General features: G+C 39.8%; 1 protein-coding gene across 2 annotated transcripts; it reads right to left on the reverse strand.

The window, feature by feature from the left end:
- Positions 1-1477: 1477 nt before the first annotated feature.
- ATL2 (atlastin GTPase 2) lies at positions 1478-47608 on the reverse strand. Of its 2 annotated transcripts, XM_087823484.1 has the most exons (14): positions 47484-47608; positions 22335-22579; positions 16217-16351; positions 15715-15819; positions 13394-13444; positions 13010-13066; positions 11624-11716; positions 9469-9607; positions 8549-8676; positions 7403-7459; positions 6468-6539; positions 5390-5821; positions 3910-3924; positions 3345-3816 (listed from the first exon to the last, which is right to left on the reverse strand). In XM_087823484.1, exons 1-14 carry the CDS (start codon positions 47599-47601, stop codon positions 3709-3711), a joined length of 1755 nt encoding a protein of 584 aa, XP_087679610.1. In that variant the 5' UTR covers positions 47602-47608; the 3' UTR covers positions 3345-3708. The 2 variants fall into 2 exon arrangements, with proteins under 2 accessions (XP_087679609.1, XP_087679610.1); XM_087823483.1 differs by lacking the exons at positions 3345-3816; positions 3910-3924 and adding an exon at positions 1478-3328.
- Between the last annotated feature and the right edge of the window lie 24481 nt (positions 47609-72089).

Genomic DNA, 72089 nt, shown 5'->3' on the forward strand with positions numbered 1-72089 from the left:
ACTGGGCTATACAAAGGCTCTGATCCCCGCTCCTAAGACTTTTTTATACATACCTTTAGGTACTTCTGACCTGGCCAACTGCTAAGCTTGAGCTCTGATGAGCCCAAAAAGTCACAAAACCCCAAGAACATGATAGTTGTATTACACTGATTATGTCAAGAGTAGGTCAATTCCTCAGCCTGAACTCCAGCAAACCACAAATCTGAAGCAGAAATTCCTACATCCCACGTATGACTTGGGTAGAGGAAGCGGCAATTCTGTCCTGCTTGGAAAGCCCCGGCTTAGCTTTGTCTGCCCAGAAGCCAACTGCAAGTTCTCTCCGTGACAGAGGCTCCAGACGGAATCTAAGTGAGACAGTCATCTGACCGGCAAACCCGGCCAAGGGAGAGGGTGGCCAGGAGCACAGCTGCCAGCTCTCCGAGCGGATTTTCATCACCACCCACAACTATGACACAGATGGAAAAACACTCAGGTGCACAGGTCAGTTCTGGTCAAAGTGTGGGAATGAGGGCCATGAATGAAACTGCTGAAACCTAAGTGTGTGCGACAGACACAAGCAACCCATGCTGGCAGATGAGCAGCTACGCAAAAAGCCAATTCCCGTTAAAAGACTAAATTGCTTAAAATGACTTTCTGAAAGGCCATTTTCAATACTTACAGACCACTAACCAACATCAAAGGGTTTTCTAGAATTTTATGGAATATTTTAAGTCGGTTCTTAACCAAGTTAAAACCAAAACTTTTTTTTTAACCCCCTAATAATGAAACAACAAAGTCCCTGGCCTGTCCAATTCTGCAAGTACAATAACTAAAGCAAGCCCAGCTCAGGGTCCTCTGAAAATACGACCCTCAAACATGAAATACTGCCATTCAATTCTACAAATACAATGTTCACTGAAGCGACGACTGGCTATCTTCATGAGAAATGTCTAAGGCATGCTCAATAGCAGGGTCACAAATGAACTGTCCCTTCCACAAAGTAAATTTTTAATATATCTTTATTGATTTTAGAAAGAGGGAGATAGAAACATCAATGAAGAGAGTCATTGATCGGCTGCCTCCTGCACACCCCTGACTGGGGACAGAGCCCGCAACCCAGGCACGTGCCCTGACCGGGAATCAAACGACGATCTCCTGGATCACAGGCCAATGCCCAACCACTGAGCCACACCAGCCAGGTCACAAAGTAAATTGTCTTAACTAGGAAATCATTTGTCCTGAAGTATTTCTTTGTAAAAACCCACCTTGTAATACAGGTTACTAAAAAATTGTACCATAGTAAATATACTACACCAAAGTCATTTTAGCCAACAGTTTTGAGTTTGTCTTTAATGCCTTTTATTGCTTCTTGCTTAACAATGTTCAGAATCCTCCAGCTGAAACCAAAGTGCTTTCTTGGAATCCTTTATAGAAGTTTATCTTCTTTGGAGAAAACATACTTTCCAACACGAAATACTAAGAAATCCAATGGTGTAGATTTCACAACTCTTCAGTTGGAAAAAAAAAAAAGTTATGTCTTTAATTTCAGAAGAACTGTTGTTATACAATAAACTTTTTATTTTTTCATTCATAAAAACAGTCCACAGCATTCATAAAACAGGGTGGTAGAAGAAATAAAAAGAGACACTTTTCAGGTAGATTCTTTATGTTTAAGAACAGATGAGTTGGTAGCAATTTAACACAGATGGAAACAAATACAACCCATAGAAAAACAGGAGTCAAAAGGGGGAGAAGAGAGAATATCAACCAAGGTAAATTTAGAGTTTTTGGGCATGCAACTCAACATCTGAATTTTCTTCACTTAAAAACCAAAGTAGATGCTTTAATAGGCGTTCATAAAGAAGGCTATAAAAGTATTGCAAAAATGATAGCTGTACATATATCACCAAAAGAAAGAAATTAATAAATCCCCAGCTACACCCAGGCTAATCACAAGTTTTCCCGAACCAAGACAGACACAGAAAAATAACTTTTTACAAGTTTAGCTTCGAGGTACAACATCTTAGAGCTCTCACTTGGTTGTTTCCTGCTCATGCTCTTTTCAATATAAACAAATATGATTTATGTAATGGAATACATACTTGAAGAATTCCTTAAAAAAGAATCACAAGTTTCATTTTATATATACAACGAATTTTTAATTATATACTGAAAATAAATTACAGGAAATAACTTTAAAACGCAACAGAGGACAAAGTCACAATAAACATTCCCGTTGGATTCCCTTGGGGGGTAAGATTGCAGTGCTCAAGGAAGATAAATATCACAAATATATCAAAAACTTCAAGAGTCTATGCATTCACACTGACGTGAGCCACAAACATTCCTGCACAGGGACTGTACTTAGTAGCCTACCACAGAACCAGATTTTGCCATAAACTACAAAACTTTTAATACAAAATTGTTATTTATATATTTATAATTCATATACATGCCCTATCTGTGAGTTTAGAAAATAAAAGCTACACACTGTACAGACACTCTTAACTCATAGCTGTAGGCAACATTTTTGGATGGAATTTCTCCCCCAATAAAGTTAATGGCGTATTTTATGTACATGAAGCTAAACTGCGTGACAGCTCAGTTCCCAGATATGCATCTCCTTTTAGGGCAGGTTTACAAATTTTAAAAGGCAAGACAAATGTACACCTCAGAATCACTTTCTTAGCTACAAGAGTCGTCATGTAATTTCTGTGAAGTTTCTGACACATGCATTTATGTAATACTGGTATCGAAGGCAGTAAAGCAATATATACTTTTAATGTAGTGGCTCAATAAAAGCTTCATTGTCATTCCAATCTGATTCTTTATACAGTGATTCATAGCTTCTCTAAAAATTAAAATTCAATGGGACACTGTGTTAGACTCTAAATAGATTTCTTAAAATAGATTCCCTGAAATATCCTTTTACATAAAACAAATTTCACTAACATTAGCTTAAGTAAAAAGGAAAAGAAAGAATTAAAAACATGGCACAAATGTGCATGATAAAGTAATGCTCCTCAGCCAATCTCCACGCCTTAGGAGTCATGAACAGAAGGCTTAATAAACCAAACAACAATTTTCACACTCTGTGGCAGCCATCTGTGAAGCCAGTTGCGCTAAACTACTTCTACAGTTGATTGTAAACTTTGGTTTATTGGTATCTGAGTTCTCATTGTACAGCAAGCATGAACGAGAGGGAGAGTGGAGTCCATGAGATGAACGGTCAGTCTGTCTTTAACCGGGCATGATGCGACACCTGGTCAGTCAGGCCTGCTTTGATGGAGTTTGTTACAGACTGCCTTATGTTTTCCTCCATCAAATTATCACCCAGGGGCTTCAATACCTGTGGCATGAGAAATGTGCAAAACAAATAAAAACATGAGGTAAAAAAAGAGTTACACACAAAAATAGATATAAAAATTCAATTCAAAGCAATGAAGAAAATAACCAGGAATGTGGAAAATAAAAAGATGCTTCTCCCAAAAAAAGTTATAATGCTACAAACAATGCAGTTAGACATTTCATAATGCAACAAAAACCAGTTTCCTCTTATGCAAACCATGTACAATCCCTACGAGACGGATGTGCAATTCCATACCCTATGTGCAGCATCAAATCTGGTATGTACACAGCATTTATGCAGACCGGCCAGACGGTCCTGCTTACTGTCCTACATGTGTGAGTGTGAACACTTCAGAGAGAGAGAAAAGTGTAAAATACTGTCTAGTTTTTCTTCTTGTTATTGTTGGATGACAGTCTCTGTCGCTGTGCTGATGAAAGAGCACGATGAACCATTCGGCGTCTAGTAACTTCAAACAGTTTGGAAAACACCTAAAACATGGAGTGATTTGTTAGGAGAATGACTGAGTGCCTCGAAGTCAGAGTTTAAGACTACAAGAATTTGAGACTTTGTATGTTTCTCACCTTCCTGGGACTCCTCTGAAGCAAAAGAAAAGAGAAATGCAAAAAATTTAGACAAGGTTTGGTGACACAGCACAGACCTTCTCTGACTAGTGATCCCCGTATCTCAACTACACTGAAAATAACTGCACACTTTAGATTCTTCCATTTAACTGCTTTGTAATAAGGGCACCTCTGAAATCTCAGAATCAATGCTGTACAGGAGATGACTGGTTTTCAAAAGAAGACACTGTACAATTATTGAAATTCATGTTGCAGAACATTAGTAATGGTCCAAAGTTTTAAAGTAGATAACACTTTTTTAAAAAGTGAGGTTGTAATAGCTTTTAATCCGTCTATTAGAAGGTATCAAAGGAGTGTGAAGAGTCCGATTTTTGAGATAAAAATTTAACAAATATCCAAACATAAGCTTCCAAATCTGATCTGAATAAAAATGAGCATTTCTCTAAATACAAAATCCAAATTAATATAGTGGGTCACTTTATAAAATAATAATGGCATTATTACAAGGAAAGTCACCATCCAATCAACTTTCTTCAAAAAATGGTTTACTTCTTCAGTCTTTGAATTTAAAGCCAAAACCAACAAAGACCTGCATATTCTAGATCTTCTAATAAGCCCAATACTTCATTGGCCCAGGAATGGTATCTGAAAATGCCCATTTTACTGTCCATCAGTAATAACTGTAGTTTTCACTCTGGTCCTCGACATGATGCTCAAGTATTTCACGATGATCACTTTAATGACAACATCCTTAAATGGAATTTTCTGTACATAGGCAATTCCAACACACAGTTAGCCAATATAATACAACACAGCTTTCCTTAGTAGATACTTGTCAGGCCCGACTTAGATTTCTGGTTGAAGTAAAAGATTATGATTAAGAGTTAGTTCTCCGTAGTGTCTGCTTTGCTCATCAGTATTTCCATAGCACAGAGGTCAAAGTTTTTTTGGTGTAAGAAATCCCTATTGGATTGTTCCTTGTAGTACATCAGTAAATCACTATCTTCATGGAAGGCAACGAAGACCTGAATGCCATCTAGTATTTTTCCTGGCATATAAGCATGCATTGCTTCTTGACAATATTAGTAAGAAACTTCTTCTGCTTTCCTAAAGTACTGAACTTCCAAACTTCTTTTCCTTACCTTCAAAACTCTTTCACCAATTATATTTTCTCTTCTCAAAGAAAGAAATCCCTAAAGACTTACCCTGCCCATTGTTTGGTAGAGCCAGGACTATGATTAAGATCTGTCCAAAGGATGTTACAGATTTAAGCCAACCAAAGCACTCTAAAATTATGGCTTTAGAAAAAAAGCACTCTCCTGTTCACACTTTATATTTAGATTATACATCCAAACAAAACAGAAAAAGCCTTTTGGCAGTCCTCATATAAAGGAAAAGTAGGTGTGCAAATATTGTGTGGGGAGGTGGGGGAGTCACAGGAATGAGATTAGTCACTGAAAACCAAAAGAGAGATACCAACCTGTTCCCACAGTGTTTCAGCAAGCTGATCAATCATTGTTCCAATTTCTCTGAATTCCCCAGAGTATTTAACATATGCCCAAGTACAAAGAGATGTCAGTGCCAACCCCATGACCAGGTTACACAAGACGGCTATAGAGTTCAGGCCGATGAAGCCGGTCAGTCCTGAGATTACATACATCGCAAACATGACCGCGAACAGCGTGGCAGGGGTGCGAGCAGCATAGAAGATGTTTTTGCCGTCGTTGTGCTTTATGAAATTTGCATAGGTTTCTTCGATTTCAGCTTCAAGCTGGTCCTGATAACGACGGCAGAATTCATCTCCACCCATTTTTTTTACTGAACGAAACTGTTTAATCGCCACTTCCTTGAGATCCAGGTGTTTTCGCTCCAGATCTGAAGGTGCAATGTAAGGCTTGTCCCCACCACAGACCTGCACAGACACGATTACCACACAACAGGTTACATGCTGCAAAAAGTTTACATTTGAAAGTTCTCTTCTCATCATGTTTAGTCTCAAAAAGTCAAACCACCTACATGATTCAGTTTTAAACTTGTTTATAACACCTCACACATAGCCATAGCTTATTTATTTATAACCTGTATGTTTAACTGTCTCAGGCAAAATAAATTTTCCAAATATAACTAATACAGGTAAAGACAAAAATAATTACACTGAAACCTGAACCTGACTTCACTTGATCCACCAATACACCATAAGAGTACAAAAGACTGCTGGCAAGAGAGTGGGTAAAAGATAATTAAAAAGGTACTTTAATGTTCAAGTCAGCAAGCTTACCATAGAAATTGTTACTGCCTTAAGCTAACATTAATTACATCAGAAGCCACTAATAAACAGCACTCTGAATCATGTGTCAGAAAATATCTCAGTACGGTTTATGTAATAACCTACCACCCATATCCTGCACTCTATGTGAATTATTTTCTTAGTTGATAAAAAGGAATTAGGAAATAATGTAACATAACAATGCATAAGGAGTACAAATTATTTCAATTATTTTAGATAATAAAAATCTTCTATCTCATTCTAGTGTCAAATTTAAATTTTAGTTACAAACCTGTTCCATACTTTTGCAATAAATCTCTCTTGCTCCTGCTACTGCAGCAAGATTATTAGCTTCAGCTGTGGCCTAAAAAATAAAATAATATGTGTCAATTTTATGCAAAAAAAGTATCTGATGATTCTATAAATTCTAATTAACAGTAAGTTATATACCAAAAAAAGTCTGAAAAAGAACCAGAGAAAATATTACCAACTTCCAGTTTTCCTTTCCAATGGAAGGGAACACCAGTATAAAGGTATAGTAACCACTTCTAATAGAATTGCCTGCCTAATTTTGTTTTGCTTAGGTGTCTGTTAAAATGGGTTTATAGAAAATACCATATACACTCAGGTAATTATAGAGAATTAAATAGATACAACCCTAAAATGTGTCAAGTCTCCAGATGTAAAGAATCAATCAAGTATTTCCCATATGGTTCTCTCTCTCATAATCAGTACTACACAAGGGTCATTTTTAAATGCACAAAACAGCTCCTTGGGTGAGTTTTATAAGAAAATACTGTTTAATCCATTTTAAAACTGAGAAATTGCCTGAGGCAGCATTAGAAGCAGCTCTAAATCATTAGTACAAAAAGAAAACAAGCCTTATTTCAAACATTTACTGTCAAAGATTCTGAGAAAAGGAGAAGCTTGGTTCAGAGAGGCCCATTTTAAGCTACCTTCTGAAACAGAAATTTTCCTATACTTTCTGAGCAACTGAAGAGAGGTACTGAGGATTCTTATTTTTGGTGGCCTATGTGTGTACAAGGTCTGTGATCTATAGTTACAAAAAAATCATATAAGAACTTCAGGAACAATGACATGTATTGCCTTAAGTATCTAAAATTTATATGCATGCAAAGAAGCGCCACCCCATTTCCAGCATTTATCTCTAAAACAAAGATTTGTTTTCTCCTTCACAAATAAATACATGTACAACACACACACTACCTGAAGCATGGACTTTGGATGTGGAAGTTCCTCTCCTTGATAAATTTTAATGTAAGCCTAAAAATAGAGAAGACTCATTACACTGGTCGGTTATGCAATTTAGCTCTATAATCCCAAAGAAGGACAAATCATTAAATATAAAAACAATTCACACTATTAAAAGGAAAGTCTAGGCTTTAAAAATCATTCATTCTCATTCCAACAAATTTAACCCCATGCTCAACATTATTAAATACATATGTTGCTAAATAATATCCTAAAGGAATGTTTCTAAATAGAATTTCTACTTGCATAAGTTATATCTCATATTTAAAAGTTATATATAAAATGCCATCCACTTTATGAAAAGAAACCCATAATTCTCCCCTACTGCCAACGTTTCAACTATATGTTAGAAAACATTATAATTCAGTATTTTACTTTGATCAGCATAAATTATATTTCAGTTTAAGAAAGAAAAAAAATTACATAACTGTGGTTTAAGAGTAACAAGGCAAGATGAGAGTTTTTAGTAAATCCATATAGGAATCTTTCATCTCAACTTTCTATTGACTCTACTTCATAACTAAACACAGATAATACATATAAAATGATCAAAAATACATTCTTAGTTAACTGTGTTTTCCCTTCCACCTAATCCATAACTACTATGAATAAATCTAATTCTCTACAATGGTCTTGCTTTGGCAATCAAGCTATAAAGACTAGAAAAGAGTAAAGGGGAAAAAATCTATGAATAATTTACTTGCGCTAAGAAACCAGTTTTGATACTTTCAACTGCTCTCAAGTCGTCAGAACGCTGAGAGAAGGCTTTTGTGAGCACTCAGGATGGAGACTTACGCCCCCAACCCCTCCTGGCATTCACAAATGACAGAGTGCTACTACAGTATGGTGAATGCTCTTCTCTCTGCATCAGAGCTGGAGGACAAGCAAGATAATTCTGCAATGAAAATCACTGTCTACAATAGTCAAGGTGTCTGCTGGAATCTTAAGTGTCCTTAAATATTGATACACTCAATTCAAGGCAGATAAATTATAAATGTTACACTTTTGCTTTAAAATAAAATTTCTTGTACATATAGATGAGTTTTAAGTTAGCTACATTTCTAACTTAAACAAAGTCATTTAATGTAAGAGTTTTCCTACCTTAAAATATTCTACAAGATCTCTACAAGTGACTTTAGATCCACTTATCTCTTTTTCTACCAAATTTTCAGGGGCAAGCAGCAATGGTACCAGATTTCGAAGCTCTCGTTTAAAGTCATCATCAATATCTAGTGGACATGAAATTAGTCAACATATTAGTCCAAAAAAAAGTGAAGAGCTCCCCATTGGTAAGAGCACATAAAATTCTGTTTCATGAAAAAAAGAGTTCACAGTATCTATTACTTAAGTAGATTCATTTAAAAAACTCATCCAAACATGTCATTACCTCCTAGAAAAAAATATAACCCCCCCCTACAAACACATAATTCCCCTCATGCCCAATTCCTTCAGCTCAAATAATAAAAAAAACAAATTGTGAACTACACAAACAAATCCCACATTAACTAAACTATCCCTTTCGGAAGGCAAATAATTCACAAAATTGTATTAAATTTAATATTATTTTGTTTTTCCAGCGATACTATAAAAGTTTCATCAATCTTCAAGTCTTTCACCATCATTCTCAAAATAATCCGAAACAAACACAAAAAAGTTATACTATCACCCCTGAAAAGGAGAGGCTTAAATCTGATTGCATCAATACAATATATTGGTCAAGTTTTTCAGCAGAAAGTAACCAAATGAAATACTGAAATGTTCTTAGCCTTCAGACTTTTTAGGATATCAGTACTGAGCAACAGACCACATTAAAAAATGTTAATCGATATGCTTAACTGTTCACAAAAAACCAATGAAATGGAAAGCTAGAAAGACCACATAGAGCATTATAATCACATTATTAACAATGCATCAAAATGTCCTCCAGTATAAGACACAAAATTTAAGGAACCATGTACTTTTTAAAAACTTTCAGCACCTAAAAAATAAGTTCTGATTTTAGCAAGAATGGGAATTCCCACCTTTCAATCTCCCATCAAAACTAGGATTAGTTGCAACTTTAAGACCAGGATGTGGTAAAAGGAAGCAACCAAGATTTGAGAAACAATTGTGAATGTGCTTCCTTACATTCTGTAGCTCTTCATGTTGATTTTGTTTTACCTGAGGGCAGAAGGAGACAGAATGAAGGTGCAAACAGGAGAAAAAAATTTTTAAAGCACACACACATACTCACATGCACGCACACTTAGCTTAGATGCTATTCCAGATAGGTATTTGGCAATATAAAATTTTCCTAAAGACCCATTTCCGACCACTTTGGTAAGACCCCACTTTGTCTTAAACCAGAAAAGATGTTTTTTTCCTCCTTTAGCTGCCAAGCACATGAAAAAAATAAAAATTAATAATCATAATATCTAACACCAGAATAATAAATCATGGTTGATATTTACAAACTAGGTAATAAATTAATAATTTGCCTTTAAAGTACTTATAATGGCAAAGAGAAAAACAAAATATTAATCTCCCTACAAATAAAAAGGTCAGACCATTAGCAAACTAATAGCTATGGTGAACTGCTCCAGTGCAGTCAAAAGGTCTCAGAAATTTGTTAGGATTTCAGCACTCACTCCCAATGATTATTTATGATTAATGCTAGTTATCAGTGTTTGGAGAAGAGAGATTGCTATGTATATTCTGGAAGAAAACCTTAACTTTGGATTTTTAATAACTAATTATCCCAATATAACTTCTCAAAAATCATTCTTTAAAAAACACCAAAAATACACCATTCATAATCAACAAAACCTGGAAATAACCTAAATCTCCATCAAGACTAGAAATGAAAAATCACTGTCTCTTCATACAAGGGAATACTTCATAGCAATGAGAATAAATGAACTAAACTACAAGCAACAATATGGATTAACCTCTGAAACATATAATGGGGCGAAAGAGGCTACACAAATACATACTGTATATGATTCCTTTCGCAGAAAGTACAAAAACAAAGCCTGTTAGAGGTCAGGATAGTAGTGGAAGGAAGTGGGTGTTTCTGGATGCCGATCACATGGCTGTGTTTAATTTGTACAAATTCATCAAGGTGCACACTTATGATTTCAGCACTTTTCTGTCACTTCGATAAGACATTAAAAATCTTTCTTGGCTTTGAAGTACATAATTCTGAGTTTAGGTAGTATGCCTAATGTGCTGTGTGTTAATTTCTTCTGAACAAACCAAAGAAAACTCTTGATGACTGAAATGATCTCCAACAGTAGGGTCTAAAAATGCCTTTCAAATAATCCAAGATTAAGGAATTGGTTTTCATCTCATTTTAGAAATAAAAAAACTACATAACTATATTGTACCCAAAGTTTTTGAATGCGGTTGAGAAACTAAATGCATCATCCCACAGGCAAACAAAATTTTATTAACCAAGACAGAGAACCCTCCTACTTATGAATAAAGAGACCTTCATGTATCTTTTATGTATGTGAGTGGATGAGTAGTATCTGACATGAGGGCTTCCCAAGTAATTCCATGGGAGGGTACCTTTAGGAACCAAAGATCGTGTTGGTGAGGTTATTTTCCAGGAATGCCTTGGTGTGGCATATTGCATGGGCCAGGAGTCTGAATATTTGGGTTCTTGTCCAGTTATCAATAATTAGTTAAGTAACTAAAGGCAAGTCTCTTTTCTGGGTTCTAGTTTCACTATATATCTCTAAAAAAAAGGAAGGCTGAACTAGATGAAATTCAAGATACCTTTCTAGCTCCACATGCTGTCATTCTATGAGTTAGTATTCCTTGGAGAGATGGCCTCACATCATCTGTGCTCAATGCATGCACATTATATTATCCAGTCTGTCCCAAATGTTCAGAAGATCAGCTGGGCCAGAGAGGGACATGCATGCAATCTCAGTAGGTCAAAAAATTAGTCTCCTTCAAGTGTCTATCCTTTGAACTATTGATTAACAGAGGGGAAAGTTGACTCCGAAGAGAAATATTTGTTCCTTAATTTCTATTTGTGGTCATTGTCCTCTTTTCACCAATTACATATGGAGTCATCTGGGCTAACTTGGGATACTCAATTTATTCTAATGACACCTAGAAATTGGCAGTCCAGGCAGCCCACTTCCTCACCTGGCTTGGTGCGTGTATACTCTCCTTTCTAAGGCTTACCTGCAATCTCTTTTCAAGGAATTGTTTTCCACCTTCCAAACCATACGAATGTTCATAAGGATAACTCCAATCTCGAATCAAAAACATTAGTGTCTATACATGGAGGAAAAAAGAAATCGTTTCTTACAAAATTTTACAAAAAACCCCACTACTTTAACAATTGAAGCCTCCCTTATTCCCCTAAACAATCCTTATCTAAAGTTATAGTAATAAGTGGTTAATATTGCTCATAGTTTTATCAAGGGCCTACCTAAACCAACACTCCCCGCCCCTACACCAAGCAATTGCCTCCATTTGAAAAACTCACCATGTATAAAGAGTCACCATAAGCAATAATACAGGATTTTTAAAATGAACAAAAGGCATATCTGGATGTATAGATCCTAATATTAAGTCAAGGCTGTTTAACCAGAAGACCAGCTAACCAATTCTAGACCAACTAATTCTTTACACAGAATTTTTTATTCATATGTGCTTAGGTTTGTCAACTTCAACACTATTAACATTCTTAACATAAGAATTAACATAATTCTTAAAAATTACCCCAATTCAGAAAAAAATGAAAAAGGCCAAACAGAGTATATTTCATCCATACACACAAAATGAAAATATAACCTGCCCAAATATTTCATAAATGTGATCACTTGAGCCAGTTAAAACTGAGGCAGAATCGATGTAAACCCACTAACTCTAAGAATCACCAGTAATGCCACCACACAGGAAGGACTTCACACACTGACGAGCAAACAGGGTGAAGTCATTCTCACTTGTTGTAACACAACTGACCAAACAGTACTAATTGTCAACTTATAAATTAGCTTTGTTTTTTAATTTAATCTCCATCATGAAAGGGCTCCACAGAAGCAAGCACAGCAAATGATTCTACAATAATTCCAACCAGGTTAATTTCTGACTTAATATTCTATACCTACCATTTTAAAAACATGGGGATATAGAAGCTGGAGAAGGGGGGAGAGATATAAATAATTCTATATGAAACCAAAAAACAAAGAATAATAGGACTAACCTCAACTTGCAATATACCACACAAAAGAAACCTGTAATATTTTGCAGTTTACCATGCTAAAAGAAATTTAAGTGACTGTCTTGTTTCAGAATGAAATAATATCTAACTAAGAGAAACATTATTAACCTCTTAATCTAAGTATTAAGAATCAATCTATAGCCATTTGTTCTATTTCCTATCTGGTTAGCCTACTCCTGATAAGTTGGTGATAACATTACCACAAATTAGTATCGATTTTGTTGAATCTATTGCTAAAATGAGTTTGTTGCAATGTCCTCATGTTTTCAAGACTTACAAGATGAGGTGGCTTGATAGCTGTCCATAGGTAACTTTTACAAAAAGACAAAATATTTATTTACCTGAAATGGTTTCTGGTAAATTTCTTCCATTGCAAGTCTGCCGTACTCTGTAAATAACTATCAAATCAAGGGATTTAAAATAATGCCTTTGAAGAGATTGAAAGAAGACATCTGTAAAGCTGTTCTATATCAGACCACTAGATGTCAGAGTCTTTAAAATCATTTGAAAGCCAAGCATTCAATTTTCTAACAGACTGGGTGGGTATATAATAAAATTTAATTTTAAAAAGTTTAATGAATAAGAAGTTAAGAAATGGTACATCAGTTCAAAATCATGCAGTATTCTATCTTCTCACTATGTTATAGGCTTCTAGGGGTATAGTCACAATAAAGTAGGAATTAAATTTTCAATACTTTGGAATACATTCTTTAAGTCATACGTACTTGCAAGTGCTGAAGGTCATCTTCTTGAATATTCTGAGACAAATTATATACCTGTTAAAATAAAATGTTTTTATTAGTGTTTTATTTTGAATACGCAGCTGTACATAACTTTACTTGTAGAAATAACGGCTATTTTATATCTCAGCCCAAGTGAACCACTTAGCCACTATCTTTAACCAGTGGCACATGAAAAGGATATTCTCTTTTTCCCTAATAGTCAAGATAAAACATTAAGAGGAAAACAGTGGTGGCAAACTGTAAAAATGTGCATGAATACATGTATATGGGGACTAAAAAGTGGCAGACCATTTTTTTCAAAAAGTGTATTATATAGTAAATTTCTTTTTCTTCTTCTAAAGGCTACTTTAATGTTATGAAAAGTCCTTTTTTTTTAAAGATTGTTTCCACAATTATTTGTCTAAGTCAATGAATGTGAGGGGCATAGTTCTACAAAGATAAATTCCTCCCTGATACAATCATAATATATAGTTGATAGTTATTCCGTGGGTGTCTCAACTACCATCGATTCTACTATGGTTCTCTTTTTATGTTGGTAAACTCATCAGACTAAATAATTTAACATGAAAATTTTACCAGCCTGTGGTAACTGAAAAACTTAACAGTAAGTGACACTCTTGCCCTTTCTAAAATTTTTAGGAGACTTCCAAGGTGCATAAACCAGAGCTGATAAAGGAAGGTCTAAGTACTCTCAAGGAAGGAAAATTGGAGAAAAGATTCACTAGGTCCAGTCCTTCTGACTTAGGTCTTTAAAGGTCACTCACCAAGCTACCACAGGAGAAAAATGGATGTCCACAGATGTCACCTCTGCTAAGAAATAACTTATGTCTAAGAAAACAGGGTTACTCCAAAGATAGAACAATTTGTTCTACCCGCAAATGAGTGATAATCTAGCTGAACCACTTGGAGGTCAAGAATATAAACAGCCAATATAGGTCAGCAAAATTAAAATAATATTCTCAGCTAACTCCAAACAGAGTACTTAAAAAAGTAATTAATGACTGAGGTGATCAAATTCTAGATTTAGACTTAAAACTGAAAACATGACAAACCTATTTTTACCACATGGGCCTTAGCTTTTAGATAAGAGGTCCAGATCCTTTCATTGTCAGAGCCAGGTTGCAAACAGCAGTAAGAGAGAGGATTTGTTATTTAGATCATAAGTACTTAACATACGGTGTTGTACTTAATAGATGCTCAATAATTATTTGTTGAAAGATAAAATGACAAGAGAATCAATTTGTCATTGATCTATCAGCCAGAGAGCTTATGTAAGGAAGGTGAGAAATCTAGCCCCAAAGGTCAGGAAGAAAGCAATAAAAAATAACTTTAATCTTCTTGATTATAGTTTACAAAGCATTTTCTTATGCATTATTTCAGCTTTCATATCTGACTGCACACAACCACCACATGTGAGATAGGCAGGATGGGTAAAATCCTCATTTTATAGATAAGAAAGTGGATGAATGGCCATAAGCGGATGTCCAAAACCAAGCCTTCTACCATAAAGTTGAATAAATAAACGAGAGAACGCCAGGTACAAGTATTAGGAAAGAGAACTCCACATTATATTTTAAGGCAAGCCACAATGCCAACTAATCTGAAGGACTATAATGTGACAATATAAACACAAAGATGTGGCTTCTGCTTACCTTAAGGGATCAGCAATTCTGCCACCATGCAAGATCAGAGAAAAAGAGGTTGAACAAAATGGGAAAAAGAGACTTTGAGGGTCCCCAATAGCATCATTTAGTTGATAGTGACAGATATCCCCAGCCCTATAATAAACAGAAGCCAAGCTAAAGTACTCCTCTTTTAACTCATAATATCCAAAACTTATTTCCACTCAGACAGCTAGATACTTCAAATTGAATAAGGATGGAAACGGGAACTTAGAGACAGTCATATGTTCAGATATTACTGGAAAGCATAACAAAAATTCCACAACACTGTGACAGCATCACCCATCACTGAGAAGAAATCTTTCTTCTGTCAGGAGTACATATCTGGCAGCCACATGACTAAAGCCAATTAAGGACAACATGCAGTAACAACTTTTCCTTAAGAAAAAAAAAAAGGGCATTAGATGCTATGATGAAAAACCAAAGGGACTGGCTATTGGTTTATTACCTCCTTGGTAAGCACTCAAAGTATGAAATTTCACCCAGTGAGCCAGAACAGCAGGCAGGACATGTAAATAACTCTAATTTTAATCCTTTTTTCTCTGATCAAAGGCATTTTGAGGAAGAGGAAAGGTATTAGGCTTATCTGAACTAATCATACCACAGCTTCTCATGTCTTACCTGGACTGAGCTAGTCATAGTGCTCAGGGCAAACACTGTTGCACAGTCTTTGATTGTTGACTGGCTATCAAAGGCACCCTGAGTATCCATTAGCAGCACAGCCACCTAGAAATTTAAAAGTTTAAAATACTGAGTAAAATATTCACCAACAGTGACTTAAAAAAATCAAGTATAAAATGATAAATGTCAAAATCAGTAATTAAGTCAAGAAAAGTACTCTAAGTTAAATATCTCAGATTTTTGACATAATAATCCATATATAGGGTGGGGCAAAAGTAGGTTTGCAGTTGAAAGTACACGAAACCCAGAGTTTATTCTTATTATTTATTAATTCTTGTATTACTTTCCAAATTAACAACTGTAAACCTACTCTTGCCCCACACTGTATGTTCAAGTTATCAGACATTAATAGTTCTGTGTTGTTTTGAATTTTAATACCAGAAAATAGCTCAAGAAAGAATATGGGAGAATAACACAGTAAAAAGTATAAATAGTATTTTACTTTTGTTCCATTAGGTCTGTCGATCACAAACACTTCATTCCAGACTTGTATGCCTGTTGTTTCTCTTTCGCAACCACCTCGCCATGTAAAGCCAGTCAATGGTTCATTGTTTCCACCAATCCAATTTTGAGAATCCTGTTAAAGTCAAGCATAAATATAAAACACAAAAATTAAGAACTAAAAAGAAATATAAGAAATCACCCATTCTTTATTTTACAGATGAAGAAGGTAAATCCAGTAAGATTAAAATACACTGGAACATTATACAAGTAGTTATAAAAGCAGTCCCAAATCTCATAGGAAGTTGTCTGTCTTAGAGAGGCGTGGTCTCTCCCACACCTGAATCTTCTCAAATCTCACTCTCTATGCTTCTAGATAAGTGGGGTCACATCCACTTTTCCCCATTTTGGAAAGATTTCCTATAATGTTTAATAATCATAAAAAATAGCTACCACTTATTTTGACATCTCTTATACAGATAAGCAAAACTAAGTTCCAGACAGAATGACTGTCAAAAACAGTATTGCTTTCTTTGAATAGCTAATACTAAAGTGTTTTCACACTGCCTTAATTTTCTCTTTAAAAAAACATCAACTCTAAAAATAACCACTAGACTTGTTTGGAACTTGATTCAAACAATCCAACTCTAAAAGTCTTTTTCAAATCCTAAAGAAAATATGAACCCAGAGTGGGTATTGTATTAGATGGTGTTAAATCAGGAAAAAGTTGGTCCTTCGGTATAATAATGGTATCATGGTTGTGTTACTAAAAATAAAATAATAATAATAATAATAATAGAGCCCTTATCTATTAAATAAGCAAATATTTATGGTGAAAGGCTATGCCTGCCATTTGCTTAAAAATGTTACAGCAAAAACAAAAAAGAATAAAGAACAGGCTGGATAGCAGATGAACCAAGACCAGAAGAATATTGACAGGTATGGTGGAGTTCATTATACTATTCTATTTTGGGGTATGTTTAAAATTTTTCCACAATAAAATCTTTTAACTAAAACCTATAAGGCTAAACTGTTAAAACTGAGTATTATAAAATAATTTAAAAGTTAATATATCATAAGGTAATTTGAGAAAATTAAATCTGAGACATAATAAATGAATAACCTGGACTAATATCAAGATCCCTATAGTTTAGTATACTTAAAGCCCACATATCCTTTACTCATAGTGCCCCATAGTGAAAATTCCTTTGTTTCATAAATACTTCCAATAAGCTTGGATATATATAGTCCAAAACAGATAACAAAGCTCAATTTAGGGGTGGAGAAAAGATGTCAAAGTAGGCTCAGTGAGAGATGAAGCAATTTAAGAAAACCTAATGTGAAGATCAGCCTTAAACCTCAAACCATTTATAATTATTTTATTCCACAAAACTTTCATCCCCAGAAGGTTACCAATCCTATCAAATACAAAATTCTCTTGGACTCTTCACTTTTCAACATCTTCAACTTAAGGTCCTCATCTCTCTGTTGGTCACAAGGCTGACACATGGCACAACTCCATTCACACTGTATACTATATGGACTTGTGCTTCAGTAGGCACCCTTCCTAGGGATTTAAGAATTAATGGTACCCCCTAGAAAAGTCCAACAGTGGTCCTGCCCACGAATTATGTTTTATATGCTCCAAGTAGGTCCCTCTAATAGTGTATGATTCTACTTATATGAGATACTTAGAATAGTCAAACATATAGACACCGAAAATAGATATCAAAAACAATGTAGCTGGATTAACATCTCTCATGTTTGCAACTATTTTGTTTGATGAATGAATCCACAGACTGGACATGACCAAGAAAGTGAACTTGAGGATATGTCAACAGAAACTTCCCAAAATGAAATGCAGAAAAAAAAGAGTAAGAATGACAGAATAGACCATCCAACAGGATAAATACCAAAATAATGTACAATTTTGATAACTTAGCTGGAAAGGACCAATTCTTTAAAAGACACAAACTACCAAACTACACACACACAAAATAGATTATCTGAATAGGCCTATATTGACAAAAGAAATTTAATCAGTAATTAATAGCATTCTAAAAAAAGAACGAAATAAAGCCCAATTGCACTGGTGAATTCTACCAAACATTTAAAGAAGAAATAACACCACTTCTCTATAAGCTCTTCCAGGAAACAGAAGCAGAGGAAACACTTCCTAACTCATTCTATGAGGACAGCACTATCTTAATCCCAAAATCAGCTAAAGACATTACAAGTAAGAAAAACTACAGACCAATATACCTCATGAACACAGATGCAAAAATACTCAGCAACATATTAGCAAATTGAATCCAACAATGTATAAAAATAATTATACACTAAAGTTGGATTTATTCCAGGGATGCAAGGCTGACTCAATATTAAAAAAATTAATAACCTAATCCATCATATCAACAGGCTAAAGAAAAATCACATGATCACATCAATTGATGCCCCAAAGCATTTGACAAAATACAACATCCACTCATGATTAAAACAACAACAACAAAACCTCCCAGCAGACTAGGAATAGAGAGAACACCCTGAGCTTGATTTTTCAAATTTACAAGAAAATCTAGAACCTAGGTGCTTTCTCCCTAAAGATGAGGATGTCCACTCTTATCACTTGTACGCAACATTGTACTGGAGGTTCTAGCCAGGACAATTAGCCAAGAGAGAGAGATAAAAGGTACTCAGGTTGGAAAAGAAAAAGTAAAACTATCTCTATTGACAGATGACATGATCTTGTATACAGAAGACTCTAAAGAATCCACTAAAAAACTATTGGAACTAATAAATGAGTCGAGCCAAGTTGCAGGATATGAGATCAATATACAAAAATCAATTGTATTTCTATAAACTTGCAATAAACAATCTGAAAATGAAAAGAAAACTTCCTTTAAAATAGCATCAAAAAAATAAATTTTAAAAAGTATAAAACTTACTCCGCAAACTACAAAACATTTTTGAGAGAAATTAAAAAAGAGCTAAATAAATAAGAAAACATTCCATGTTCATGGACTGGAACACTTAATATTAAGGTGGCAATACTCAAATTGATCTTTCAGATTCAAACCAATCATCAACAGAATCCTAGTTAACCTCCCATAGAAAGTGGCAAGCCAAATCTAAAATTCATATAAAATTGCAAGAAGGGGGGGACATCTGTAATACTCTCAATAAAGATAAATTTTAAAAAATAAAATAAAAAAAACACATACAATTGCAAGAGACCTAGAATAGACAATCTTGAAAAGGAAGAACAAAATAAGAGAACTTTCACTTCCTGATTTGAAAACTTACTACAAAGCAACAGTAATCAAAAAGTCTGATACTGGCATAAGAATAGACACATAGGTCACTGAGACAGAATTGAGAGCCCAGAAATAAATTCATGTATCTATAACCAGCTAATTTTCAACAAGGGTGTCAAAACCATTCAATAAGGAAAGAATAGTCTTCCCAACAAATGGTGCCAGGACAGCTGGATAGGCACATACAAAAGAATAAAACTGGCAATTTACCTCAGACCATTTATATATAGGTATATAAATGTATAACTAGTGAATATATTTTAAACTACATTAATACAATTATAGCATTATTCATAAGCCTAAAGACAGAAACCCAAATGTCCATTAACTAATGAATGAATAAATAAAATCTGGTATTACCTATAAAACAGAATATTATTTTCCTAAAAAGAAATGAAGTACCGATAATGCTACAACGTAAATGAACCTTTAAAAATTACTCTAAGTGCCCTGGCCAGTGTGGCTCCGTTGGCTGGAGCATCATCCCACACACCGGAAGATCACAGGTTCAATTCCTGGTCAGGGCACAGCTGATTGTGAGAGTGTGTGTGTGTCTACCTCTCCCTTCCTCCCTCTCTGAATAAAAAAAAGAAAAATTACACTAAGTGAAACAAGCCAGCCACAAAAGACCACATATTATATCATTTCCTACCTTCTGTAGCTAGCATTCCACCTTTGTAGGCATATAGGTTAATGACATAAATCCAAAACTATTCCATTGCTACTTCTCCTCCTTTCATCTCCTAGAAAAAGTATGACCCACCACTAAATCAGTACAGGCATGTTATTCCAAAAAAAACTATTGCATTATTTAATGCAATTTTCAATTAAGAGAGATTACTTATATCAGGAATTCTATACGAAAACCTTTTAAATAAAAATTAACAAAGAGCCCAGCTGGTTTGGCTCAGTGGTTGAACGTCGACCCAAGAACCAGGAGGTCATGGTTCAATTCCTGGTCAGGGCACATGCCCAGGTTATGGGCTCAATCCCCAGTAGGGGGTATGCAGGAGGCAGCCGATCAATGACTCTCATCATTGATGTTTCTATCTCCCTTTCACTTCCTCCTTCTGAAATCAATTTTTTAAAAAATTAAAAAAGATATTAACTAGGTATGTAACCGCACCGAGGTCCTCATTAATTTTTCTATGGCTTCAGTGTATCCCCCAGGAGACAGGGAATTCTATTAGCTGGAGACTGCAAATACATAACATGTGTGGGCTGCTATTCCCCCTCTGATTGTTCAGAGATGGAATCAGAAATGGCACCTGAGGTGAAACTTATCTGTCATTGCTAGACAAGTGATCTAAGCTTCCTTCCCCTTCTAATATTCTATGGTCTGTGACCTACTTGAAATCAAATACACTTGCGGTGAACAGCTCAGACACACATAGATAGAGACAGTACACACAAACTAACTTAAGGAGTTGGAACCTCAAAATACAGGGATTCTTTATCATCCTTAAATGTACAGTGTTCCTTTAAAAGGATATGCCACTATTTATACATTTCTCTATTTCAGATGTGAAACTCTGGGGGGAAATCTAGTCTAAATGGGAAAACTTTAAAATATTATCTCTCTCAATTTCTTATTTATGTACATAGTGTTCCTTAATATGAACTACATTCTTGATACTCAGGCATACCTGAACATGCCTGAAGAGATCTCTATGAAAAGAATTTTTTGAAAAGCAAATGCATACCCAGTTACAGATTTATACAGAATTCATAAAGGTGAGCACCTTGACAAATGTTTAGACAATTACGTAATTCTGTCAAAGTGTTATTTCTAGCATCTTCATGTGGCTTCTAAATGTCAAACGCCCCTGGAAAGCCCTTCCCGCTAAATGCTCTATTTCAAATTTCCAGTTCCCTCTTGGTCCCTATCAACTCCCATTCCCTCAGCCCAAGTTTCAACTGTTATAAAAACATTCTGATTTTTTTGCTTTTTTTCAGGGAAAAAGTCAAAGTTGACAGAGTGGAGGGACATAACAATTGTCTGGTAGCATCAAAAAGTGAAAATATGTAAAGAAAGGGAGATCATTGGCCAAAATATAAAATAAGTGCTTACTACGGGCCAATTACTGTGACAGGTGCAGGAGATACGGTACTGAAGATAAGGCCCACCCTTGACAGAGGTTAAACTCTCCAGAAAAAATAAGTAACAAAGTAGTGTCAAAACAAAAGTTATCAACGAAGCAGTGACCTGTGCCTGGAGAGGTGGGAGGAGGCCTGGGGAAGGCCTCCTGTGAAAAGACTGGCCAAGGGTACAGCAACACCTGAGAAATGGCACACACTCAAGGAACCACAAAAACTATTGGGTACTTTACAAACAAAGGCAAGAGATGAGGCTAAGAGAACAGGGAAGGCCCAAAAAGTAATAGTCACTGACAGTGACTTAACTGAGGAACACAGGTGTACTTTTAGAAAAGTCTCTATCAGCCTACTCCGCCCGCTGGTAAAGGTGATCAAGAAGGGGAAGGTGTGAGCAAATAACAAAAAGGCAGAGATGAACACACCTCAAGAGCATACTCAGGCATCTTGGATTAGAGCTACGGTGCCTGGAACACAGATGCTCGATCTTACCCTCAATATGCATTAGAAGCAAAAAGGAATTACAGGGATGAAGAGGAATCAAACTCAAACAAATTTATATCACTGTCGCAACTGAGAAGTCTTATCAAGCATTATCTTTTTGTAAAATTAAAAATACAGCTTACTGTTTTTTTGTCCATTAGTTTTTAAATAAAATTGGTTGGTTGGTGATTTGTTTTTAACTGGGTTCAATTTAAAGACACTATTCACCTTGTTATACATATATCTAAGCATGAAGTCCAGTAGAAATGATTTCCCTTTACGAAAAGCTCCTGCCACAGATACCACTACTATGTTAAGGTCACGAATGTGCTCCTGTAGCAATATCTGCTCCAAAGCTTCTTCATCAAGCTCAAAGTTATGGTCATCTTCATGAGCAAGAACAATCTGTACTGGACATGGTTTCTTCATAACCTCATCAGAGTTTACTAGGTCATCGTCTTCATAATCCTCACCTAGAATTAAAAAAAAGAAAAATACATTACTTGAATTCCTGAATTACAAACTTTTTCTAAAGGATCACATTTGTTAACTTCCCATATCACCCCACCACCCCTCCCCCATTATAATCATCTGAAAATAGTTACAAGTGATGTTCAAGTACATACTGGATTTCTCATTCCTTCTATAATAGGACCAAGATTATCAGTAAGATTTCCCACAATATATACAGATAAGCAGCAATACTAAGTATACTAAGTATGGCCTCTATCTCAGTTATGACTTTAACAGCTAAATGTGAACAGTAGCTGTTCCTGAACACTGCATTATTCTGTAAACAACTTTTGCTACTGTATGCACACAGAAACTAGTTGGGGGTGAGGCAGAGGATCAATTTCACCTAATAATTGACATTCTAATTTTCCTTGTAGGCATTGCCTGAAAATTACTCCAAATTACAAAGATTAAAATATGTATGAAATGTAAACACTTTTCATTCTGAAACTTTAAAGGGCTAAGTTAAGACCCTAAGAAGTCACCAAAAATGACACTTATGATAAAGCTAACAAGTCCCTAATTTAACAAGAGTAACCCAATAGTATAGCACAGCTTCCCATATTTAAGCAAAGCACAGGATTAATATTTCAGTGGAAGACACAAGAAAAATGGTCAGTGAGGTGCAGTTACAATTTAGTTTCATCTGCCTCTGGGGCTCTTTTGACCAAACACCACAGCCACCACTTCAAAATTACATAGCTCCTGAAAACAGCTACATAAACTCTTCCTTTGTTCACCCAGCACACCAGAAGAAGGTAACTCTTGTAGAAGAACTTTACTGAATAGTGATAAAGAAATAACTATAGAACATGTAACAGCAGACTCAAATTTCTAAAGTTGAAGTTTCCATTCTTTTAAAAACACCTAGCTAGTTTCAGAAGCTAATGTAGCATGTCTGGCTTTCTTCCTTGCTTGATCCCATATAGCAACAAGTGAGTTCAGGGGAACTTAACCTCTCCCACATCAAGATTTTTGTGAGACTCTCCCCTTAAGCCTGTCTACTAAGTGTCAGTTTCCAAACTAAAGAACATACACCGTGTTCAATGTAATGACAGTCCTTTCTCTCCCAGGAGACAGTTAAATTCCAATTTAATATATCATTAGGTGAATTCAGATAATTCACAAAACAAATAATTTTAATATTATTTTATTAACCCAATATATCCCATATATTGTCATTTCAACACAATCAATATTTTAAATATTTACATCTATCATAGTGTCTTTGAAATCCGCTGTGTATTTTACGCTTACAGAACGTTTTAATTCAGACACTAAATGTGTATCAAAATATGAATGATCGCTTAAGAGATTTCATAAAAGTTACAATAAAAAAGTAGATTCACATATACATGATGTTCCAAACATATTTGTTTTCCAAAAACTGAATCAAATGCCAAAAAATCATTTTCCATGCATATTTGCATTTATACTGACAAAACTGCTTTAGTTTTTTAAAGTATAAATAAAATTTAAAACTCAATTCTTTAGTCACACTATCCACACTGCTTTAATATACACAGACTTGACTGGGGCTAATCATTTATTTATGTATAGTATTTGTTTCCTCTTGTATGAACGGTCCAGTCATAATCTAGATAGTATTAATGAGGGGGGAGTATAAATTACAACCCAGAAGTCCTTTTAGTTCTATAGTAGCAAAGTATTAAATGCTTAAACAGTGTTTTGCAGATAATTTTTAAATTCAAAAAAGATTATGTGCTGCTCACATACTTAAAATTACACTGGGATACCTTCTATACAGTACTTAATTTAATGCTGAAAACTAATCAAAAAGGTCAATAGTTACTATACATTTGCTTGTATATCTTTTTATTATATATATAGACACACGTATATATTTCATATAGAAATCTAAATTTCCAGTTTCTCTTGAAAACTGGGAGGTCTGACATCTAGGCCAGAATTCTGATGTAATAACAATGGGCTGGAGCTACCAGCAGTTGCTTCCTTTAGTCTGCACCGTTCGCATAATGTATATGCATGTGCCCACACCCTTCCAGTTTCCATCTTTTTTTTTAATGTTTTGTTTTTTGTTTTTTTTACCCAGTAATCCCACTTCCAGGAGTATATCCTAAGAATCCTGAAACACTAATCAGAAAAAATATATGCACTGCCCCCCTACATTCATAGCAGCGCAATTTACAATAGCTAAGATCTGGAAAGAGGTCAAGTGCCCATCAGTAGACGAGTGGATAAAAAAGCTGTGGGACATTTACACCATGGAATACTATGCAGCTGTAAAGAAGAAGGATCTCATGCCCTTTGGGACAGTATGGATGGATCTGGAGAATATTATGCTAAGCAAAATAAGCCAGGCAGAGAAAGACAAATATCACATGATCACACTTATATGTGGAATCTAAAGAACATAATAAACTGTTGAACAAAATTGATTCAGTGACATAGAAGCATGGGACAGACTGACGAATCTCAGAGGGAAGGGTGGGGTGAATGGATGGGGAGAGATTAACCAAAGAATTTACATGCATATATGCATAACCCATGGACACAGACAATAGTGTGGTGAGGGACTGGGGTGAGGTGAGGGGTGGAAGGGGTCAATGGGGAAAAGGGGGAACACATCTGCTTGTATATCTTTGATTTACTTCTTAAAGAACATTAGGTCAAAAATCAAACTTTCAATTTAACATAAAGCAAACTGTTTTTCCCACAGGAACAATGTGGTTCACAAACTTTCAATGTAACATTATAAAGTAAACTGTTTTCCCACAGGAACAATGTAGTTCTCTCAACTGAATGGGAGTAAAAAGCCGGAACTGCCTATAAACACTGACTACAAACAGCAAAACTGGTTAAGGCCCCACTGCTACCCCCTCTATAAGCATAAACTGGCAAAGCCTCAAACTGAAATTGCTTTACTTTCAATACCCTGCCCTGCCTTTGTGACCATTATTATGATTGATTCCCACAATAAGGATCAAAATCTAAATTTCTAACTATAAACACTCTGACCAACTCAAAACCAAGAATTGTTGGCAATCAGCTGATATTAATCATCCAGTTAAAAATCTGGAGTTGTGCTTAACACAAATATATGTACTCTGCTATTTTTTGTAAATTTTCTTAAATTTTGGAATTTTTTTGCTTCCACTATGATTTAAAAAAAAAAAACAAAGTAAATCACCATAATGTCAAACATTTAGGTAAAAAACTGTCACTCTAGAAATACAGCATGGCATTTTAAAGTCCACAGAAGTGAGGGATAAAAGAACACAAATTATCTCCCAGGATCAAACTCCCATGTTCGAAGAAGCACAGGTGTGAAGGACAAGGAAGTATAACGGAAGGAAGTCGTGATCGCTAGGTCAGTACAATGACCAGTAATTCCTGTTAAATGTGACAGGCTGATTAATGACGTGGGACAACTTAATAGAATGTACTTATCAGCAAATCCATAAAACTGAACCAAAAAGACCATTTCCTTATACAGACCCTATCTACAGTCTTCAAAATGCTTAAAAACTGGATAGGTGAGCTCACAAAGAAATAAGTTCTTAGCTCAAAAGATGGTTTGAGAGGTTTCAGAAGAGAATTGGCACCGAAATTCAGTGGAAAGTGTTAAGTGCCATTACAAATGCACTGAGGAATTTTCCAGTAATGTTACCTGGAAGTTGAGAAGAAATTGCTATTTGAGATAACTATCAACAAAACAGAATTTCTCAGAAAGTAAATGCATTAGTAAGCCAAGAAAGAAAGAGCAATGCAGAATTTCAAAGCAAACTTGACCTGTTAGAATTTCACTCAAAATAGTTCAGCAACAAAGCACTTTCAAAGTGGAAAAGCAAGGAATCATTGAAGAAAAATGCTTCTCTAGCACTTGCTATTCAGTTTTAGAGCATCAACAAGAAAAATATGAAATAGATGATAATAACTCTGAATATAATTCTAAGGTCTTTATTAAAATAACGTCCAACTCCTATGCCTGCTAAAGCAAATTCTGCCAGGACAGGAGGTATCCTGACTTGCACTTTATATTGCTCTTAAGAACCTTTGAAAAAGCTCTAAGAAGCCTCAATCAATTAGTTTAGCCAATTAAAAAGAAAAGTTCTTTAAAAGGTTGTATTAGCATTAAGTATATAATTACAAAATAATATGTTGATATTGGATATCTAGTTTATGTTACTAATAAATGTTAAAAAGTTGTCCAATAATCTTTTCATTTATTTTCAAGATCAAGTATGATATAAAACAAAACATTTCCTAAATCAAATTCCCAATTAGAAACAACACAGGAACTAAAGATCTGTCTGATGTAGGAACCAATTAAGTAGTTTATCCAGGCACCGATTAAGTAGTGTCTAAAGTCCTGCATAAATAGAATCCAGGTAGTCTTCACTCTCTAGAAATGGGGACTTCAAAAGGGCAGCAATGCACAATGATTACTAAGACTACTGGGTGAAAAGCTGATGGGATAGAGATCAGTGATTTTCAACCTTTTCCATCTCATGGCACACAGAAACTAATTACTAACATTCCGCAGCACACCAAAATATCTATTTTTTTGCCAATCTGACAAAAAAAAGAGGTATAATTTTGATTCATTCACACCGGATGGCTATTGTATTAACTGTTGTCATTTTTTATTTGACAATCTAAAGGAAACAAGGTCAGTACCCCTGACTAAATAGTCCAAGTATTGCATGTTTTACAAATTCCTGCAGCACAGTGCGCAGCATCACACCAACTGAAAAATCACTGCCTTATATACAAGTATAGGCACCCGATTATTTTAAAAAGTTACTTTGGAGCAAAAAGGGTAGGTAATTACTGATTTTTTTTTTATAAATCAATCAAAATTATGCCCTTTATTTGTCAGATTAGCAAGAAATATTTTTTGGTGTGCCACAGCATTTTAGTAACTAGTTTATGTATGCCATGAGATGGAAAAGGTTGAAAATTGCTGCTCTAGATTGTCCAATATTCTTTTCATTTATTTTCAAGATCAAGTATGATATAAAATAAAAAATGACAACAGAGATAGAGTCAGAAATTTCCAAAACATGGGAAATTCCATGGACAAACAAACCTAAACAAATAAATTGCAAAAGCAAAGGGGGGAAAAAGGAGAACTTACAGGAAGGAGACTTAAAAGGCTTATCAGCCAAATGCAGTGTTTAAGCAAAGCAAATACAAAAATTCTAAAAACAATCAGGAAAACATGAACTCAGAATATTTGATATTAAATTATTTTTCTAGTGTGACAATGTGCTATGTTTTTTAACATCTTTAATCTTTTAAAGACACAAAATAGTCCTACAATCTGCTATTTGCTTCCAAATAACCTGGTGGGAGGCTGGCTATGAGAGACTAGATAAAACAAAAGCAGCCATTATATTGACAATAGTTGAATCTGAGAGATGTGTCTACATGGTCTCCTTACGTTGTTCTTTTCATTTCTGTACGTATTTGAAAATTTCTATAATGGAAGAGGTTTTTTTAAAGTAGTGAGTCTAATAAAGACGTTTATTAGGAGAAGCAGATCTAAATAGAAAAGACAGAGATACAGGCCAATGCTATCAGAAGCGAAAGACTCTCCAATACTCTAAAGCACCATCTCACCCCATCTGGTACTACACAGCGTTTCAGTGGCTGGCAGAGGCAGGAGGGCGCCATGGAGCATAAAATAAAAATGTTTCCAGTACATGGAGCAGGGCCAAGTGACTGTAAAATTCTCTGGCTGCCCCACCATTCACCTCAACCACTTCCTCAGAAATACAGTTCTGAACACACATGAATTCTTGCCTCCTAACACCTGGAAGCAAGAACCCTACTCTAAGAAACTCATTATCAGTTGGCTAACTAAAAGAAGGTACTCACTTTTTAGCAGGGAAAATTGAAATGAACCAGGTTTTAAAAATCAAATCCATTAAATAACTTACAAAGAAAACTTTAGGCCCAGGTGGCTTCACTGGTGAATTCCACCAAACATTTAAGGTAGAAATTATACTAATTCTACGCAGACTCTTACAGAAAAAAAGAGAAGGGAACATTTCCCAATTCATTTTAAAAAGCCAGTATTATTATTATCCTAATACCAAAATCAGACAAAGATATTACAAGAAAACAAAACTACAGATCAATATCCCTTGTGACAGTCATAAAAATCATTAACCAAAATCCAGTATTCAGAAGACATAAAGAACTTCTACAACTCAATAAAAACAATTCCATTTAAAAATGAACAAGAGCCCAGGCGGGCGTGGCTCAGCAGTTGAGCATCGACCTAGGATCCAGGGGATCAGGGTTCGATACCCAGTCAGGGCACATGCCCAGGTCACAGGCTCGATCCCCAGTCAGGGGGCATGCAGGAGGCAGCCAAGCAATGACTCTCTCATCATTGATGTTTCTCTCTCTCTCAATCTCTCTCTCTCTCTCCCCTTTCCTCTCTCTGAAATCAATAAAGATATATTTTTTAAAAATTTAAGAAAAAATAAAAATGAACAGGAGATTTTAACAGACACTTCGAAGGAGATATACGAATGGCAAATAAAGTACATGAAAATATACTCCACACCATTAGATGTTAAGGAAATAACAATATCACAATGAGGTACCACTACTCCCTCACTAAAATAGCTAAAATTTACAAGACTGACAGAATTTGTGAGAACAACTGGCACGCATATATATTTCTAGTGAGGGTATAAAATGATACAACCACTTTGAAAAACTTTCTGGCAATACCTTATATATAGTTAAACATACACTTACCATACAACCAGCAATCACACTCCTATGTACTTAAAAGAGAAATTAAACATATGACAACAAAAGACTTGAACACAAACATTCATAGCAGCTTTATTCATAATGTCCATAAACTGGAAACAACTCAAATGTTCATTTACTAGAAAATGAATAAATCGTGTTAAATCCATACAATGGATTACTACTTGGCAATGAAATGAATTACTGAAACAAACAATGACACAAATAAATCTAAAAAGCATTATACTGAGAAAGAAGTCACATGCAAAATATTGTACTGTCTGATTCATTTCTAGAAGTAGCAAATCTACAAGAAACAGAAAGCAGATCAGTGATTGCCAAGAACAGAGGTAAAGGAATTGACTACTGATATGGACTGAATGTTTGTGTCCCTGAAATTCCTAGGCTGAAGCCCTAATCTCCAATGTGATTGCTACTTGGAGGCAGTACCTTTGGAGGATAATTAGGTCATGAGAGTAGAACAATCATGAGATTAATAAGAGACTTGAGACAGATGATGTCTCTCCATCACATGAGGATACAGCACGAAGACAGCCATCTGCAAACCAGAGAGAGGGCTCTCACTAGACACCAAATCTGTGGGCACTTTGATCTTGAACTCCCCAGTCTCCATAACTAAGAAATAAATGTCTGTTGTTTAAGCCACCAGTCTATGGTAATTTGTTATAGTAGCCCCAAGCTAAGCCTACTATAAAGGGGTACAAGGTAACTTTTTAATATGGAAATGTTCTGCATCATGATTGTGATGGCGGTTGTTACAAAACTATGCAATTATAAAACTCATCAAACCATGGAAAAAAAAAAAAAATCAGTGGATTTTATGTAAATTACTTCAGTAACGCAGATTTTAGAAAAATCAAATCCAACCTATTCCCCTTGGCATTTATTTATTTATTAAATTAGAAGGATAAAGGAACCAATTTGTTAATCATTTTCCAGAAAAAATATTCTAATTAGTATTGTCACCTTCAAGGATAATTCCCCAAGAATATTACACTCCAATGTGATGAAAAACATGGCTGTCCATCAATTGTGACACTGTTCAAATTCAATTTAAAATATTTTCTCTTGACCTGAATTCAGGGCCTGTAAAACATAATTCTGAGTGTCTCCAATGGTGACAAATTTACTTTTGTGAACAAATTCCTGTGAATCCAGTACTTCATCATGCCAAAATATTTTGGTTAAAAAAAAGAGATTATGAAGTTATCAATACTTTTTTTCTTAAAGAACTCAAAAGACAGCTTTTTTTATTGGGGAGAGACTTCTTTATTACCACAGTGTTTTAAGCATCAATAGAATATGCATACACTCTGGCTCCCTCGAATACATATGTCAAGACACACGAGGACATTCCTCTAACACCATTGTTTCATTTAACATTGTTTCATTATAATATTGATGAGGGGGGAAAAATACTGATTCGGGGTTGAGGCCACTGTGTGGAGTTTGCATGTTCTCCCCATGTCTGCATGGATTTTCTCCGGGTATTCCAGTTTCCTCCCACTCCCAAGGATGTGCACGTTATGTGAACTGGCATGTCTACATCGTCCCAGTCTGTGTAAGTGTGGGTGTGGATGTGGGTGCACCCTGCAAAAGAAGGGTGTCCTGTCTAGGGTCAGTTCACACCTTGTGTCCTGCTACCCTGAACTGGAGTAAGTACACTGGAAAATAATAATCTTGTTTCTATTCTTTTTAAAATGTATATATAGTTCACATTTATTTCAATGTATAATATTAGAAGTGTTTGGAGTCTTTCTTTAGAAGTTTGGTGATTTTTTGTTGTTATTTGTTTGGTTTTTGTTTTTAATCCTCACTGGAGGATATTTTTTCCATTGCTTTTTCAGAGTGGAAGGGGAGAGGGGGAAAGGGGGAGGGGAGGAGGAGGGGGAGGGAGAAGGAGAGGGAGATCAATGTGAGAGAGACACATCCACTGGTTGCCTCCTGCACAAATACCGGGGCCAGGGACTGAGCCTGCAACCGAGGTACATGCCCATGCCCTTGGCTGGAATCAAACCCAGGAGGGCTGGTCACCAGAAATGTACCATAGGACCTTAACTCTTATTTATATCAGTTAGCTCATGGTAAACTTGGTTTAGCTGTATGTAATTTCACTATCAAAATTAAGTAAGAACTTACTGTATTTAAAATTAAATCTAACATTTCACAGGAGTTTTGGACATTATGCAGCCAAACTCACTCATTTTAAAGATAAGGAAAACACATGCCTAGACCACTGTTGAAGGGCCAGGTCTTATTTAGTATTATATTTCCTCTATAGCAGTGCTTCACAAACTTTTAATATGCATATGAATGACCTGGGGATCTTGTTAAAATGTATGTTTTGATTCAGTAAATCCAGGGTAGGGCCTGAAACTACACATTTCTAACTCCAACATGATACCAACACTGCTGGTCCTCAGAAAATAACAGAGTAAAAGGATCACAATATTTTACAGGTGTTTAGTATGTAAATATCACTTATTTTACTTCATTTCATATAGTTTCTAGTGATGTTAACGTTTCCACAGAAGAAACAAGTTTAAGCTAAACTGTAACAGTCCATTCTTCCTAGGAGACTGCTAGTACTCTGACACAACTAACCACTCCAACCTAGCTACCTACTTTAAAAATGTGAATGTAAAAAACATTTTAATATGTTGACATGAATATAGCTAGAGTTGAAAATTTCTGGTATGGCATCATCAGTTACCTGGGTGAGCTTTTATAGCCATGCCGGGCTTCCCTCCCCCTGCCCCAAACAGATGTAGCCTAGAATAATAATACTGACAAAGACACAAACTTGGACTTCAATAAAACATTTTTTTAAAAGAGAGGAGAAGCTATTAGCCAATCAAGTACTATAAAAAAGGTTCTAACTATTTGCTCCTATAAAATAATGTTATTAAGAACTTATAAAGTTAAACTTCTCTCATAGAAAACTGGAACTATGACGCAAATTGCCAAAATAAAAACTTTACAGACTCCTGAAGAGGGCCTATTAATAATTTCAGATATCAGATATGTGGAGGAAAAGAAATTTTACTCTACCCTTCCAGGTTCTTCCAGCTGGTCTAATTAAATTGACATGATACATTAACAAGAGAAAATAACCAAATTTAATTATGTATACATATGGGAAACCCCACATACATGACAGGCTGACAGAAAAGTAAAATGAGGTATATATGTCAACCTGAGCCAAGGAATAAAGTAAGATGCCTTGGGGCTTCAGAGGGGAGAAAGGTCACCGACAGAATGGTAAGAACAACAGAATTTCGGTAATTAGTAGTTTGCCCTGCCCTACAGATAAATGGCTATCTCTGGTAATAACTCTTATTGTGGGCAAGGCCCCCAATTTAGATTCTTCTAGGTAGTTAAAGAGGGGCAGGGACTCAACTGTCTTCAACTCAAAATAATCCACAGGCCAAAATGACCATCTTGGGTAGGCCTGTTCTGAACCCCTTCAGATAATTTGGCCAACAAGACCATCCTAAATCATTAAGCTTGAAAAATGCTTTTCAAGAGTATATAATGTAGTTCATCTCCTTCTTTCATTTCTATCAAGTCAGGAGATAAACAAAAAGTTGTTTTCCTATAAGATTCCCTTATTACTTTCCACTTGAAATCTACTGTTTCCATAGTAACCAGCACTGATGTAACAGAATTTCTGCTGTTCCCATTTAAAGAATACTGAGTCATAAAAATGTCTTCATGCATTTATCTAAATAGATGAAGAAAAACGTAAAACAGATTACAAAAGCTCAAAGTACTTTCCCAAAGTTTATCATCAAATATTAACCAGTCTTAAAGAATACATTTGAGTATCAGTGTACTTTGAGATAAAAATTTTCAACTGAAGTTAATTTAAATTAGACATTTTAAATGAGGCTGGAGTTTATATAGTCAATTTTGTTGGCTAGTTAAGAAATGCTAAAATGAATGGCAACTCAGGGGACTCTGAGCAACAACACAGAAATTCACAAAAATATATTTAGGGCTTTGCAACTTAAGAGTCCTCATTAAGGTTCTTCTCTATTTTCTTCTAAAGAAAGGTCTTGCAGAAAATCTCACCCAAGTCACCCCAAGAATCTTGCAACTTCTCTTTTTTTTGAGGGGAGGGAGGTATACTTTTGTTCCCTGTTACAAATTTTTAAACAATTACAGTACACAGTAGTGAAACTTTTTTAATTTAATTTTTAGGTAACTTGTTTATATGCTAGAAGAATTCTTACACCTATGCACAAGAAAGAGACAAGGTCCCTTGTTTACAGAAGCACTGCTTGTAACTGTAAAAAACAACTGTAACAACCTAAATATCCATGGAAAAACAAACCATGAACTAGTCAGAGAACTGAAATTAACGAATACAATCTTAATGTGTACACATGGATAAATCTCAAAACCAATGTCAAATGAAAAAAAATCAAGCCACAAATACATAGTTTAAGCCACTTACTAAAAAATGTTTAATACAGCACAATGCTATATATTTTTTAGGGAAAAAATATATAAACATTTTACAGGACTATTTAAAAACCAGGAAACATATATACCACTTCAAGATAGGCATATATCTATGGAAAGAAGGAAGGAGAGAAATGTTGGGAGAACCCTTCAACTGTACAGTAAAAATTTTTTTGTCTCTTAAAAAGAGGAATTCTAAATAATATGGCAAATGGGCACTCGGGAATCTATTACAGTTTTCTGTCATTTTTATAAGTTTGAAATATGTTACAATTGTTTTTAACAGTATTTTTAACTGCTTTAGAATTTAATTTATGTCAGGCACTGTGCCAGGAATTATCTCAACAGCCCTGTGACTAAGCAATAATCCCCATTTCAGAGAGGGGAAATGTGGACATTCAAAGAAGTTTAAAAAAATTTTTTCTTGAAGATTCTACATCTATTAAGTAGTATATGCATCAAGATTTCTATCTAGGTCTTTATATTAAGCCCAAGCTGTTTCCTCTATACCAAACTGCCTTTAAATGTTACAGATCAACCACTGTTCCCCAGCGGTATAGCCATAGATGGGAGACTAATTCAGTCCTACTTTTGAACGATGCTTTTCACTTAAATCCCTGATTCAGCTCATCCATTCTTGTTGTCAGTAAAAAACGATAAGCACAAATTAGGTATGGGTTTAAAGGGTTTTATTTTGTTTGGGAGAAGTGGATTGATAAACATCTAGTATGTGAGATTTCTAGATCCTTAAAGTTCTGAATTAAACTGGATTTTTGGACAAAAAAGTAGAGTAACTATAATAATCAAAACTACGGATACACACAACTCTCCTAGACAGATCAACAGGGAAAATACTTTTCTACAGAATGGTCGATTCATTTGTAATTTAACTATGCATGGGTCTAGAACAGAGTTACACTGTCAGTATTTAACTAGGTACAGCACAGGATAAAGCAGTGAGTCCTATGCACACTACAGCTTAAGAACCACCTGGGTGGCTTATTCAGAATACAGATTCATGGACCTCACGTCCAGTGTTGATATAGCTGACAGGGAATGGGGTCTAGTTATCTACCTTGGTAACAAGCGCCCCACTAAAAACCACCAAGGTAATTTTGATGCAAGAGATGAAAAGAATACAAGTGGGGGTGTATAAGCCTTGATTCCCTCAATAAATATTCACTGAACACCTACAACACAGTTCTAAGAACTGCAGATTTAGTAATGAGCACAACAAACAAGCCCTTAGGAGTTTGGGAGATCCTAAACATGAGGAGATAGAAAACAAATGTATGACATCAGCGGTAGGACAGCTGTATGTCAAACAAATGTATGACATTAAGTGCTACAGAGAAAAAATAAAGCAGGTTAAGGGAAATGGAAGCGTGTAAGAATGGCCAGGCAAGGCTTCTTTAATTAGACATTTGAGCAAAGACCTGGGAACAGTGGTTACCTGGGAGAAGACGAGAAGACAGTAACTTTCTCATTCCTCAAAATAATTTACTGTATGGAATTATTTTAGGTGTACCTTTTACTATAGACGAGGGAAAAACACTTATTTAGTTATGATATTTAGAGTGCCTACTCTGTGCTAATTACATAATATCTCTATTATCCTCAAAAATCACTTTGTGGAGTAGCGATGAGTTTCCTTGTATGTATAAAGGATACTGAGGCTCAGATTAAACTATTTGAAAGGGCATAACATTTTTAAGTAATCAAACAGGGATGCGCACCCAAGTCTTTGTAATAATCAAATCCATCATCTTCCAACTGTGCCAACTGAGCAAGTTTGTTGAATACACTCGAGGCTGAATTCTTATGTGCTCGAGATTTCCATAAAATTGAAAAAAGTTACTAAAAGTACAATTTGTTAACCAAAAAAAGAGAGGTACATCTCTCATCTTTATAACCAACCTTAGTATACAGCTATTTTTCCCTTTACTTTTTCCAAAAATTTCCTTGTCAAAACTTAATCATTTATACAGTCCCCCATTTGGGAAACAATTATTTTTCATTCATAAGCTTTACTGAAGGGCAAGCTTTAAGTTGTAGACTTTTAAAATATAAGATGCAGGACATTTGAGATCTTGCTCCCCAGCATATGCTGTCAATTTTGGCTCAAATAATCTGTAAATAAATAAATAAATAAATAAATAAATAAATAAATAAAATATAAGATGCAATAAAATTACATTTGCCCATCTCTGGTAAGATATGCATATATGTTTATATGCAAATAAATGTGTAACTCACTTCCATATTCACTGACACAATGCTTGGTACATCTTTACAAAGTGGTGTTACTGAGTGAGGAAGGTCCCCTACCCTACCTATCTCAAGCCAGTAATTAGAAAGCAAGGCACCACGCTAGATACTAGAGAAGTACATTTGATAATAATAGTCCTAAGTCTCAAGGTTCTAACACAAACAAGCATAAAAGGACAGTACAAAGAAAGTGCTATATTGGATTATTTAAACTAGGGTTATTAATGAAGACATCCTGGAGAAGGCTGCGTCCCTCTGAGCCCTGAAAAATCAGATTAAGGCTAACCTTAAAAGCCTAGGCTAAGAGCACTGGGCATTCTCCTGAAGAGAGCCACGGAAAATTTTGAAACAGAGGAGTGATAAGATCAAAGCTGTGTTAGAGAGATAAGGTGAAAGTGATGAGTGAGTAAGAAGTGTAATGAGAGTCTAAAAACAGAGATCAGATATAAGGCAACTGGAAGAGACTGAGTATAAGGTGAGAAGCCCGAAGTCAGGATGTGACAGTAAAAAGAGAAAGGGATGCATGAGAGCGAGTTCAACATCCTTCTTTGGACTAGGCAACAAATAACACTAAATTATTCCATATTTCTTAAAACAGGCATTCTCTTTTCTTATAAGCCTTTATAAAGCAACAGTGCACTAAACTTCCATTTCCAAAAGTATTTTGATAGTGACTACAAAGTTTTGTAACACAGGGATCAGGAATCCATCAAAGTCAGAGTAGGTTTCCTTGACTCAGGCACATAGTTTAAACATTCCCTTTTTGGCCCCCCAAAATTAACTCTGTAGTAAGTTAAAAGATATTAAACCCATAAAAGAGCTACTGAAATTTGGGATAACCAGTTAGAAAAGGAGTCATTAAAAAAAACAGTAATATGCAGAAGGCCCCATGCTTAAGTTTAGAATAGGGTTTTCATGACAAATCTCAAATAGGTGTCTATCTGCCAAGACTCTAGAAACGAGATTCTTAAGTTCCATTTCCCCACAACACTACCACAGATGACTTGTTAAAGCAGTTGTTGCTTTTTGTTGTTTTTTTTTTTAAAAAAAAAAAAGGTTACAAAAGTAAAGTATAAACTCCAATCCCAAACTTGGTTCAATACAGGCAAAACTCCTAAGAGAGCAGCAGTAAAAAGAAGGGAAAAGTATAAAAAACAAATAAACATCCAGCCAGCCAGATAAAGTGTGACTAATTTGAAACAACAAAAGGGTAAGAAAGTCAGAGGTTCTCAGCATACACTCTTTTCATCCCTCCTCTAGTTTGGAAATTTTAAAGTACATGTCAGAATTTCTTGTGGTAGATAAATAAATACACATGCTCAAGAACAGGGGAAAGGAGGAACACATCTCCACCATTTTTAAGAAGTCACATTTGGGACTATTCAGGCAGTTTTTTTCTGGGAATTATCCAGTTATTTAAATCAATTATTTGCTCTATTTGGGTTAGAGAAACAGCCCATATTCCTTTTTTATTGAATATCCTCTAACACCATTTGTTCTTTCAACTGCCTTTACCTAATTGTTTCTAAATACTTTTTTAAGCGACCCTTTTAGAAATATTCTTAGAGAGACAAGTGCTTAAACTATTTTGCAAAAAGCTTACTAACATACTGCCTATCTTTATTATCTTTAAACCAGTAGTATATCCTACACTCTGCTCTCTAAGACCCACCCATTTTTCAAGGCCTGACAAAGTCCACCTTCTTCCATGAAGTCTTCCTCAACAACACTAGCACACAGTAATTTCTATTCCTGAAATATAATCTTAATGATAAACTGTAATCACAAATATGCATAAGGTCTACCTGATCTCCCATCTACATGAAAGCTTACAACAAGAGTTTGTTCTGCACTTTTCTACATAGGGGCTTATTACAAGCAACTGCAAAGCCCTTTTGTAAGGTAGGTGTCAATTTATAACATCAATGGGAAAAAGCTAGTTCTTTGTCTTAAGTATGGTCCTCTATCTACCTGTCCTCCACTTCTTTACTCCCAAAAGAAAACTAATACCAGCCGCAAAGGTTCTCCTTTATCCTGAAGAGGGATAACTTTGTACACTCAATACATGCCAAGTGCTTTTAAGGCATTATCTTTTCATCTTAAACTTTTAAAGTGTTGTGTGTTTTTTTCTTTTTAGTTAAGGGAGCTGAAGCTTGGTTGTGGTGGTGATTTGAACCCAGCTCCTAAACTTGGAGTTTCTACCACATTACTGGACACTGAAGCAGATGCCCACACTCTGGCATTAAAAGGAAAGAGGGATAAATAATATCTTAGAATTCAAAAGTTAAAATAATTTTAATAATAAAAAATAAGCTCTAGTAGCATACCTAAAAGTTCAGAAGAGATTAACAGAGTTAATAAATTGAAAAGTTACCATTCTATTTAAGAAAAACACTCATATGAAACCACTTTAAAATTTTTAAACATACTACTCTCCAAACCAATCCACAACGCTAAAAAGCAGGAGTGGACGGGGTCTTTCCCTCCAGTGCAGCCTCAGCCAGGGATTAATGTTCTCCATCCTGATAGGGAAGGGAAGAGGAACACCTTTAAAAATTTATGTCCTGCTCACAGGTGGGTGGAGGCAGATCCTGAAGTGCCTTGGAAGGTGTGCTGACCCACCCCTGGGCCCCCATGCTGCTAACAAGCTGGCCCTACAGCACAGCCTGGCCCCTCCTGCACAGCCAAGCCCCATGGAGGCAGCCACAAATTGTGGTTCACTTAAAGCTTTGAACAGGCTACCAAGCATGGACAGCTTCTGACAGTGGCTAGCACCAAAGTACCACCAGGAGGCCCACCAACTTACACCATACACAAGAATAAACTCAAAATGGATAAAAGACTTATAAATATAAGTCAAGAAACCATAAAAATCATAGAAGAAAACAGACAGTAAAATCTCAGACATCTCACATAGCAGGATTTTTACAGATATATCTCCTAGGGCAAGAGAAACAAAGGGGTAAAAAATGGACTACATCAAACTAAAAAGGCTTCTGCACAGCAAAAGAAACGACCAACAAAATGAAAAGGGAACCTGCTGTATGGGAGAACATATTCACTAATGATACATCTGATAAGGGGTTAATTTCCAAAATATACAAAGAACTCATACAACTCAACAAGGGAGACAAACAATCCAATTAAAAAATGGGGAAAGGACCTGAAAAGACACTTCTCCAAAGAAGATGTACAGATGGCCAAGAGACATATGAAGAATCATCAGAGATGCAAATTAAAACTACAATCACTAATCATCAGAGATGCAAATTAAAACTACAATGAGGTTTCACCTCACACCTGCCAGAATGGCTACCATCAACAAATCAACAAACAAGTACGGCTGAGGATATAGAGAAAAGGAAACCCTAGTACACTACCGGTAGGAATCAAGACTGGTGCAGCCACTGTGGAAAACCGTATGGAGTTTCCTCAAAAGATTAAAAATGGAACTGCTGTTTGACCCAGTCATCCCACTTCTGGGAATATATTCTAAGAATCCCAAAACACCAATCAGAAAGAATATATGTCCCCCTATGTTCACAGCAGCATTATTTACAATAGCTAAGATCTAGAAACAGCTCAAGTACCCATCAGTAGATGAGTAGAAAAAAAGCTGTGGGACATTTCACAATGAAATACTATGTGGCTGTAAAAAAGAAAGATCTCTTACCCTTTGCAACAGCATGGATGGACCTGGAGATTATTATGCTAAGCAAAATAAGCCAGTCAGAGAAAGACAAATATCACATGATCTCACTTATACGTGGAATCTAATGAACAAAATAAACTGATGAACAAAATAGGTCCAGAGGCATGGATACATAGAACAGAATGCCAGATCTCAGAGGGGAGAGGTTGGAGGGGGCAGAAAGAGATTAATCAAAGAACATATATGCATAACCCATGGTCACAGACAATAGTGTGGGGAAAGCCTGGGGTGGGGTGGGGGCTGGGTGGAAGGGGGCAAAAATGGGGGACATTTGTAATATTGTCAACTATAAATAAAAATTGTTTTAAAAATTAAAAAGCAAATATGAAAAGGAATTTCTTGTATGCAAAAGGGTATTTATAAAAGAATAAGAGGAACACTGAGGGATGGTCAAAGAATACAAAAATACAATTAATAAACATAATACGCATTCATCTTCCCTATTAAATTTTCAACATCAGTTGTAATCAAAGAAATGCAAATGAAACAGTATGATCTCCATTTTTACCTGTGTTGGCATTTTTAAGTAACAACAGTCATTTGTAAACAAAGATATTTGTAAGCAAGCACAAACCTAACCCTAATGGGAAACAATATAAATGGATACAAGCTTTCTGAATGGATTTGCTGATGTGTGTCTTCAATTTTGAAAATATACCTGCTATTTGACCCACAATTCTACTTTTATAACTTTATCCTAAAGGTCAAGGTTTATCGACAAAGATGTTTAGCCAGCATTATTCACAAAAAATAACTCAACATCCAAAAAGAGGATTAATTAAGTAGTACTACAATGCTACTTAAAAATTCATGTTGTAGAGATTATTTAATCACATAGGGAAATACAATATGAAATGAAAAAGTGAAATTTACAAAATTACAGTACAATCTCAATTTAGGAAAAATTAAATTATGCATTTAAAAAAGCATATAAACTAAAAGATATATACTAAAATGTCAGCAGTGGTTGCCACTAGTTATGATTTTTATTTTCTTCCTTTTTATTTTGTGTTTTCCAAATATCTACAAAGATTACTGCTTTTAAATTTTTTTTAAAAATTAAAACTTTTACAACAAAGTATGAATTACTATATTACTCCTATTCGATAAAGAGCTGCGGCCACAAATCCTGTTCAATCACAAGTTTAGCTATAACTTAAAGGCAGTAAATTTCTACCTTAAGCCAGAAGGAGGGGAGAGAATGGGGGACAGCTATAATAATGTCAATAATAAAAATAATTTTTTTAAAATTTCTATCATAACATCCAGTTTTAAGGCATTTGGCATCAGCTACAACTGACCTTCCCTTGACCTTCTAGCCTACTTTACAATTTTTTTAAAATATCCAAGTGTACTGCCATTTTCCTGCAATAAAAAGCCTCTCAACTCTAAATAAAAACTCCACATAGCCAGTCTACACTGTCATATTTATTTTAAAATTAAAGTGCTGATGAAAAGAAAACAGTGATTTCTGAAAAGCTGATTAATAACTGTCTTCCAAAAAAAAAAAAATCTAAGAACAAGGGTAATTTTCTTACCAAAATTTTTCTCCAACTTAATAGAAAAATCACCCCCCCATTCTGATAAAAGTGAACTTAATACAACTTTTAATACCTCATAAATCCATTCATTCAAATACAGAAAGAACAGCTTGTTTAGTGTGCCAATTTCACCCCCTTTAGAGTTTCTTTAAGGAAGGCTTTAACGCTTCAAAGTGAATTTGTAGATTATTATCTATTTAATAATCAAAAAAAATTTTTTAAAGACCTACAAGTTTGCTAGGGTTGATATCAACCACCAGGAGGGAAAAGTTTTCATTACTAAATAAATCCAAGCTTCCATTCTGAATCCATTCTGAAGGTCATAGGAAGTTTATAGAACTCAAAAGTAAGACTTTAGTTAAAATAACTATGTTCTGCCCAGCCAGCATGGCTCAGTAGTTGAGCATCGACCTATGATGCAGGAAATCCTGGTTCAATTCCCAGTCACAGCACATGTCCAGGTTTCGGGCTCCATCCCCAGTGGGGCGGGGGGGGGGGGGGGTGCAGGAGGCAGCTGATCAATGACTGTCTCATCACTGATATTTCTAACTCTCTCTCTCCCCCTCTCCCTTCCTCTCTCTGAAATCAATAAAAATATAAAAATAAATAAATAACTATGTTCTAATCACTACCTGTGACTCTACTATAAATGATTACTTAAGCTTTTTTTTATATATTGATTTGAGAGGGAGGGAGGTGGGAGGGCGAAGGAGGTAGAAAGGCGGGGGGAGAGAGAGGGAGAAACATCAATTTTCTGTTTCCTGTATGTGATAATGATTCGTGTGGTATCAAGTCAATGACTTTCTAGGCATTCTTGTGCATAACAGACCCTAGTTAGACTGCACATTTACTGTTTGAAAAGCACTCTACTTAGAAACTGCCACAGCCTTAACTAAAAAATTAATTCATACTAAAACCTATAATAGAAATAAACAATTTCAGAAGACTATTTTGCCACATGATTAAGTGAATCTCTAAAAATGCAAGTTTATTAAAATGACAGCAGAAGCATAAATGCTTATTTTTATCTTATCAAAACTAAACAAAGGCCTTTCAAGTCACCTATTTTACAAATTAATTCTTAGTTCAAAGTCTGATCTTAGATAACCACACATTATAGTAATAACAACCATCAATAGAATGTTTTCTACTACTAGGTTAAGCACTTTTATCACATTTAATACTCACAATAACCCTAAGCATGAACACATTATCATTTTAGAGAGAAAGTTAAAAATTTACCTACCACCTTTGCCCAAACTAAACCTCTGTCCACATTACAGAAAAACAATTAGAAAAGACTTTCTGACTGCAAATATATAAATAACAACACAAGTAGTCAAGTTGGCACATTCTTACATATATATCACTGTGTCTTAAGCACAGACAACTTGACAATTTACAGAACACTTGCACCCTGTCATCTCATTTGTTTCCCACAACAGCCCTGTTCCGGGATCATCATCAACACCCTGGGTCACAGGCTCAAGGCTCAGGGAGCTCAAGTGAAGTCACTCGCGTTTTTATTCCTTGATCTTTCTTCATACACTACCTTTCTCTTCTTGGTTAAGGAAACATCACCCCCACAATCTGAGTATTATGCAATAAAAACATGAATGTATTACAGGCCCTTGATAAGCAACTTTCATCAGTTATACACTTCACCAAGTTAATAGAGTTACCGGTTATTTTGATGCCCACCATAGGAATACAAATTGTATGAATAATTTTTATTAAACTGGTACGTAAGCAAGGGAATCCCCTAGATTCTACTTGTACTGGCCAGAAGACTAAACCCAAAGTCAGTCAGAAGTGCAAACCATCTCCTTGGGAGTACACAGGATGTATAAATTAGTCTTTCATGACTTAATCGTTGTTTCGAACAGACATCATCAGTCCATAAAACCAACTACCTTATAAACATTTGCTCCAGAGTGGGTAGTGAGGGTGGCTACTTATATACACACATTTGTAAAAAATCTACTCAAGTTTAGCAAATATGTGTACACTCAAACACAGAGAAGTGTTTAGCAGTAACTTAAAAAATCACTTTTAAAATAATGATCTTGGCTCTGTACTTCTGAACACTTCATGTTTCTCAATGTCCACAACAAGCAAAATTGTTCTACTTCATTACTCCTACTTCTACAGTATCTACCGTAGCCTTTCCTACTTTAACATTTCCACTCCCAGTGGGAAAGGTTGTGGGTTTGGGCACATACCCACATACCTAGGTTGAGGGTTCAATCCCCTTGGGGTAGGTGCAGGAAGCAACTGATCTATGTTTCTCTCTCACATTCATGTTCCCTTCTTTCTCTCTCTCCCCCTTCCCTCCCTCCCTCTCTAAAATCAATAAATACTAAAAAAATATTTCCCACTCCACTTAATGACTTGCCCTATCCTTAATTAACATATATATATATATATATATATATATATATATATATATATATATTTTTATAGATTTTAGAGAGAGGGGAAGGGAGAGGAATAGAAATAGAAGCACGCCCCCTACTGGGGATCGAGCCTGCAACCCGGGCATGTACCCTAACCAGGAATGGAACCGGTGACCTCTTGGTTCATGGTCAGACCCTCAACCACTAAGTCACACCAGCCAGGCACTTTTTTTAAAATCCTCACCCGAGGATATGTTTTTTTATTGATTTTTCAGAGAGAAAGGGAGGAGGGAGGGAGGGGGAAGGAGAAAGAGAGAGAGAAACATCCATGGGTTCCAACCCAAAACCTAGGTGTGTGCCCTAACCAGAATCGAACCTGCAACCTTTTGGTGTACAGGACAATGCTCCAACCAACTGAGCCACCCGGCCAGGGCCCCATCTTTACTTTTTAACAGTCCTATCTTCTCAATAGTATGATTTCAGACTTTATTCAAAGTTTTACCCAGTCATCCCTAATTATATGACAATTTTCAATAAAGAAAGGTCTCCTGCCCTCCTCTAAGTCTGGTGAGGAGCAGCAGTAAGAGTGCCACAATCACTCCCTCCAACAGGAATAATTTAATTCCCTCACAGGAAGGTTTTAATAAATACAATCAAGGCCAGGTGTTTAAAGTGCTTTATAAAGTAACAAGTATTATCACCATCATATTTTCAGGCTTGTTTTCTTTTCTGCTATCCATTTTTAAAGCTATTAGAGAAAGCCCTCAGCCGTCTTCTGTATTATGGGTGCTAACAGTAAAGTATAGAAAGAAACTTACATGAGTAATGAACTCACTGGGGAATCAAGTTGTTATTCTACATTCCCAACTATCTTCCTTAAGTTAAATAATACCCAAGAAAGTAAACAATACACCTGAACTTTGAAACTCCAAAATGGCTACACAGACTATAATACCCTTACACTTTTAAAAAGAAAAAAAAAAAGCTGTTTACCAGCAACCCCCCCCTCCCCAAAGAAAATCTCCTTGGGTAAAGTTTACCTTCTATTCCCAACATACCTGGCTCTTAAATTTGAGAGCCTGCCAAATGGCTTTGCTTACAAATGTATGTCAAAAAGGTCTTCCAATGGAACATAAACAATTTTTTAAATGTATATTGCTACTGTCGCAGTTTTTAAAATATGTCCTGAACTACAGCATCAAAGTAAGTGACAGTCCTCTAGGTAGCTGCTCTCAACAGCTGGCCTAATATCAGACAGATGGAAAAATCACAATTTTGGAAAAATTCTAACAATTTCAAGAAATTACTTTTACTTGTGAATATTCAAAAACTTTATCCTAAAGTTATAAAACATTAGCAAACAAAAAAGGGATTCCAAAATAGGTGCACTCGACTTAAGGCCAGAATCTCATTTTAAACTAGTTTATTTTCCTTATAATAAATAACTCTTTACTGTAAGACAGTTCCTTCTTCCACAAAAAATAATTTCAAAGCATTTCAAAACAGTTGACTAGGTATAATCACATTCACATATTCCTATCATCCTACAAAATTATTAAAATATGAGTGTTAGTGCTTTATAAGGATCCTACATTTCCTAAAAAAGAGTAAGCATTTCTCTTAAGAGAGACATGAAGCATCTTCCTAAGACTAAACTACTGGAGTTGCACCTGACTCACCCCAACTTAGCTCTTCAACTTTACTTATCCAGAAAGCAGAGGGAGACAAAGAGTTTCTACAGTCAAAAATAGATGACTAGTCCCTATTCATGCACAGCCTGTTTGCTCTTACTTTAAACACAAATGTTAAGTTTATTTGGTTTCTAATGTAGTAATGGGTGACTCAGTAAATTAGTAGGGAGAGGAACTGTTTTAGGCATTCATTTGCTAGGAATGACTATCAAGTGCAGGCTAACTCTAGAAGAAGAAGAAAAAGAATAAAATCTGTGAGTAGCAGACTGAGCATTTAATAAATGGTGAGCCCTGCTTAGGCAGTTTTAAGGATCCCATCTCTTCTCAGTGTACCACAGCATAAAAACGATGCTCACAGCCATGACTGAGTCATAAACTTAAGCTTCTGATTAAACAAGTACATAAGACACTTTGAAACTACACTAAAACAGTTACCTTAAAAAGATTAACAGACATGTCCCGCCGTGGCTCTGCGGTTGAGCGCCGACCTAGGATCCAGGAGATCCCGGTTGGATTCCCGGTCAGGGCGCAGGCCCGGGTTGTGGACTCGGATCCCCAGCAGGGGGCGCGCGGGAGGCAGCCGGTCAATGACTCTCACCACTGGTGGTTCTCTCTCTCTTTCCCTCTCTGAAATCAATAGAGATGTATTTTAAAATTTTTTTAAAAAAAGACTGATAGACACACACATGCACACTCCTTGGGGTCCAAGAGCGCTAAATTAAGCAATCCACCAGTATTCCAAGACAATGACTTGAGAATTCCAACCAGGAGAGATCTAGAACAAAACTTCCCTTTTTTCCTTTTTTTCTGTGTAAACAGTTCTGTCATGTGCTTTGGTTGGCAGGTAATAATAAAATTATCTTTATTTCCTGCTCTTTTCCCCTTACCAAATCTCTACAATTTGTCATCACCCCTGGCACGTCCACGGGCTACCGTGCAGGAAGAAGTGTGTTTCACATAAACTTTTCTATTAAAGTGAGTCTCCATAGTTAACATTCTGCCAAAATGTTTTACATTTCATCTCACAAAGCCTTAGTCAGGTTTTGGACAGAGAATTCTGAAAAACAAGTTCGTATTTAGTGCAGTTAACGAACTCTTGCCTAGGCCGTGGCCGCAGTGACCCCAGTCTAAGCTTTCACCATTTACACGGCTTGGAAAACGTCACGCCTGTAAGCACCAGCAACTCTCAGTCGGAACTTCACGCGTCCAACTCAACGCTACCGTGAGACGTCAAATGCCCGACTCCTACAAGCAGGGGTGCTGCCAGGGCGCGCGCCGCCCCGCACACGCGTCCCGCGGGGCAGGGCGCCCCTTTACACACACAGCGGGCGCTCCGCTCAGCCAAACCGGGGCGCAGGTCCGGTGACTGCACCCCGGGCACTTTCCTTGGTGTGACCGGGCCCTGCTATGGTCTGAGTGGCTGGCTCGTCCACGGCTCACACGCACTCTGACAACTCCACCTGGACACGCACCGCAGCCACGCGCCATCGCGGGAATGCGTGCGGGGCCCGAGGGGCGCGGACGCGGCCCTGCGGCTCCCGCCTGGAAGGCCGCCGGGGGCCCTCCGTCCGCTCCCCGCTGCCCCTCGCTCCCTTTCAGCACGAGGGACAGAGCGCGGCGAGCGCCCGCCGGCGACAGGTCGTCCTGGCGCCCGGAGCTCCCCCGGACCCAGCCCGCCGCCGACCTCCCCGCGCCCGGCCGCGGGCCCCGGCTCAAGGCCGCCCCCTCAGGCCGGGGCGGGCGCGGCCGCAGCCACGCGGCGACGGGCAGGGGGCCGGGCCGGGCGCAGACGCGCGCCTCCCGCTCGCCCGGCAGCTGCGGGAGCCGCGGGCGCGGGCGCCCTCCCGGACCGCGCGGCCGGGGCGCGGGCGCGGCGGAGTTAGGCCCGGCCGCCCGACGCGGCGCCGGGAGCGGGGCTCAGCCCGCTGCGGCGGCGACCCCGCCGCCTGCCGCCCGAGCCCGCGCCCCGCGCCCGCCCCGCCCGGGCCCCCGGCCTCCCCGCCCGCCCGTACCTAGCGGGGTCGTGGACGAGACGTGGTTAACCTCGGGGCTCGGGTCGCTGGTCCGCCGCCGGCGCCGCAGCTCCAGGTGCGGCTGCTGCCTCCGCGCCACCTCGTCCCCCTCCGCCATCTTGTACCGATTTAAAATTAACTCCCCGCTGACGTCAAACGGCGCCGCCGCTTTATCAACCTCCCGGGAGCGGGCCGGCGCCCGCGGGTCCTAGCGCCGCCCTCCCGCCCTCCGGCCCCGCCCCTCGGCCCCGCCCCGCGCCGCCCGCCCCGCGGGCTGCCTCTCCCTGGTCCCGCCTCTCCCGCCCCGGAGGAACGGGGCGCCCCCGCCACATCTCACCCCGCCCGCGCCCTGCGCACCCCCAGCGCCGGGCTAGTCCGTGCAACCCCGACGGGCTCTCCCGAGAACCAAGTAAACCCAGCCTCGGCAGCGCCCCTCCTGAACCCCGGACGCGCCCCGCGCGCCAGGCCGCCCTCTCCCGCCCCCTCCCGCCTTTGCTCCCCGACCCTGCTCCCCGGCCGGGCCCCTCCCGCCCCCCGCCCCCCGCCCCCCGCCCCCCGCCGGTGCTCGTGCCCCGCGCTTCCTCTCCATTTTCCCCGCACGAGTCCCTCGTGTTTCTTCCCTGCCAAAGCCCACCCCGCGGTTTGCTCGCAACAGCTCCCCTGTACCTAGGAGGCCCCCCGTCGTCTGAGCCGCGCGCCCCGTCCTCCAGCCAGCGCCCGCCGCGAGCGGGGAAGCGCCCCCCCCCACGGGAGCCGCGCGGGTCCCCCTCTGCCCAGCCCCCGCCGCGAGCGGGGAAGCGCCCCCCCCCCCGACGGGAGCCCCGCGGGTCCCCCTCTGCCCAGCCCCCGCCGCGAGCGGGGAAGCGCCCCCCACCCCCGACGGGAGCCCCGCGGGTCCCCCTCTGCCCAGCCCCCCGCCGCGAGCGGGGAAGCGCCCCCCACCCCCGACGGGAGCCCCGCGGGTCCCCCTCTGCCCAGCCCCCGCCGCGAGCGGGGAAGCGCCCCCCCCCCCACGGGAGCCGCGCGGGTCCCCCTCTGCCCAGCCCCCCGCCGCGAGCGGGGAAGCGCCCCCCCCCCCACGGGAGCCGCGCGGGTCCGCTCTGCCCAGCCCCCTGCCGCGAGCAGGGAAGCGCCCCCCCCCCCCACGGGAGCCGCGCGGGTCCCCCTCTGCCCAGCCCCCGCCGCGAGCGGGGAAGCGCCCCCCCCCCACGGGAGCCGCGCGGGTCCCCCTCTGCCCAGCCCCCCGCCGCGAGCGGGGAAGCGCCCCCCCCCCACGGGAGCCGCGCGGGTCCGCTCTGCCCAGCCCCCTGCCGCGAGCAGGGAAGCGCCCCCCCCCCACGGGAGCCGCGCGGGTCCCCCTCTGCCCAGCCCCCGCCGCGAGCGGGGAAGCGCCCCCCCCCCCCACGGGAGCCGCGCGGGTCCGCTCTGCCCCGTGGGCTTCCCCTCGGGCCCTGCGCCGCCGCCGGAGCTCGCGGTTGGAGCATCTTCCCCACGGGCCAAGGTCGTGGGTCTGACCCGGGTCAGGGCGCGTAGGAGAAGCCAGCCAATGATGCATCAATAAGTTGAACGACAATCCATGTCTGTCTGTCTCTCTCCAATCAATAAGTAAATAAAAACCTTTAAAAACAGCCTGTGGAGACTTCTGTGATACATGGCCCCTGGTCTTTTGGGTTTTTACCATATCAGCAGCTGCATTAGAAATTCCTTCTCTGGAACAGACTGATGGTCGCCAGAGAGGAGGGGGCTGGGGGCCGGGGGACAGGATTGGGGGTACAAATCGGAACTTACAGAGTAGTCACGGGGACATAAAGCATAACGTGAGGAATATGGTGAGGAATATTGCAATAACTCTGCACGGTGCAGGTGGGTGCTGGAAGCACTGGGGGGAACGCTGTAAAATGCATGGTTATCTAACCACTATGCTGCACTTCTGAGACGCACACAAAACAATACCGAATGTAAACAGTAACTGAAAAATAAAATTAGCTCACTCGCTCCCCCCACATGCCCAAAACAAAGGCCATTTGTGGACACGGTGAGATGGCCATTTGCAAACCAGGAACACAGCCCTCACTAGACACCAACCCTGATGACACTTTCCTTGGATTTCCTACCTCCAGAGCTGTACGAAAATGTCTACTTTTGTAACTGACTGGGGGGGGGGGGCATCAACCTGCAGTTCCACTCATCTGTGCGTTCGTTGGTTGCCTCTTGTATGTGCCTTGACTGGGACGAACCTGAAACCTCGGTGTATCAGGACGATGCTCTAGTGAACGGAGCAACCCAGCCAGGGCAGAAAATGCCTATTGTTAAAGGCCCTCCCTGGGTGGTATTTTGTTAGGGCAGCCAGAGCCAACGACTAAAGGGTGCTTCATTGACCCAGCTGTCACAGTGGGCAACTGAAGTGTGATTTTGCTGGGAAACTCTGGGAATCGGTACACCTAAGGCTGATCTCTCCCCCAGGGATGAAGAAGCTGGAATTTCTGCACATCAACTCATAACAGACACTGGCTGATGACTGCTCCCAGGGGCTATTAATTTCTCCAAACATTTATTTAGATAGAGAGTGGCTTCCTGCAGTTTAAGGAGGGGGGGGGGGGAGACCTCAGAAACACATGCACTGAACACTGAGAGACCATTTCTCACCCGTCAGGTTGGCAAACATTCAAAAGCTTACAATTAAACTGTTGGCAAGGATGTAGAGGAAAACGGGCACTCTTATACGTCGCGTTCTCCTCAGGAATGCAAAATGATATAACCGCCGTGGAGAGGCATTTGCCAATATCCAGCAGACCTCATTTGCATTTACACTTCGACGGCCAGTCTCTCTGGGCAGTAACTCTGAAGCTGCAACTGCAATAATACAAAAGCACATGCTTGCCCAAGGTTATTCGCTGCAGCATTATTTGCAACTGACAACTATCTAAACATCCAAGCATAGGCGACCGGTGAAATAAGCTATTATATGTGCGTGGTGCGGCACTCGGTAACTATTAAGAAAAGGAAGAGGAAGATCTCTGTGAACTGATACGGAGTGATTTCCAAGAGGTATTTTTTAAGTGAGAAAATCAAACTGCGAAACAGCGTAGGTAGTATGCTACCTGTGAGCAGAGTGTTTTGTGTAAGAAAGAGAAATAAGAAAATATACAGCCCCCCGGGCCGGGTGTGGCTCAGCTGTTGAGCATTGACCTGGGATCCAGAAGATGGAGATTCGATTCCCGGTCAGGGCACATTCCCGGGCTGCGGGCTCGATCCCCAGCCGGGGGCGTGCAGGAGGCAGCCGATCAATGACTCTCTCATCATTGATGTTTCTCTCTCTCTCTCCCTCTCCCTTCCTCTCTCTGAAATCAATAAAGACATATATACACACACACACACACACACACACATACACACATATGTCTACTTAACTGTGCAAAAAGAAACTCAGGTTAAACAGAAAACAATAAAGTCAGTTGCCTCCAAGGAGTGGGGTGTGGGGGAATAGGTAGAAGGAAGGCAGAGTTGAGTGGCATTTCCCTGAGTGTATCTTTTTGTACAGTGCTGACTTTTGAACTTTTGGAGGAAAAGGGGGGCTTCAGCTGGCCACATGTGAATCATGTTCTGCATGGTCAAAAAAATAAAATCAGCAAGGATGGAAAGTGGGGACTAAAACTAAAGCAAATAAAATGGAATCTTAACCATTTTAAATGAATGGCATAACCACACTGAAGAAGACAAAAAGAGAGCCAGCTAATCCAAGTAATTTACACACATAGTATTAGAAGATCAATATTTGTCTGTCTTGGTCAAGCTGGAGCAAGAGCATCAAACACAACCTGGATTCTTTTTGGCAGGCTTGTTTTTGCAGAAGCATGGACAAAGCAATTCTGAGCCTATTTTAAATGTCCTATAGATCTGAACAAATGTGCAAATGTCTTGATGTTGAGAGAGTTCTCGATGAGGAGGAAGGGACATACAAATAATGAAAAGTGGAGACAAAATGGACCCTATGGGATGGATTAAATTGAAGGTATGGATGTGAACCAAAGATTTCTAAAGTATGTGTATGTATATGCGTGTACAAGTGTAAATATACATGTGTATGCATGTGTACAGATGTGTATATGTATGTATACCTGAATATATTTTCTAGTTCTATCCACAGCAAAGAACTATAAGCAAAGACACCAAGGTGGCAACGATCATACCTAGTGAATGCAGAGGGAAATAATCACCCTTCATCTTCAGAGATAATGACTTGAATTGGGACACGTTAGCATCGGTATCGCTTAGTGAAAAGAACACCAGGTTGGAGTTTAGACCCCAGCTCTACGCCTTGGTTTTATGACGTTAAGAAAGTTAATTAACCTCTCTAACCCTCAGTTTCCTCTGCTGTAAAGTAAAGCTCTCTTCCTAATATTTTTGTCCTGATGATTACAGATAACATAGATAAAGTATTTAGTCCAGTGGCTGGTACATGGCAGTCACGATTGTTCCAATCAAGTCTAAGAAGAGATTGAAGCTCAGGAGCATAATTAGTGATAACAATACCTATTCATAATTTTATTTAATCTACAAAACACATCTATGAGGCAAGGATTATTGGCATTCTCAGCCTTTCACAAAAGAAGAAACTGGGGCTTTAAAAGGTTACATGATTTCACCCTGGCTGGTGTGGGTCAGTTGGTTGGGTGTCATCCTGTGCACCAAAAAGTTTTGTAGTGGGAGCAACAGAAATCCAAATTTGTGAGCTGAGCTTGAGTATGTTTCAAAATGTAGATAGAGACTGGGCTTTAAATTAAGGTCAGCATTCCAAAGAACACTGGCAGGAACTCTTTGGGAACTGTATCATAGTCTGTAACACTGGAGTGAATGCAGCCACCAGGAAACAGAACTTGTAGCTGGAAGCGAACACTGCCATGTGCTTTCATCTCCTCTGAGAAACAGGGCAGTGAATGATGTCTACCCTGGAGAGCCTGTCTGGACACCTAATGTCCCCCCATCACTGCCCTGCCCTCAGGAGTGCCTTTGAAGTCAGTGGGAAATCCGTGTTTCACAGAAGGAACTGCATAGCTTAGCCTCTTTTAAGATTAAGACAATATCTACATTGGCCTTCTTACAATCAAGGTATTTTATTTGTAACTGGAGAGCAGCCAAATCTTTCTTTCCCACACCCAAGCTGAATTCCAAACTCCCAAAAACTGACTGGCTAGTTGGCAGGCAAAACATTCCACCTTGACAGTGGCCTTAGAATTAATTGTCCTTGTTGTAACCTGTTTAATCCTTGGATTCACCACCACTAGAGTAGTTTCATCACTATATTTTGATGGTTAAGTCAACGCTACATCTCAAACACTTCCCCTGCCCCCTTGCCATTTCTCCCCTCCCTCAATGTTCTTGGGGTCTGTCCTCAAATATAAATGTTTAGAATGTGAGTTCCTTCTTTCTAGTTCCCTTAACAGCTCAAACTGAGCCATCGGCAGGTAATGCCACTGCCACCAGATCCGTCTGGCAAATATTTATCTCTCAGGCTTTTCCTTTTTCTGAACTGTATTTCAAGCTTGTCTTGATGACCATCCAAGAAAGTGGGATGTCATAAAACATAACGAAATGGCTGTACTTTAAGACATTATGTTTTGGGGTAATTTGTTCTATGATAGCAATAGGTAACTAGAATGCATGCACCTGGGGCGATATCAATGTATAAACAGGTATATGTAGTAAAAGTGTAAACAAACACTGAGCAATAACAAACACCGAATTCTGGAGAGTAATGATCATTCGTTGGTAAAGTTGGCTTCCGCTGTCTAGAGCAGTGGTTCTTAATTTTTGTTGTTGTTGCTGTTTTGTTTTATTTAAAAGTCATACAAATGATAAATGGCATTTGCTTGCAGGATGTGTTGCCATAGGCAAGGCCAAATATCCATTGGTGGCCATTGTAAGTTAGACTCTTGGCCATGCAGCTCCTATTAGGAGCAGATCCAGGATTTGTGGGGCCTACAGCAGCTACAAATTTGGGGGACTTCTTTAAGAAAGCAAATTATGAATCAAAATCAGAGGTGAAAGTAAACATTTATTTAGAATGAGAAAACAAATCCCCAGAAATCACAAATTTTATAAAGTCAACACCACATATAGCAAAGTTATATTTTTATTGGTTAAATTCATGGCATACCTCTCTAATATGTTGTGTCTGGCTTTTTTGCTGCATAGTCTTTGGCTCTTTACGTCATTTCATTTTGGGATATCATTTCCTGAAGAGAAAATAGATGATTTAGTTTGTCCTCCAGCATAGTTAACAAAGTTTTTATTTATTGACAGCTTCAAAGAGTCTCTTTCAGCTTCATAACATTTTATGAAATGATTATTATCAAATTTGGGAAAATCTCTATCAGGTCTCTTTCACATAGAAACTTTAGATTTCAGGGCATATCAAGTTTTCTTTTCTATTTGGTGTTATTTTTCTAAATTTTCATTGAATTTATTGGGGTAACATTGATTAATAAAATTATATAGGTTTCTGGGGTACGATTCTGTAATACATCCTCTGTACCTGTAAATTGTATCGTGTGTTCACCACCCAAAGTCAAGTCTCCTTCTATCACCGTTTATTCCCCCATCCTCTTTATAGCTCCACCCACCCCCTTTCCCTCTGGCAATCACCATACTCTTTGTGTCTATGAGGTTTTTGTGGATTTTTTGCTTAATCCCTTCACTTTTTTTACCCAGCCCCCCCAAACTCCCTCCCCTCTAACAGCTGTCAGTCTGTTCTCTGTATCTATGAATCTATTTCTATTTTGTTTGTTAGTTTATTTTGTTCATTAGATTCCACATATAAGTGAGATCATATGGTGCTTGTCTTTCTCTGACTGACTTGTTTCACTTAGCGTAATGCTCTCCAGGTCCATCCCTGCTGTCACAAAGGGTAAGACTTCCTTCTTTTTTATGGCCAAGTAGTATTCCACTGTGTAAATGTACCACAGCTTTTTTAACCACTCATCTACTCACGGACACTTGCGCTGCTCCCAAATCTTGGCTATTGTAAATAACACTGCATCAAGTTTTCTTTTCAGTGGCTAATCTCAAATACTCTTTGAACTGAAAATGCATGGGGTGTTTATAATTGTATGTGCTGCATTTTGCAGTGGATTCTTAACCGGAGAGAAATACCATTTTTAATCATTGTTTAGGAAGACAAGATCCTCTTTTTACAGTTTTATCCATCTAATAATTGGGAAGGATTTTCCATAGACTAGTTTCTGTCTCTATACTTTTCAAACATTATTCTTTCTCCAATCACCACATACACACTGCTGGTGCTGGGCACTGCAGGACATTTTTACTTCTGACTTTCACATGTTCCTATCACGTCTGAGTCTGAGAACACAGGAATAAAGAGACAGAGGGCCCCCGCATCCTGGTCTGCCCCGTTAGGGCTTAAATCCAGGAAGTCAATGTTAAATAGTTTGGAGGGAAACAGAAAGCCCCTCTCCCCTGTTTGGAACTCAGGGAGGGAACTGCTTCACAGCATGGCCTTGCACCTTCAAGAAATTGTCACAACAAATTAAAAACAATGGTGTATGGGGGTTAGGTGGAAATGGGCTTTAGTTACACCTTCTGGGCTTCCCTTAGCTAGGCCTAGGAAAGTAACTGAGTTGGGAACCAGAGGTCATTATTGTGACTACAGAGTTCAACCTAAGGCAGGAATCGGATGAAGGCTGTAGGTGAGAATCAGACAGTTGGTGTGAATTAGCAAAAAAGAGTGCTGGTCCTGGACATGCCAAAGAACAAAGCACAGACAAGTCAGCTCCAGCTCTACAGATGGGTGCAAGGTGCCCAAGGACCAGATTAGCCAGGACACCTCACAGCAGAGCCCAGGAAGGCTCCACACAAGAGCCCCAGGATCCAGCTATGTATCCAAGCCCTCTCCCCTGCCAGTCACCCCTGTAAGCTTCCCACTTTGTCTACAACTCTGTTCGTTTAGCTGTTATTCTAGGAGGGAATAGAAACAGTGGAGCCTAAGGTGCTAGAATCAGATTTTCAAGTCACATGGGAAGATCCCTGGAATCTGCTGCTAAGACTTAAAACGACATTAGACAGTTATCAGGTGCTTTTTGGTATCTGGCCATTCATATTACCAAAATAATATATTTATATAATACCACTTATTTTTAGTTAAGCTTCACAATCACTTTAAAACAGAGATATTGTTACTTTCTCCACTTACAACAAGAAACCTGAAGCCAAGGGAAATTAAATAATTTGCCCAAGGCTACCAAGCTTATAAAACAGGGAGGCTGGGCTTTGAATCCACAGGTAGAACTGGGGAGTTCATACTTGGAACAACTAAGTTCTGTTTTCCTGGATTAGCTTGAGAAACTCCAGGTGTGTGATACCAATAGCTCCTTGGGGATAGCTTGACTATCCCCCCCCTCACCCCCACAAGTTTCTTTCTTGTCACCATGTGACATCAATGGCGAATCTCAGAAGATAAAGTCATTGATGCTCCAGTGGATTAAGTGTAATCTGCTTCTCAAACCCAGAGCCCAAGCTGCTTTGATGGAGAGTTACCTGTTGCTAGAGAAACACTTCACATCAGCCATCACTGCTCTGGCTACCACACTGGGCCACGCTGGCAGCAGCCAGCCATGCCCTCCATCTCATACACATTCTCCAATACATTCCAGAAGCCTCTGGAGCATCTTAAAGGCGTGTTTTAATCCATGAAAAGTCATCCTTAGAAATCCACACTTGCTGTGGATAACCCAGAAACTGCCGCAGCAAAGGGCTCCAGATTGGAATTTCAGCGGTGATTAAGAAGCCTGGAAAATGTATTTAACTTTTATGTACTTTCACTTCCACAAAACTAAAGGAAGTGCAACACACCACTGTCATTTATAGGCTGGTTGGTTTGTTTTTTCTTGAGCAAGCATTCGTGTTCAGTGTCCTTCTCTGCCCAGCCCTGCCATCGCCTCCAGCATCTTCCTCCCATCAGCATCTGCTTTCCTCAGAGTTCTTGAGGACAGAGCCATATCCTTGCGGGTGCTGACAGTGCCCAGGGAGAGAGCTAAGGTCTATGCCAAGCGTGCAGATTGCTGACGCTCCCAGTGCCTCTGGTCCACTGGTACCACAGCTGAGAAGGTTCTAGGGGCAGTGAGATCAGCCTCCAAGCAGCCCTGCCAGCCTTTGTTCTGAGCAGTTCTGCTTGTGCCTAAAGATACCCAAAGTCTCTCCTGAAAAGAGATTTTACAGTTTCTTCCTCTCGCATCTTGCCGGGCATGCCTCAAAGTCCCATGAAGCCAATTCCTCTGTTTTTGGTCTCACCCGTTAACCAGGGGTCTCCAGCAGCTCCCAAAAGAACAAGCAGGGGCCAGATGCTGTGCTTGTCCTCTACCACTCACTTCTCAGGCTTTAATCTTACTGGTCCTCCCCCTAAGGGCCCTGGATGTTTGACCAACCAGCACAAAACAATGCACACTAGTGATAACAATGCATGCAAAGCCAAAAGGGACTTGAAGGAGAAATATTATCCCCACTAGCTGCATTTTGGCCCTAGCTCAGTAGAGCAGAATTTCCCAGCAGCAGATGTTAAAAATAAAAATACTTAGGAATTTCCGCATGGATTAAATATTTTCCCCCTGTTCTTATTTTACATATGTAGAGCCCAAAATGTACCACATCCAACTGGAAAAGGGCATTTTTAGATTTTAGTTCATGGGCATATTTAAATCTGAAGGTCATGACCAACAGCACCTGTATCCTTTACTGGGACTCTCTCCTCACTTACATTCATCTTTTCTTTTATTTCATCCTTAATTGATGGTAATTGATTGGCTTTATTATATTCAGGTCAATGAAGAAAAACTATGGGCAATACACCATGACCGTAGGTAGGGGACTTGTCCTTAAGCAGGTTATTTCTCATCATAAAAGTTGCAGTTGTATAAATGAACACAAAATTTTTCAGCCTAATACTTCAACAAGAGTGGTTTTAATATATTTCATAATGTTTATGTGAGAACTGAGGAGCTGGTTGTGGAGAACATTTGGGGAGACGAGGTGGGTTAAGCAGAATATGCAGAAGACTGACATGTGGTTATTTCTCAAAATTAAGTCAGGAGAGGAGCTCCAGAAAACCACTGAAATTTCAGGTGGACACGCAGATGCTCTGGGGAGGGTGGAAGAAAAATAAGAGGCCTTTGGTGGAAAGACAGGAAAAGGGATATTATGGGATAAAGGAGTTAGTCGTGAGCTGTCAAGAACGGGAGAGACAAAGAGGAAGTTAAAGTTAAGAAGGTGAGAAAATGCCTATTGTGGGTCTAGAGGGAGGAGAGAGGAATTAGGCAACAAAAACTCAAGAAACACATAGAAGAAATAATACAAATTTTAAAAAGATAATAAATGGAATGTATTAGAGTCCCATAGGAGCCTGGGGGATCTGCATCCACTCACTAAATGATGGTGCTCCCAAGCCCCACAAGCAAGGAAATGAACGAATAAGAACTTGGCGTCCAGTCTACCTTCAACATCCACTAAGGCAGCCTGGCCAGCTGTTCCCTCCCCGGCGGCAGGGAAGGGAGAAGGGTGCAGACAACAAAGGCGGGAGCAAAGTGTAAAAGATAATAGCAGCAAATATCCTAATAGAGGGGAGGCTTGGGCCGTGCTGCTGGGAAGACTGGAGAGAGAAGTGCAGGATCTACCGTGAGCTGGGGATCTATCTGGTCGACTGAGCCTCAAGGGGTCTGCAATGGGCTTGCAGATAGTGATCCTAGATTCTTGGTCATAGACCTTTTGATAATTTAGGTCATTTGCATTCAATGAGAATGAGTGATTTAAATCTAAGACTCTGATTGATTCTCCAGGCAGTGTACCTAGGGATATGGTGTTGATGTTGGGCACAAGCTGCCAGTCCACCACGGACGCCCAAGATGGTTTTCATCTCCTGCCAGTGAGGCCTCCCATCACACCTGCGAGCTTTCAGCAGGTTCCTCCTCTCCTAGGCACCTGTAACCTGCAGAGCCTTCTTCTTCGAGCAGAAAGGGCAACATTAAAATTTGTAGGCTGCTTCTAATAAACCCTTTGAGGACATAATTTAATTTAGAGGGGAAAGCTACTATATTTCAATATTATAAGTGAAATAATAATTGATGATACATTAGGATGCCTTAGGCTGAAAGTAAGAGAAAACCCAACCAGGAACATCATCAACATGAAGGAGAATGCAGCAGTAAGTTCAAAGGTAGAATATTTTCGGGGTTGGTCAACTCCCTGTTCAATGACATCATTAAGACATCTGGGGGGTTTGGGGAGGGGATTTTTTTTCCTTTCAAATTTTCTACTTTTCCTTCCTCTACAGGTTGACTTTTGTCCACATATTTATCCACGACGGTTGCAAACTGGTTGCCAAAGGTTCAAGTGCCCTCTAAAGAATCAACAGTGGGAGCAAAGGAGGGTCTATTTCCTGCCTCGAACCTTTTTCCTCATCAGAAGGAAAATTCCCCTTTGACTTTCTCTGTCTCATTGCTCAGAACTGCTACTCATGCCGATTTCTAAACCAGCTAATCTCTGACAAGGAAAGTGGTGTTGCCATGATTGATTTACTGTAATCAAGATCTAGCTTTCCCTGAAGCACACGAGCTGCCTGATATCAGATCAGTGCTGAATATTATTAGAAAGAAAAAAAGGGAGGAGTGGCCAGTGGAAGAGGCAGCCCACAGTGCCTGTCATAGAGCAGATTATGGGCATAACTTCCAAAGACACCCTGACCTACCAGTTCCTCCTCTTCTGCTCCAACAATCCACTTGCCACAAGGAAAATGAACCGACACCTACCCCCTTGAATTTGAGCATAGCTAAAGTAATGAAGGCCCTTCTACAACCAGCTAGGAGCAGCCTGAAGCCCTGAGACCCAGTCAAATATTCTACAATTACCAGAGAAATTAATGTGAGTCAGAGGCAGCTTATGTTGAAACATGCCACCAATTGAGGAACATAAGTTACATCATTAGTGGTGATAAAAGGCCTAATTCTCAGTAAGTATCAGTCGTATACTGTCTCTGTTCATCCCTTGTCCTGGGATGTTACTGATAGAGCTCTTAGCTTTTTATGAGGCCTTGTGGCATGGCTGAAAATCCTGTTTATCTTATTGTCACACGTATCCTTATAATCTAATCCTCTATCGCTTGAAGTGACTTGAGTGAGTTGGGTTTTTCCCACCATAAAATTAATTAAACCTGGATGTTCGGGAGCTGGATGAGAGCTACAGGTTTGTTTTGTTTGATGCTCACATAGTTGGCCTGCAAAGTGATTTTTCTTAAATTAATTACAAATGTTTAAAAAAACAGAAAATTATACACATTTTTTTTAAAAACCTGGGTTTCTGGCTTTTCTTGAAAAATCAGGTCTGAGCACTTAGGCCAGTCAACTACACAGTGACCATTATCTGAAGCTGACTAGTGGATCCCTATTTGGAAGGGAAATAGATTCTCCATCTTGCTACAAACCACAATTCATATTTATGCTGTCTGTTTGATCCACCCTTAGCATTTAAGCTTATGGTCCCTGGCTACCTAATCAAAAATATCCATGGAGTTACCTAATGGGCCTGAATTTAATAAACCCTAGAGTCATAGGCAGTTAACCTGAGATTGAAAAGCAAATGTATATATGAAGGGAGAAACATATATACGTGTGTGTGTGTGTGTGTGTGTGTGTGTGTGTGTGTGTGTGTGTGGCATATGTTCTCCTATCAGGAGATCTGAGACATGAGGCTTATCCCCAGAGGAAAAGCATTTTGAAACTCATAGCCCTCCTCCCTCTCCCCACACATCTTGGGAAGCTGGCCAGCCCTGATAGGAGAGAAAGAGGAGAGACTCAAACATCCATTGTTTTTGGTCTAGTCTACAACAATCACTGTGTCGTGGGAGGCCCCAGAGCACTGGATCTGATTACCTGCTGATCATGATTTCAGCTTGCAGAACAAGCCTGTTCCCATTAGTGGTTGTATACAGTTACACTCCGATATGCTTTTGGGATCTACCACAATATTCTTTTCAGGGATTTCACACACACACACACTCTCTTAATTTTTATATGCCTGACAGCAAGTGGCCCAAATGGCGTCTGGAAACTGACTCAGTTTTACCAGCATGTTATACATGTTTCTCAAAGTCCTATTTTCTTCCTTCTTTAATCCCCACTTCTTCATAACCAGGCCCAGAAAACCCATCTTCCACCCTGAATGTGAAAGTACAAAACTGAGATAACGCAGGGCAGGGGTGGGAATAATTTCACCAATTATTTTCAATAAGTGCCTAATTCCAAATTAAATCAGAACTATTAAAGTGTACTAACTTGACATCTCAGGATCTCAGCCCAGAAATAGCTAATATTTAACATGAACAAACGTGTGTAGCATGACAATGCTGTGTGTTGAAATGGGCAGTTGAATACAGATTCTTCAGCTGATGAGATGACAGAAATAGTTCTTAAAAATTAGGACAGATACAAAAAATTAGCAAAAAAAAAGCCGGGGGGGGGGGGGGATGGCAATGACTAGAGATTACTGTGGCCTTTGGAGAAATTTCTATCAAACTGGGTACAGCCATAGGGAAATCAGGTTAGTGTAATAAGATCAGACATTTTGAGTCCAAAGCACCCCTTCAAGCATGGAAAGACACAAACAATGCTGTCTCCTGACAACCAGGGTAAGACAGTCTTCTGTCTGTTTCACTTTCTGGTGGACTAAGATACTGCCTCATGAAAATCCCATTGAAAATAGAAGGGTTCACATGGAGGGGAAAAAGGAAAAGAATCTTAAATTTAATTGACATTTTTGTAAAGTTTTCAGTGCTTGGTTATTTAAAGAAAATTGAATTAAACATGATTTAAAAAGTAAAAAAAAGTATATAAAAGGGTTTATTCTACCTAAAGAGTTTTAGCACTTGGAATGCAGGCTCTAGAGGAACATGAAGGAATTGGACACTTTCTAGAATTCCTCTTTCCTGGTCCTTTCATCACCCTAGGGAGTGCCTAAAAATTGAGTGATGAGGCATGAAACTATGAATGGAGAAACATTCCACAGGCTTTGGTGTGTTTGCCTCCATCATTTAGTTTGGCCCAATTCAATCAGAATTCACTGGACACCTACTCTGCCCAGCACTGTGCTAAGGGCTATAGCAACTATGAAAGAAGCCTACAACAAAACCCTTGACCTCAAGAAGCTTGCCAATCTTGTTGGTTGGGCTGAACCTATACATATGAAGGAATTTGAGAACAACACAACACAAGAATGTAACTGAGCATTAAAATTGATCTAATGTCTACCTAATCCCAGGTTCGTTATGTACCATTCAACAAATATATTAATAAATTATAACAAGTTCAATTCATTATAATTTAAATATATTAAAATCTATCATGAGTCACATTCCAGCATAGCTAAAGTGAAAAGATAGACAATGACAAGTGTTAAAAATGTGTAACATTTGGAGATCTCACACACCAATGACAAGGGAACCAGCTGGAACAACCATTTTGGAAAGCTCCTTGGCAGGACCTAAGTATCTAAGTATATCCTATGACCTAGCAATTCTACTCCTGGATTTATACCCAACTAAATCCATATATATTTTCACTCAAAAGCATGAATAAGAATGGTCATAGCAGCACTATCCATAGTAGTCCCAAATGGAAACAACCCACATGACTGTTAATAGTAGTAGCATAGTCTATAAGCTACTGCAGAACACTGAGAAAAGACAAACTACAACTATACGCAACAGAATGGATGAGTCTCACCAACACAGTGCGGATCAAAAGGAGCCAGACAAGAAGAGATGACTACTTACTATATGATTCCACTTGTATAAAGTTTCAAAGCAGGTAGAACTGATCCATTGTGGTAGAACTCAGAAGAGTGGTTACTTTTGTTCAGGGGGGGTGGTTATTGGGAAGAGAGGCAAGAGGGGGCCTCTGGGGCCTGGGGATGATTTACTTCGGGAGCTGATTACATGAGTGTGTTCACTCTGTGAAACGTCACTGAACTCTATATGATTTGTATGCTTTTCTATGTGTACTTTGTTCATTTAAAAAAAATCCACGCGAGTCACATTCAAGTATTACAAATGTATCAGCCTATCCTAAATGTTTCTACTGGTGGAGCATTAAAGCCCAGAAGAGTTATGGAAATGGACTTCCAATAGTCTTTGACTAGGACCAGGAATTCCAGGTTTCTGAACTCCCTGTTTTGTCGCTGATTCTCCAGACAGTTTAGAGCGCTATTACTTCTAATACCTCTATTTAAACAAAAATAGCATAACAAGGTTGGCTTTCCTTCTTCATTCACCATCTAACAGATTTGCCTTCAAAGGTGAAATATGTGAGCCTGCCCAGCAGTTGATGCTTTGTCATTAAATCAAAATGAATATTTAAGTCCCTCATCATTTTCATGGTAGGTAACAAAACCCAGCTGTCGTAGGGAAGGCGTTGTTGTCCAAACCTAATAATTATCACTACATTAGGGTTAGCTGAGTCTCTGCTGAACCCGCCAGTGAAGGTGGGGCTGCCTGGCCTCTACCTTTACGTGGAAGCCACGCTCTCTTTTCCCCCCCTCACGGAAAAACGGAGAGAGGTGCTTCTGGCAAAACTCTCCTCTTGGCTCCATATTTTTGCATATGCTGTTCCTCATGCCTTGGATGCTCTTCTGCCTCTTCTGTCAAAGACTTGAACCCTCTGTCTTCTCGCCCTCCTGCCCTGATTACTGCTCCCATGACACTGTGGCACCACTGGATTGAGGCACGGATTTCACTGTATTAAAGTCACATTTACACATCTGCCCTCGCCCTGCCGCCCGCCCCACCCTGGACCCGCGAATTCCTTGAGAGCGTGTTCTGTTCATCTCCTGCATTCTCAGCATCCAGCACAATAGCACGCAGTGAATCAGTGGGTGGCAACCTCCCAAATACTTAGCAGGGGAGAGCACAGTGTTCAAGGAAACTTCTGGTTTTGCCAACATACCTCCGTGCATGCAACCCATTTATTTTTATTTTATTTTTTGTAGACGCATCCATCCCAGCAAGCCCAATGCCTAGTACATACTAGGTGCTCAATAAATGATTGTTGACTACACGGTTGTGTGCCTCCTGATGCAAGGCACAGTGGTTGGCCCTAGCAGAGAGCTCCCCTGCTCCTGGGAGACCTCGCACTGCATGACAATTATTATAAACAAAGTAAGTAAATAAGATAATTTTAAATAGAAGACCATTTTAAAAGAACTACAGATGGGGGAAGGGAGCTACTTTGATTGGAGATTCAGGGATAACCACTCCCAGGAATGAATGATGAATGACTCTTGTCCCCAGGGGTTGTGCAATAAGCAAGAACTAAATTGTATGGCTCTCTAAGGGGGTGTGGGTTTGGGGAGGAGGTGGGTCTGGCTTGGTTGGGGCTTGTTGCCCTGAAAACTCTTCCTGAGGAAGAGGCAAAGCTTTCCCAGAGCAGTCATGGGCCTCAGTGTTTACTAAACAAACCCATGAGATTATCCTGTCAAGATCTGAAGGAGAAACACACACAAAAACTGAGCATAAATAGAAAGTCACCTATTCAATTAAAGCCACAAACCAGGGCGGCTAAAATGCTGAATATAAAACAGTCAGGGAGAGTTTCAGTAAAAGTGAGTTACATAATTTGAGACTTAAACAAAGGCATTCTTATCTCAAGGTTGAAGAAAGAATTAAGACTAGCAGCAGTTTCCAAGCACTTTTCCTACCAACTTTCTAGCAACAGTGAGTCTCGGGTGGGGAAGGAGAGGTGACAGGCCTCTACAGCTCATTCCCCTGAGTCAGTTAGGACACCTTCTGGGCAAAGTGTGGACCCCTCCTGGTGGTGGAATCTTGGGACTTCCAAAATCATCACCACTTCGCAATATAGAAACTGCTCCCGTTGGAAGCAACCTTTGAGACTATAGGGCCAACTCTTCCCTTTTATGGATGAGAAACCTCAGAGGTCATCCAGCCAACCCCAGGACAGGGGTTAGACACCCTGACGACCAGCCAGTGCCATTTCCACTTCACCACACTGCCTGCACCTTCAGACACATCTGCGGGGGGACTGGGCATGAACCCCACCCCCAAACTCGCTGAGGCCAGCCCTGCCTTCCGGCTGAAGCCTCTCCTCTCCTCTCCTCTCCTCTCCTCTCCTCTCCTCTCCTCTCCTCTCCTCTCCTCTCCTCTCCTCTCCTCTCCTCTCCTCTCCTCTCCTCTCCTCTCCTCTCCTCTCCTCTCCTCTCCTCTCCTCTCCTCTCCTCTCCTCTCCTCTCCTCTCCTCTCCTCTCCTCTCCTCTCCTCTCCTCTCCTCTCCTCTCCTCTCCTCTCCTCTCCTCTCCTCTCCTCTCCTCTCCTCCTTTCCTTTCCTCTCTCTCCCCTCCCCTTTCTACTCCTCAACCCAGAGGGACACTTAGGCATTGTTTTGTCTTTCGGGGACACTGGGAGACAGTGCAGTCTGGAAACAAAATGTTTCTCTCAACCTCCCCTTCTACCTCTCTCCCAACCAAAGCCTTGCCCAGCTGAAGGCCCTTCCTGCCACCACCCTCCATCCCCTTGTCCCCCGCATCCCCAAGCCTTTTCCTGCCTGCTAGTAATTGTTAATACTAGAAAACGAGTCCTGTTTCGGGCAGAACCCACCACAAGGCAACTGCATTTAATAGGGCATTCCAACACCCAGCAGCTCCCAACAAGAAAACAAAGTCCCAGCGGCGGACATGCCCGGGGACAGGGCCTACCTGGCCTCCCTCTGGTCGTGACTTAGAGGCAGTCCCCGGGTGGCAAAGGGAATCAGAGCTGCCCAGCTCCCCCTCCGCCTCCTTCAGGGGGCGGTAGTCTGTTCCTGGGGCCCCGTGCCCGGCAGGGGACTTCCTTTGGTGGAACCCACGTCTGTCATCCTCTGATGCACCCTCCCTGGGGACAATAACACTCACATCCTCTGTGTCCTCGCCTGTGTTATACATGAGGAGGAAGGAAAGTGAGCCCAAGCCCCGCTCAGAAATCCTGACTTACACAGGTGAGCAGAGGGCTGCCGCTGAGCCCACGCCAGCAGGGGTGAGGCTTCCAATCCAGCGGAATGCGGGGGGAGCTGGTTCCACAGAAGTGGCTCTTTGTTTGGGGGAGCTGCCAGGCCAGGGTAAAGTTGGAGGCAGGCTCGCGCAGGGTTGCTGGGCTCCCAGGGGTGCTGGGATTACCCAATCTCTCTCTCTGGATTGGCAGGCTGCCTGGGACAGAACGAGGCCTTGCGAGAGCTTTTCCCTGCAGCTCTGCCAGCATCCCTAAGTTTATTCTGGCTCTAGATTTTGGGACGCTGAACAACAAAATGATAGGTCTGAAATTTATTTTGCCTCTCCGAAGAAAATCGTAAAATTCCCCCAGGCTCCAGAATTTTAGGTGTTCGTTTTGGATAACTGGCTTTTCCAAATCCCTGCCACATGAGCAATGCATGCCAGAGACCATGAAAACTTGCCTTTCTGGGGAACAGCTCCACATTGCCCCTTTCTCATTTCTGGGCAGTGGTTGCCTTAAATTTGCATCAAAACAAAAGGCACCAGCACCAAACTGGGTGGCTGTTGCTGGGTCCTTTTGCTTTTTTTTTTTTTATCCTATTTAGAAAGCCATAAGACCTTTTTCATTGAAAACTTTTGGCTCCCTCCAAGTGGAATGGTCTTTTAGATCAAGCGTATTTTGGGATAATGGGTCAGAGAGAAGGCACAGGATGTATGAGAGCAGGTGTTTCAATTTCCAGTGTTGCTTTTAGAACAATTCAGGAATGAAGTCTTCCCAGGGTGGTTGACTGCTCCCGGAGAGCAAACACCACAGTGAGTCAGCCAGGAAGCAAGGATGGTTGAAACAGAGAGGGCTGCCTCCTCGGTGGCATCCAAGGACTGGGTCTAATGGCTTCTGATTGAACTTCCAAAAACTACCATCCGCCTCTTCTGAGTACAACCATAGGAAAGAGCCACAGAATATCTCCATGGTGTCTTCTGCATGAATGTCATTGAAAGCATTGTGTATTCATCGTGCAAGGCTTTCTTTATGAGGCCTCTCAAGAGAAATTTGATTCTGGTCCTAATACCAAGGACAGACGTACATCTCTGGAACAGCTATGTTACCTTCTGGGATTTTGTGCATTCTTGCGAGCAGTCTTCAGAACCTAGTCATATATTCTGGATGTATCCTGCATCAGTGGTTTTATCAGAGCTGGCCCTGGGGGAACCAGTTGCCTGGACCCTCAAATCTCAGAGGACACCTCCCATGGACAGCCAACCCAGACCCAGAGCTTCAGAAAGCCTGACATCAGCCCAAAAGCAAATCCCCAAATTTGCAGTTCTGTGGACATATCCCTTATCCAGTTACAAATATTTCATATGACCAATATATATAGAATACCTAGCGTGTGTCAGAGGATATAGCCATGAACATAACAGGCAACATTTCTCTCTTTCACAGAGTTTTCAGTCTTGTAGACTTACCTCACTGGATCCTCGCTTGAATTGGCAGATATGCCAATTAAGTTAACAGGCAGCTAAGATGGAAACCTCAGAAAAAGACCAGAGGACCAAAATAACAACAACATAAAATGCTCTTCTGAGCTACAGTGAATATGAAGGACACTTAGAGAAAGTGAAAGAATTCTGTTTCTGCTGACTATAATCTTGGGGAAGTGACTTTACTTCTGAGTCTCAGTTTCTACATCTAAAAGATGATGATTCCATAAAGGCTTAGAGAAATCAGCGAGATTATATTGATTCAGCTCTCAACACATATTGATAAAGCTCATGAATGTGCTCAATAAACCCTGGCTCCTGTAACTTTTATTATTATTCAAATAGTGCCAAGAGGAGAAGGGAGCTTGACATGGGCATTTGGCCCCATGACCTGAATCAGTCCGATCAGGGCTAGAGAAGAAAATGTGGGGAGAATGGAGATTGCTGTTCTGTAGAGATCCTGCCCATGATGCCACCTGAATGCCTTTTATTTCCAATAGAAACTATTTTTTCTCTTACATTTTAATAATTTCTAATCACAATCTCTATATGCACCCTCTTTTAAGTAAGAAGACAAGTTTTTTTCTTCCTTCCATTTTACTGATAAGAAGGGTTTGGGTTCTATTTTACTGATCTTGGCCAATGTTGAAGTGCACAGATAGAAAGTCCAGGCCTTCAAACTCCCATCCCATGTCTGTGTGTTATTTGTTTTGAAGGAAGGAGGAAATCAACTTGTTTTTTTCTTGGTTCCTTTTTGGCAGTAGCAAGTGTCACTCAAATGCCACAGAGGTCTGAAAAACATACATTCTAATTTTAGAGTTCCTCGAAACTGGCTTTCGGGTGATTACATCTCTAAAGCTCTTAGTTAAATGCCTCATTAGTGACTGTTGATCGCAGCCTTGGACCTAGAATTCTGGATGCACAGAAAGCTAGGAAAGTTCCAAAGATGCATTCCCTCTTTGGCTCCCATGTCAGCCTCAGTGAATGGCCCACTTTCATTTCAAACAAATCATCAAGATCCTAAAATCCTAGGATCTTGAAAACCTAGTCTCCTCCATACCCTTGAGCCCCACCCACACCCATTCATCCATTCTTTCCCACACCTTCGTGACCCTGAAGAACCTTCTCCAAGGCCAAGCACTTTGTAGCTCTATAAACAAAGTGGCATGTGAAGGAAATACCCACATGACCCAAGCTTATCCCATCCTCCAGGAGTTGAGAGACACTTTTTAAAAATAGCTTACTGGGCGCACTTCTTCCTGGGAGCATGCCTGCACCTTTCCCTTCCCCCTCTCCCCCCCCCACAGGCATGCACCTCCTAAACTCTAAGGGTCCCCATGAAACTTGCAACCAGGGGAGCAGTGGGCAATGGCAGCTTGTCTGGGGCTAACCCCCTGAACCTGTCTCGAAGGTCCCCTTTTCTCTGACTTCTCAGTGAGCCAAAGCAGCCCTGCCTAGTCCCTTCCCTATTGCTTCTTCTGTCCTAAGCCCTTCCTTGTTACACTGTGTCCAGCTTTAATAAACATATTCTCAGAATCAAAAAAAAGAAAAACAAAAGGCTTACTGTACAAAAACTAAGAAGGGCTAGGAGATGGTGGAGAAATAGCATGCTGGTTAATAATTTCTAACCAGCAAGATGAGCAGGCAGTGCTATAAACAGGAGAGGGACAGCTTTCAAGGCCTCTTGCCTTTATTCTCCAGAGACCTGAAAGCACGAACGAGCTGGTCATCGCATGCATTCTTCTTACAAACAGGCCAGCCAAGAGCTGGCCTCTCTCAGCTGGCTGAGTTTGAGCACCTTGAGGCAGAGGGGCTGAAAATAAGCTCTCTGAAAGAAGGGCTTTTTGCAATGAGGCTGTTCAACTCTTTCAGTTGCTATAACCCAAAAATTCAGTATTGCTGTTCCATGTAATTCCAACTAAATGGCATCCTGTTACCTTCAGGGAATTGATGGGCCCCTCCAACCCACTGTCCATGACAAATTGGATGAAGGAAAACTCACTGGGCATAAACTGTAACATCCAGGACTTAGAGTTAGCTGCGCTTATTTGCAACAGGTTTTGGACCAGAAAAAAAAAAGTTTTTAGAAACCTACTATGTCATTGGTCTGCACCATAAATTCAAGAGACCTGCCCCACCCCCATCCCCCATTACTTCTCTTATCTTCTCAGCCTTGCCTCTTAGGAACCGTTGAGTAGTCAACTACTCATGGTACAGTGACGAGGAAGAATGCTCTTGTTTTCTGTGATAAAGCCTGTGTTTTCTGTTTTCATGCTCAGGCAAGTATCCAGGACCCTGGGAGATTTATCGATTCATTACTCATGCCAATTTTGGAAGCTTGCAACTTTGAATCAAACCAGGGATATTTGCTTCTGTACAAACCTAACAAGCCAGCATAGAAAACCCAAGAGAGAAAATATATGTATCCCCTTTGACCAAATTACACAAGTTGGCATAATTCCATCTCACAGATCACTTGCTCATTTAATTGTAATGCCTATAGCCACACAAAACTTCAGGGAGAGCTTACAAAACTTGTCCTTGTTTGTTATCTCTTGGCCTTCCCAACAGTTCTCTGCAGTGGGCATGGCTGGTGTTATCTCAGAGCAGGCTCTGGACTATGAGCCAGAACAGGGTTCAAGTTCCAGCCACATTCTTCATTAATATCCTTGGGCAATTTCACTTACACCCTGACCCTCAATTTTCTCTTCTCACAAAGGAGCTAAAATACCCAGAGAGATAAATAAGAGTAACAAAGCTTTGGCTTTGGGGCCCACCACTTACATTGTGAACCTAATTTTGAATTCAGTTTTATGTGTCCTCAAATTGTAATAAATGTTAGGACCCACAAACCCCAGATTGGTCTCCTAATAATAGCTGCTCAGTCTATTTCCAGGAAGCCAGAATACGACCGGCATCTCTATGGCCTCAGCGCTGCCCAATGTTAATCACCATTCATTCACCCTTGAGTAGTGGGTGGACTCTGTCCGTGCCCCTCCTGGGTGGCTGCGAAGGACCCACAGCTGGCCCCTTCTCTGGAAAACTGACCCCCACTGCAGGGGAGCCCCTGGTCCTGGAGGCTGCACCACCACTCTCACTCAGGGCAGCCCGCCAATGTCTGACTGACGGGGAGCGGCCCCTCCCTGTGCAAAAGGCTGCACCCCGGTTTGAAGCTCTGTGGTGTAACCCATTCTCCTCTGGATCAGACCAAAGCTCGACTCCAGCCGGGATGACATCCTTTCTTAGCTCTTCCCTCTCTCTCATTCTGCTTTCCTCACTCCCGTTCTCCTAGAGCATCGCCTGCCAAGATATGTGCACCTGAATCCCCACCTAGGGCTCAGCTTCTAGGGCACCCAACCTGGCGTAGAGTGATAAGAGGAGTGTCCTTTATTTCCTGTGTCAAAGTCTGTCTGGTCCACCTTCAAACACAGTCATAAAACCATGAGCCTCCGAGACCCACTGCAGCTGATACTGAGGTCACTGGAGATACGTGTGCTTACTTACCCCGCGACCAGCCTGCTGGCCTGAGGCCCATCCTGGGATGCGGGCAAAGGCCACAGATTAAAAGTTATAAGTACCTTCGGAATTTGGCGGCTGGAGGGTAAAGATGGTGATGCTGAGTATTTGGTAAAACCCTACACTGTGGCCATCCCACCCCTAGTGGATTCTCCAAAACGTTTGCTTTGGATGTTAGGAAGGAGACCAAAAGATGGAAAGGAATGATCGGTAACATTGTGTATCTTTCGATTTTTTTTTTTTTTTGCATTTCTACCTGCTGGAGATCTATAACTAGTTCTGTACCCCAGCTGAACAGAAGATGAATCCAGGCTCTCTGGTGTGAGCTGACACTTTAGAAAAAGGCAAGGTTTAAGAGTAAAGAGATTTAGAGCCTGCTTCTGGCTCACTTCTGACTTGGTTTGTGACTTCCCATGAATTAATGATCGCCTTTTACCATGCCCATGCCTGGCATGGAAATTTACTTCCACAAAGAGCAAAGACTCTCTGAGAAGGATCATCATCATGGCAAGACATAATTTTTTCTGAGAGATAATTTTAAATCATCAAAAAGACACACAAAAAATTCTTCATGAAAGGGACTAACATGTGGGGCAGGAAGAAAATATTCATTTCCCAAGTGCTTGCTCCCCCAGCCTCTTAGCCCTGAGGGATCTAGAGATAACTAGTGTATTATTTCCTTCCACAAAAGAAAGAGGTACGGGCTTTATAGTCAAATTGTGAGGATCTAGGTCCAGATCCAGGGGCATCATTCAAGGGAGAGAGGAGCAGGTGGGCTTGATGAGCTTAGCAGACATGTTCCAGATTCTGGTTTTTCAGGTTTTTAGTGACAACAACTATGGGGGCTCAAAAACCTCCCAACTCAAAATTCAAAAACCTAATGACCCTTTAAAAAATGTAACAAGAATTTATGATTGTTCTAGGTACTTACAGAAAGCAAAGCTAGAAAACAACATAACTTATCAGAAACCAGATTCAGTGCTCAAAGTTAAGAAATATTTCTAACGTGCAGACCTTTTCAATAATGGAATTGATTGGCCTGGGAGGTGGTGAACTCCCCATCACTAGAGGTAAGCAAGCAAAGACTAAAGGACCTATTTGCTAAGGAGCTGCCAAAGAGATTTCTTAGATAACCTCTCAGTTCCTGTCCAACCCAAGATCCCACAGAACGAAATATATGGTAGAACAATTACAGACACATTTGGCAAATTATAAAGCAGCAGAAATAGCCATAGCTGCTACCCTTAAAACTTAAAAGAAGCACATTTACAAACAATAAAAGTATGACATTACACACAGTTAATAAACTTATAGACCTTATTACTCTGAGCTGAAAATAGAAACAGGCCCACGAAGGGCTTAGCTGAATGTATGAAAAGTTGGCCCACGGCAGGTTACCAAAGGCAGTGAGAGATGCGAGTGAATGGTCCTCCCTGCAAAGTCAGGCCCAGCCCAGGGCCCTGCGCTGGCAGAGGCGGCACAGGAGCTGGATGAACTTCAGGTTCTGCCAGGTGCGTGCCACGGAGAGCTGCCCCGCATAGCACCTTCCCGCAGAAAAAGCCTGACCTTGGATACCCT

This window comes from Miniopterus natalensis, chromosome 13, assembly GCF_054644295.1.
Source record: "Miniopterus natalensis isolate mMinNat1 chromosome 13, mMinNat1.hap1, whole genome shotgun sequence".
Lineage (NCBI taxonomy): Eukaryota > Metazoa > Chordata > Mammalia > Chiroptera > Miniopteridae > Miniopterus > Miniopterus natalensis.

Coding starts and splice junctions, on each gene's coding strand:
- ATL2 (XM_087823484.1), bottom strand. CDS start 47,601: ATGGCGGAGGGGGACGAGGTGGCGCGGAGGCAGCAGCCGCACCTGGAG. Junction 11,717..13,009: donor TTTACCAGAAACCATTTCAG/GTAAATAAATAT, acceptor CTCCATGTATAG/ACACTAATGTTTTTGATTCG. Junction 9,608..11,623: donor TCCTTGAAAAGAGATTGCAG/GTAAGCCTTAGA, acceptor TTCTGCCCTCAG/GTAAAACAAAATCAACATGA.